The following is a 72,089-nucleotide window of genomic DNA, read 5'->3' on the forward strand; positions in this document are numbered from 1 at the left end:
AGGGCAAGAAATGAAGAAGAAAGGAGGAAAGTAAAGAAATAAATGGAAAGGAAGCCCTGGAAACGGAGTTAAGAGAACAGATAGAGAGCAGCAGAATCAGATACTGGGACCAATATGTGCTAGGACCACTGCTTTTTAATATATTTATACATGATTTAGAGATGGGAGTAACTAGCAAGGTAATGAAATTTGCTGATGACACAAAGTTATTCAAAGTAGTTAACTCGCGACAGGATTGTGAAAAATTACAGAAGGACCTTACGAGACTGGGAGACTGGGCGGCTAGATGGCAGATAATGGTTTATGTGAGCAAGTGCAAGGTGATGCATGTGGGAAAAAAGAACCCGAATTTTAGCTACGTCATGCAAGGTTCCATGTTAGGAGTTACGGACCAAGAAAGGGATCTGGGTGTCGTCGTCAATAATACACTGAAACCTTCTGCTCAGTGTGTTGCTGCAGCTCGGAAAGCGAATAGAATGTTGGGTATTATTAGGAAAGGTATGGAAAACAGGTGTGAGGATGTTATAATGCTGTTATATCGCTCCATGGTGCGACCACACCTTGAGTATTTTGTTCAATTCTGGTCGCCGCATCTCAAGAAAGATATAGTGGAATTGGAAAAGGTGCAGCGAAGGAAATGATAGCGGGGATGGGACGACTTCCCTATGAAGAAAGACTAAGGAGGCTAGGGCTTTTCAGCTTGGAGAAGAGACGGCTGAGGGGAGACATGATAGAGGTATATAAAATAATGAGTGGAGTGGAACAGGTGGATGTGAAGCGTCTGTTCATGCTTTCTAAAAATACTAGGACTAGGGGGCATGCGATGAAACTACAGTGTAGTAAATTTAAAACAAATCGGAGGAAATGTTTCTTCACCCAACGCATAATTAAATTCTGGAATTTGTTGCCGGAGAACGTGATGAAGGCGGTTAGCTTGGCAGAGTTTAAAAAGGGGTTAGACGGTTTCCTAAAGGACAAGTCCATAAACCGCTACTAAATGGACTTGGGAAAAATCCACAATTCCAGGAATAACATGTATAGAATGTTTGTACGTTTGGGAAGCTTGCCAGGTGCCCTTGGCCTGGATTGGCTGCTGTCGTGGACAGGATGCTGGGCTCGATGGACCCTTGGTCATTTCCCAGTGTGGCATTACTTATGATAATATGGATAGAAAAACAAAATCACCAGACAACAAAGGTAGAAAAAAATAATTTTATTTTCATTTTAGTGTTTGGAATATGTCCAATTTGAGAATTTACATCTGCTGTCTTATTTTGCACTGGGTATAGTGTGTGTGTGTGTGTGTGGTGGGGGTGCTGGTTCGCTATCAAATTTTAAATAAAGACAGGCAAACTGTGAGTCTGCAAGACTCCAGGGAACCTGCCTGTCCCTAGTGGCTGAAAACACAATATTAAAGCATCACCCCCCCACTGGCAACAATGCAGTTAGAGGACTCCCGTTTAGCTTTAAGGGAATCCTGAAAAATATTAAAGTAACCTGTGTTCATATGATGATGAATCCCCCCTCCCCTACATGCAGTTATATGCACTGCCATTTACTCCCATTTTGCCACATAACTTTTGTTTTCATGCTGAATTGATGCCTAACTTTTGGGGCACTATTAAGAATTAGGGCATAAGTAAAAATATTCTTTGCTTTAAGTATGCTACTTATTAGTTTGATAGAGTATGTCCCAGTCCTAGTTCTAATTGAAAGGGTAAATAGCTGGGTCTTATTTACCTGTTTCACTCTATTCATGATTTTAAATGACAATCTTTTTTGTCTTTTCAGAAAAAAAAATTAAAAAATGGAACCTAATAAACAAAAGCACATCTGTATAGCAAATTTCTCAGATAAGTTTACACAAGTTTTTGTACACTATTACATTTTTTATATGTAACAAAGGTTTTTTTTAGACCTATCATTGAACTTTAACACTAATAAGACTGATTGATAATTATGTCTGTGTGTCTTGCTCCGCCAAAGGTTGAGCAGATTATGGGTGTGAGCTCTTGGATCCAGCCGGAGATGGCGGAGTAAACCCCTCCTTCTCCAGAGGACAGCAGACCCACCCCCACTCTTCGCCTGGGAAGGCCGCCGTTCCCTGGAAGTTGAGCCTCCAGGTGCGGGCAGCCTACAGGGCTTCGGGAACAGGGGGCGGACAGGGCTTCTGGAAGAAGCAGACAGAGAACAGGGAGAGTCAGTAGCAGGCGGTGGTCAAGACAGGCAGCGGTCCAGGAGAGTCAGTAGCATGCGGTGGTCAAGGCAGGCAGCGGTCCAGGAGAGTCAGTAGCAGGCGGTGGTCAAGGCAGGCAGCGGTCCAGGAGAGTCAGTAGCAGGCGGTGGTCAAGACAGACAGCGGTCCAGGAGAGTGAGTAGCAGGCAGTGGTCGAGACAGGCAGCGGTCCAGGAGAGTCAGTAGCAGGCAGTGGTCGAGACAGGTGGCGGTCCAGGAGAGTCAGTAGCAGGCAGTGGCCGAGACAGGCGGCGGTCCAGGAGAGTCAGTAGCAGGCAGTGGTCGAGACAGGCAGCGGTCCAGGAGAGTCAGTAGCAGGCGGTGATCAAGGCAGGCAGCGGTCCAGGAGAGTCAGTAGCAGGCGGTGGTCAAGACAGACAGAGTCTGATAGCAAGGTACAGAGTTCCATCCAACGATGCGGAGCTCTCAGGAACGAGAAGCCGAAGCACTGGCCAAGAGGAGTGGTGCTCCTTAAGTAGGCCTTCCCATTAGCGTGGGGCCCCAGCTGGTGCTTCCTGCGGATGAGCCTTTCCGTATCCAATCCAAGATGACGCCAGTCACTGCTTCCCCTGCTTGGCCCCGCAACCGGAAGAGACGCTGGCTATCCACCGCCGGCGCCATGTTGCAGGGGTTCCATAGCGGAACTGGAAAGCCGGCCACTGGCGGGAACAACCGGCGATCCTCTGCCGCCGGACTAAGGTAATGGCCGTCTTTCCCTTCTGGCGGGCGATGGCCGGCCACCGGAGGACCCGCGGCGAAGGCCGGCCATCCCTGGCGGCCCCGGGTCCCACGGTCCCACGGTCCCCCGGCGCCAGCGGCGGGCAGGCGCGCGTTGGTCCCGGCGGAAGACGGGACAGTATCCCCCCTGGAAGACCCCGTTCCTGCTCGGGGTCCGGGTTTCTGTGGATAGCGTAGATGAAATTCCTGTACTAGGTCCGGAGCGTGTACATTGGAATCTGGCTCCCATGAGTTATTCTCTGGGCCAAAATGTTTCCAAGAGATGAGGTAATACAGTCTCCCTCTTTTCCACTTGGAGTCCACAATCTCCTGAACCTCAAACTCAGGATCTGGTTCAGAATCCGGAATCACTGATGCCTCCCCTCGTGGATGCCAGCGGGACTTCTGAAATGGTTTCAGGAGGGACACGTGGAATGCATTGTGTACCCGCAGAGACCGGGGTAGTCGAAGCCGGTAGGTGACAGTTCCAATCCATTCCTGAATGGAGAAGGGTCCGATGAAGCGTGGCGCTAGCCGTCGAGATGGCCGCCGGAGCCGCAGGTGCTTAGCCAGACCTTCTGCCCCGGTTGGAATACAGGAGCGGGGCGGCGGTGGCGGTCCGCGTATAGTTTGTACTTGGCAGCCGCCCTCCGCAGCTGCTCGTGGACCACTTTCCAAGTATCCTGCCTACTATCCAGGACCTGTTGTACCTGAGGAATATCTGGTTCCGAGGAGATAGCCGGAGGTAGCCGGGGGTGCCGGCCGAACACCACAGAGAATGGAGACTGCTGGGAGGCTGAGTGTAGGCTATTATTGTAGGCGAATTCTGCCCAAGGAAGGAGTGCCACCCAGTTGTCCTGGCGGTTGTTCACAAAAGCTCGGAGGAACCCCTTCAGGGTCTGGTTAATACGTTCCACCATCCCGTTAGTCTGAGGATGGTAGGCCGACGAGAAATGTGCCTTGACTCCTAAGGCGGCACATAACGCCTTCCAAAACCGGGAGGTGAATTGGGTCCCCCGGTCACTAATGATCCGTACGGGGAGCCCATGCAGGCGGAAGATGTGCTGGACGAAGCAGGTGGCCAACGTGGCTGCCGAGGGAAGTCCCTTCAGGGGAATGAAGTGGGCCATTCTGGAGAACCGGTTCACTACCACCCAAATGACCGTATGCCCCTGGGAGCGAGGTAAATCGGTGATAAAGTCCATGGAGAGCTCCTCTCAGGGGCCTTGTGGTACCGGCAAAGGCTGGAGTTCCCCCCACGGCCGCCCTACCGTTGACTTGGTCCGGGCGCAAACGGGGCAGGAGGACACAAATTGAATCACGTCCGGTGCCATCCGGGGCCAGTGGTACTGTCGTGCGAGTAAGTGCAATGTTTTATGGAACCCAAAATGCCCCGCAAACACTGACGAGTGGGCCCAGTGCATCGCTCTCCTCCGGTCTTGGCGAGGTACCAGTGTTCTGGTGGGTACTAGGGCCGTAGGCATGGCTGGCAGACATTCCGGGTTCAACATAGGCTGCGAGTCCTCAGGCTCCTCGGGGACCTCGAACGCCCGGGAGAGGGCGTCGGCAAGAATGTTCTTTTCCGCGGGCCGGAACATTAGGCAAAACTGGAATCGGGCAAAAAATAGGGACCACCGAGCCTGTCGTGGATTAAGCCTCCTGGCTCCTTGGAGATACAACAGGTTCTTGTGGTCAGTTATTACTGTGAAAATATGTTTGGCGCCCTCCAACAGATGCCTCCATTCTTGCAGGGCCAACTTGAGGGCCAGGAGCTCCCGATCCCCCACCGTGTAGTTCCTTTTGGTGGGGGAGAACTTTCGTGAGAAGAAGCACGGCAGTCGTTTCCCTGCGGACGTGACTTGAGAGAGAATGGCCCCGGCCCCCACGGCCGAGGCGTCCAACTCCACCACGAAAGGTTTACTCGGGTCTGGACTTCGGAGGATGGGAGCCGACAGGAAGGCCCTCTATAGCAACAAACGCCTCCACCGCCGGGGCTGGCCAGTGCTGTACATCCGCTCCCTTCCGGGTGAGAGCAGTCAAGGGCGCCGTGACCAGGGAGTAGTGCTCGATAAACTGGCGATAATAGTTGGCAAAGCCCAAGAATCTTTGTAGGGCCTTCAAGTTCTGCGGCTGCGGCCAGTCTCGAATCGCTTTCACTTTGTCCGGGTCCATTTGGAACTCATGCCCGGAGATAATATAGCCCAAGAAGGGCACCACTACCTGGTGAAACACGCACTTGCTTAACTTGGCATATAGTCGGTGTTGCCTTAGGCGCCTGAGGACCTCGGTTACATGGTCCACATGTACCTGTGGAGACCGGGAAAATACCAGGATGTCGTCTAGGTAGACAACAACAAATGAGTAGAGGAGATCATGAAACACGTGGTTGATAAACTTTTGAAAAACCGCCGGGGCATTACATAATCCGAAAGGCATAACCAAATACTCGAAATGCCCCTCGTGCGTATTGAACGCGGTTTTCCACTCATCACCCCGTGGAATCCGTATAAGATTATACGCTCCTCTCAGGTCCAGCTTCGTGAATACCCGGGCTCCCTGGAGTCTGTCAAATAACGCTGGAATTAAGGGCAACGGGTACCGGTCCTTAATCGTGATGGCGTTCAGGCCCCGGTAATCGATACAGGGCCTGAGGGTTCCGTCTTTCTTGCTGAAAAAGAAGAAGCCGGCTCCCGCCGGGGAGGACGATACTCGGATGAATCCCTTCTCCAGATTTTCTTGAACATAGGCCCGCATGGCCGCTGATTCCCCCAGGGAGAGGGTATACAACCGCCCGGGAGGCGGCATCCGGTCCGGCATAAGATTAATAGCACAATCAAAATGCCGGTGCGGGGGCAACCTGTCCGCCTCTACTGGGTTAAAGACATCCGTGTAGGCCTGGTATTCCTTAGGTAAGGTCGCCTTGCAGGCCAGCAGTTTTCCCGGGGTGGTTGCCAGTACCGAGCAGGGGCTCCCTTCCGGGTTAGACACTGCTCTAAGCAATACTTTCCCCAGCCCCGTATGTGCCCCGACGTCCAATCAATCAAGGGTGAATGACGGCGTAGCCATGGCAGGCCCAACACCAGGGGATGAATGGACTTAGGCATTATCAAGAATTGGATCTTCTCCTGATGCTGCTGGGCTACTCTTAGGTCCACCGGCGGAGTGAGTCGGGAGATGGGATTGGGTAATACTGTTCCCTGAATGGACGTCACCTGCACAGCCGGGTTGCACTCCTGCGCCGGTAGTTGCCATTGCTCAACCAGTTCCAAACTAATAAAGTTTCCCCCAGCCCCTGAGTCCAACAGGGATTGGGTCTGGATCGAATGGTCTTGCCACTGGAGGGTCACTGGTATGGTAAACAGATCGTCGGGAGGGGGCCCCGAGTGACCCACGACCAGCCCCCTCACGGGGCCTTGGGTTCCGCGTTTCCCGCCGGTCGAGTAGGACACGCCTGAATCAAGTGTCCCGCTTCCCCACAGTAGAAACACAGGTTATTCCGGCGTCGCCGGTTACGCTTTGAGGCAGCCAGTCGCTGCCGGCCCACGAGCATGGGCTCCTCCGGAACACTGCCCTGCCCAGCGGAAGGGTCTCGAGGTGAAGGAACCCTCTGGGGTCGTGGCCCAGGAGCTGCCGTCCTGTGCTGTTCGGCCCGTTCCCGGGCCCTCTCCCGGAAGCGCATATCAATCCGGGTACAGAGCGTGATCAAAGCATCCAAGGTGGAGGGAAGGTCCCATCCGGCCAGTTCGTCCTTGATGCGACCCTGCAATCCTTGCCAAAAGATCGCGGACAGGGCCTCAGAGTTCCACCGCAGTTCTGAGGCTAAGGTACGGAACCGCATGGCATACTCGCCCACGGTTCCGGACCCCTGCTGAATCCGCAGGAGTTCCGAGGATGCGGAGGATGGTCTTCCCGGAACATCAAAGACGAGCCGGAATCGGCGCTGGAATTCTTCAAAGTCTGTAAGCATGGGGTCCCGTTGTTCACAGAGGGGTGAAGCCCAGGCCAAGGCCGGCCCGGTGAGTAGGGAGATCACATAGGAGACCTTCGTTCGGTCTGAGGTTAAGGCCTCCGGATGCATCTCGAAGTAGAGATTACATTGGTTCAGGAATCCCCGGCAGTTCTCGGGGGTCCCATTGAATCGACTAGGCTCGGGAAAGCGGGGCCCCGAAAATGTGGCACTTGTACGGGAACCCGCTGGTGACGCCTGCGCCTGGGTTTGCCTGGAGTTGATCTGTGAACACACATTCTGAAAGGCCCCCGAAAGGGCATTCAATTGTTCCTGTTGCTGCTGCAGGATCCTCGCCAGGTCCCTCAAGTCAGGTGGAGTCGGCGAGCTCATGGCTTCGGCTTACTGTCCTGCTCCGCCAAAGGTTGAGCAGATTATGGGTGTGAGCTCTTGGATCCAGCCGGAGACGGCGGAGTAAACCCCTCCTTCTCCAGAGGACAGCCGACCCACCCCCCACTCTTTGCCTGGGAAGGCCGCCGTTCCCTGGAAGTTGAGTCTCCAGGTGCGGGCAGCCTACAGGGCTTCGGGAACAGGGGGCGGACAGGGCTTCTGGAAGAAGCAGACAGAGAACAGGGAGAGTCAGTAGCAGGCGGTGGTCAAGACAGGCAGCGGTCCAGGAGAGTCAGTAGCAGGCGGTGGTCAAGGCAGGCAGCGGTCCAGGAGAGTCAGTAGCAGGCGGTGGTCAAGACAGGCAGCGGTCCAGGAGAGTCAGTAGCAGGCAGTGGTCGAGACAGGCGGCGGTCCAGGAGAGTCAGTAGCAGGCAGTGGTCGAGACAGGCAGCGGTCCAGGAGAGTCAGTAGCAGGCGGTGGTCAAGGCAGGCAGTGGTCCAGGAGAGTCAGTAGCAGGCGGTGGTCAAGACAGGCAGTGGTCCAGGAGAGTCCGTAGCAGGCAGTGGTCGAGACAGGTAGCGGTCCAGGAGAGTCAGTAGCAGGCAGTGGTCGAGACAGGCAGAGTCTGATAGCAAGGTACAGCATTCCATCCAACGATGCGGAGCTCTCAGGAATGAGAAGCCGAAGCACTGGCCAAGAGGAGTGGTGCTCCTTAAGTAGACCTTCCCATTAGCGTGGGGCCCCAGCTGGTGCTTCCTGCGGATGAGCCTTTCCGTATCCAATCCAAGATGACGCCAGTCACCACTTCCCCTGCTTGGCCCCGCAACCGGAAGAGACGCCGGCTATCCACCGCCGGCGCCATGTTGCAGGGGTTCCATAGCGGAACTGGAAAGCCGGCCACCGGCGGGAACAACCGGCGATCCTCTGCCGCCGGACTAAGGTAATGGTCGCCTTTCCATTCTGGCGGGCGAAGGCCGGCCACCGGAGGACCTGCGGCGAAGGCCGGCCATCCCTGGTGGCCCCGGGTCCCACGGTCCCCCAGCGCCAGCATCGGGCAGGCGCGCGTTGGTCCCGGCGGAAGACGGGACACTGTGGTTATGTCTGAGGTCCTTTAACTCATGTTTAAGTATCTCCCATTCTTTATTTATATTACTAGCCAGCTCATTTTCGAAAGTGATCGCCGCCCATCTTCCGACACAAATCGAGAGATGGGCGGTGATCTCCTGAATCCGCCCAAATCGGCATAATCAAAAGTCGATTTTGGGTGGCTTCAACTGCGTTCCGTCGCGGGGCCGGCGAATGTTGAAAAGGGGCGTGTCGGCATGGTAGCGAAGGCGGGATGTAGGCGGGACGGGGGCATGCATTGAGATGGCCGGCTTCGCCTGATAATGGAAAGAAGAAAGCCGTCCATCAGGAGAATTTGGTCCATTTTATTTGGACCCTTTTTTTTTAGGTCCAAGTCCCAAAAAAGTGCTCCAACTGACCAGATGACCACCGGAGGGAAGCGGGGATCACCTCTACTTACTCCCCCAGTGGTCACCACCCCCCTCCCACACACACACAAAAAAAAAAAGACATTTTTTGCCAGCCTGTATGCCAGCCTGAAATGTTATACCCAGCTCCCTGACAGCAGTATGCAGGTCCCTGGAGCAGTTTGTAGTGGGTGCAGTGCACTTGAGGCAGGTGGACCCAGGCCCATCCCCCCCTATCTGTTACACTTGTACTGGTAAATGGGAGCCCCCCAAAACCCACTGTACTCACGTGTAGGTGCCCCCCTTCAACCCTTAGGGCTATGGTAATAGTGTAGAGTTGTGGGCAGTGGGTTTGGGGGGATTTGGGGGGCTCAGCACACAAGGGAAGGGTGCTATATACCTGGAAGCTAATTTTGTTTTTTTTATTCATTTTTTAAAGTGCCTCCTAGGGTGCCCGGTTGGTGTCCTGGCATGTGAGGGGGCCACCAGTGCACTAGAAATGCTGGCTCCTCCCATGCCCAAATGCCTTACATTTCGCCGGATTTGAGATGGCCGGCTCCGGTTTCCATTATGGCTGAAAATCGGAGTCGCCCATCTCATCTAACCCCGGCGAGCAATTTGGCCGGCGCCAAGCGTATTTTGAAAATACACTTGGCTCTGCCCCTTCACGGAACCGGCCCAGAAGATAGCCGCCCATCGATTTGGCCGGCGCTGTTCAATTATGCCCCTCTATATGGTTTTAGTTCTTCAGTGTATATGCTTTGCATGGAATTTGTGCATTTATACGGAAGAAAAAAAACTTAAGAAAAAATAGAACATGTACAAAGTTGTAAACATTTGATCATTCTGACGATCATTCAACAGACGGCATGACAACTTGCAAGGGATGTCACACAGCAATGATAAACTGTACTTAATATTCTTCTTCTTATTATTATTATTTTCAGGGATGGGTTAGGGTTAGGATAATTATGAGAAAATCAGTAAATGTTCACAAACATGTGAAAAGATCAGCATTCAGTTTGTATACACACCCAAACTAATTTCAAGCAGTGGCAGTACTCACCCTGAGGCAACCAAGAGGAGACAAAATAAGTTGCCACAGACCTGATGTTCATTTCACAAGTGCCCTGAGGAAGTGCTTGCGAAACATGCATAGAATCTGTTCACTCTCCAGTATTTCTTGCACAGCCATGTACTTTTCAATTCAGCTTTTTATCTTTCTTTTAAAGTTCTTGGAATAACAAGCAGTAGAGGCTTGCCTTTTTATTTACTTTTTTTTATTTAATTTGAGCCATGTTAGTTGTTTTGGGGCAAATATGACTTCTTTATTTTCCAAAGCAGTAAAATTTGTAGCATTGGTGCCACTATCCAATAGGAGCCAGGTTCTTCAGCAACAAAAAAGAATAATACATATACATGTATATATCTACATTTTTGGCTACATTGGAATTAAATGTTTATTTTTCACTCATCTATTTGCACAACTTGTATGAATCATCCAAAGTTTTTATTCCAGGAACTCACATAATCAAATCCAGCCTTGCAATTTTATATCCATAGGTGCTGAGCAGGTACTGAAGCTTCCTATATGACATAAGCTATTTCCAATAATCTCTGCACAGAATGAGTTTCAACAGTTAACTTCATCTTAACATGTTGACAAATACTACAGATAGTTATTCATCAAGAAGTAAAGTGAATGGATATTTTACACAAATTTTACATTTTTGAAAGATAATTTTGATTGTTGTTGACACAGCCCCATTATGACAGCATATTTTCTATCAACTACTGATCTTTCCATCTTTAAAGTGTAACGCACCAATGTTTAAAATAAATATAAAATAGTCAATGTAATATGTAGACAGCTAAATAACTTTGGGGACCATTTACTGAAGCTTAGCATGTGTTAATGGACACGCCCTGAATGTCCTATTTTATACCTATTGGCCATGTGGCATTTAGCACACATTCATATCCATTAGCATGCATTAAAGGGTCCTTTTACCGAGCCACGCTAGAAAGTGTCTGGCACTGTGATTAGCGTGTGGGCTTGTCACATGCTCTGGCTACTTTCTAGCATGTCGGAAATATGCCAGAATTGTAATTTGTGTCAGTAATGGCCATGCATGAATTTTACAATTGGCGCATGACCAATCCCAATGAACCCTTACCGCCACCTATTTAGTTGGTGATAAGGGCTCACATGCTAATCCTGCAATAATTAGGCAGTGCGCAGTGATGCCCAAGTGCTGCCTGAATACCACAAGGCATGCCTACTTCCTGCCCCTGCGTTAGAAATTAATTTCTATTTTCTAGCACAGGGATTGGTGCCTGCTAATCACAGCAATACTGCAGGACACCTCAGCGCACCCCACCATGGTACTGTTTTGCCACGATCTACCCATGTGGTAGTCCTACTGCCCTTTAGTAAAAGCACCACAATATTTAGTAAATGGGCTCTTTTAATTTTGATAGGATTGTCTAAATATCATGGAACAATATTACTTCACCCTTGCTTAATGAAAATTCAATCAAAGGATACAATGGATCTCAATCAATGTTCAGAAACCACAAAACTTTATTAAAAATAACCCAAATTTCTAAAATAACATCAATTTGACTTTTTAAACTTGCAGTAGGATCTTTAATTTTCTATAAAACTTGGGATCCACCAACTGTCTATTGATCTCCCGTGTATATTTTTCAATGTTCATTATCACAACTCCTCCCCCTTTAACTGCAGGTTTGACGATAATAGTCGGGTCACTTCTCAAAGAATCAAATACTTCCTTTTCTTTTTTATTCATATTAAAAAATACTTTTCTCTTCTGTTCTTCTAAAAAACTAATTTCTTTTAAAATTACATTTTCATAAGCAATAATTAAAGGATTAAGACAGCCTGGCAGCATCCACTTTCTATCTTGTCTAACAATGGACATGTCACTTGCATTTGTAGTCGTAATCCTTTAATTACTGCTTATGAAAATGTAATTTTAAGAGAAATGAGTCTTTTAGAACAACAGAAGAAAGTATTATATAATATGAAATAAAAGAAAAGAAAAGGAAGCCATTGATTCATTGAGAAGTGATCCGAGTAGTGATCCGAGTATTATCATCAAACCTGCAGATAAAGAGGGAGGAGCTGCGATAATAAATATTGAAAAATATACACGGAGATCAATAGACAGTTGGAGGATCACACGTTTTATAGAAAAGGCTAACCTAAGATCCTACTGAAAGTATAAAAAGTCAAATTGATGTTATTTTAGAAATTGGGATTATTAATAAAGTTTTGTGGTTTTTGAACATTGACTGAGATCCGTTCTGTCCTTTGCTGTGATCTACAGAGCTCTATTGCCTCTCCTTTTCTTAATGAAAATTCATACATGACCTGAACCATCTGAGACATTCCAAGTTATATCTGTTATTTATGTGGCTTGCTTGGCCATTTAAGTTATACATTGGCCAGCTGATTATCATTATTAAGATGAACGAGTTTGTGCCGTTCCTAGAATGTCCCAAATCCCACTCTATCTTTAGTCAGAAAATTTTGGTGGTACATCTATAATTGCCTATTTCAGGGGCCACCAACTACAAAAGTTCTTTTGAATAGTGACCTGCTTATGTTCCTATGATTGTATGGTTTGATTTATTGGTCAAAAAGGAGAGGATTTACACAAAGCTCTGGGGCCTGATTTTCAAGAATAATCACTGATAAAATGAGCAAGTACTTAAGGAAGAGTTGGCAGAGTAGGCGGAGATGGAGAAGTAGAAGAACCATGAGTAAAACTAAAGGAGATATTAATATGGCAATAAATCATTCTTGTCAGAAGAATAAATAAAAGTAATTCTTCATAGAACAAAAAGACGAAAAGTTTAGCATTCAGAAAGTACAAAGAATCTCAATAAGAACAGAGAGCAGAATAGATGATAAAACTGAAAGAGATGAGAAAAGAAATCTGGAAGGTACAATCATGAGAAGAAAATAGGAAAGATGAAGAGATAAAGCAACAGGATAAAGCATTTTTTCAGGTATGTCAATGAAAAAAAGAATACCATATGTGAAATTCTCAGATTGAAAGGTGACGAGGAACAATATGTAGAGAGAGATGAGAAAATGCTAAAGAAACACACTGTTTGGTATTCACTAAAAAGACTTTGGAGAAGGACCACTGATTGTTGGCTAGCTATATAGGGTAGTGAGGTGGATACAATGCCATGTACATAAAAGAGACTATCATGAGAAACTAGTAAAAAACTGAAAATGGACAAGTTATAGGGCCAGATGGGATACATCGTAAGATCTTAAAGAAGCTCAAAAAGGTTCTACTGCAGGGGTGTCCAAATTCGGCCCTCACTAGGTGGTATATTGTTGTTTTAGGGCCTAGTGTAATATTTACGATGCTGCTTTTTTATGGATAAAATTGTTGCTCATTGAGTCCTAAGCGTTACTGCTGTTACGGTATAGTAAGGTTCTGGGTGTGTTTTGCACAAGCTTGTGCATAGTGTCTTGTAGTGGAAGGATTATGTATTGGTCTTAATAAAGGTTTTCTGGTTTTACTCTCCTGTCCCAGTCTCTGGAGTCATTGGTCCACTTCCCACTCCTGATTTTTTGACCACATGAAAACATGTATTTATTTATTTATAATTACATTTGCATCCTGCATTATCATAAACAGAGCTCAGGTTCAATGTGGCTTTCAAGACAGACAATTTAATATATATATATATATATATATATATATATATATATATATATATATATATATATATATATATATATATATATATATATATATATATATATATATGGCTCTGGTGGGGGGGCTGTTCCAGGGTTTTGGTAGATGGTGCTGGCTGGAAAAGGTTTAAAGTTTAGTTTGGGAATTGTTAATAGAGTTAGCTGAAGAAAGTGTGAGATGTTTCTTAAATATGGTTTTATTTTTCAAGAAATAAACTATGATTAAGTGGGGATTGTACTATAAAATGTTCCTTGCTGTTTTGGGTACAAGTCAGGTTAAAATTGACTTTGAAATTCTCTGTATAGGAAGTTTTGCATTTACTTCTGTGGGGGTTGGGACAGCCCAGATTCTAAACAGTTCAGAGATAAGAAAAAAAAACAGTCTTTAGCTGACAAGCTGATTGGTTGAGTGATGTCAGATCCTCTAGGGGGGGGGGGTGAGTTGCCAGGGAGACTGCAGTGAGCAGAGAGAGATGAGAGCAAGGGAAGACTGGGAAAAGTAAAAACGTTTACTGTGTAAAAGTAAGAATAAAAGTATGGATTTTGTGAGTTTAAAGTGAAATGTGACTTGGAAAAGGGTACTTGGATAGTAAAAGTGAGTGAAAATGAGATGATTTGAGCTGAAAAGTGACTACTTAAATGAACCAGACTGCCTTTTCCATGGTTCTGTTTCTGAATACTTGTGAGGTAAACTGATGTTCTGGGTGAGAAAGCAGTACTAATAGAAAGCTGTGAGAAAGTTTAAACCATATTTAATTTGGTTTTGAGTGGAGGAAAGGTATGTTTCTGCATGCAGTGAATAGAATGGTTAAGTTATAGGGAATTTAAGGTCATGGAAGGTGGAATGACAGTCTGTATGCACAGATACTAAGTGGACACACATGGCTGTCTACCCTGGTAAGACGGAGAGAGGCTGTGCTTAGTGTCTCTATGCCAGGTGTGTTTTGTGCTCATATTCTGATTGCAGTACAAGGTTTGTCAGGTGGCAGATTAAGCCCTGCTTTTGTATGAGAGTGCTGTATGCTCCAGATTGATCTGATAGATGTGCAGGGAAATGTTATGTTTATATGTGAAGTCTGTGAGATGGAATTTGAATATGGGATGTGTTACAGTGTAAGATCCCTGAATGGAGTGTAAAAGCTTCCAGCCGCCTTATAGAATAGGGAATTTACAGTGAGAAATAGGCTGTGAAGTGAGTCCTCCTTTAACTTATTTTATTTCAATTAGAGAGTGTGGCCACAGTATTGAGAACTGATTAATTGTCACCAGAGAGGAGTCAGCGCCTGAAAAAGCCAGGGAGTTGTAAGGTTTTTCTTCCCTGAATATTTTCTTTATAAGTGAGGTTTAGGAAGAAGAAATCTGGAGAAATTATCCTCTGAAGGGTTCCGGCTGAGCTCCAATGCAAGCAAGACCTCACCTAAATAAATTCAACCACAGCTAAGTGACATTTGCAAAGGGTGTTGAAGGACATATACGTTTTTTTTGTTTACAACATTTTAAGAGAAAACTAAAGAACAGAACAACATCAAATATAAAAAATCCATGTTTTCCTGACATGCTTAAGTGTTCTGGGTTCAAGTGAGATCCTTGCACAAACATCCATCATACCCATAAAGACTCAAATTCTGACATCAATAGCAAGGATCAAGAGTATTACAACAAATATCTGATTTTGATAAAAAGACAATTTAAATATTTATCTGAAAAGGTTATTTTCTACCTTTTTAGGTGATTTTGTTGAAAGAAACAGAAAAGGTTAAGGGTATACATGTAAAACTACATTTGAATGTTGAATATGTTATTGCAGTTCTATTAAGCCACACACTAATTGTGAATTTGAGTTTATTTGAATGAAAATTTGCTTGCATTTGTATTCAATAAAGAAAGAGATAATTTGCAAATCTGAAAGTTTGGTCCTTCCATTTCAGGAACAAATCCTAAATTTAGATTCTTTTCCTCCTTTATTCTTTGAGAGTAAAGGACGAGGTTAGTTTATTTGTTCCACTCCCTCGGCTGTGAGTGTGTGTTCTCTGGATATTTGCCACGACTACAAACAACAGGTATTTGGGAGCACATCACTACAGTCCAGCCGAGAGGGGTGGCAACATATATTATAGTCTGTTATAGTTTTCAGGATCTAAAGTGTGTGGAGGTGGCTGTTTTTATAGTAGATTTGTTTCTGATCAGATTTAAATTATAAGACACTGCCTCTTGAAGGGGTCTTTAAACGTAGTTGAATTGTTTACAAAGAAGTGCATATAGTTTAGTGTTGGTAAGTGCTCAAAATAATTGAGTTTAAAATATGTAACATGCCATGATACAGAAATCCATTTTTAGGTTCACATGACGGCATTACTTGTCAATAAAAGTATCCCGCAGCCTTTTCTCAGGCCTTAGTCTTCTCACCGTTGTAACAAATTTATACTTCACTCATTGACCTTCAATCTCACTCTTTGGGATGGGCCACCCTTAGCATCTATGCACACTAGTCCAGCATATTCCTTCTCTCTCCATCCTTCATCTGATCTAGCAGCTTCCTTCCCCCCTCCCTTCCCAGACCCTTCAAGCCTCACTGCTTCCAGTAAAACAAAACAAATAAAAAACAAACGTGGCTTAAAGACATGGAGCTGCTCTCTAGGCTGCACAGCTGATGGTTCTGCTGGTCCCACATCTTCGGTGTGGCTTGGACAGCAGCTCCTTATCTTTATTTTTTCAGCAGGAAGTAACTTGACTGGTAGGGGCTAAGAAAGCTTTGCCACTGGATCAGGGGAAGGGGGGCATCCAAAAAGTTTACCCAGGGTCCTATAGGTGGTTAAAGCTGCTCTGGGTTTCATGGTGAATGACTAGATATTTTTAAGTTCACACGTTCATTAATTTTCAACAAAATCATAAACAAAAATGAAACAAGAAAATATTTCACAGTCTTGCTTAGTATGAACAAAATGCTGGACAATACTGTCTGCCCGCATAGCACCCAGTATTGTAAGCATCCCATATCTCCTTTCCTGCATCTGGATATTAGCCCACATTTTCCAAATATTTGTGAATAGGAGACAACATTCAAGGAATTTGTCACATCTTCTTGCTTTCTTGGCAAAGCTTTAATGGCCAAAGTAAGTTCATGTAATAAGTTAAATGTGTCTGGATGGGCAACACTTCACAGATTTTCTGCCGTACTTGCTGCCAAAAACCTTGGACTGCATTACAAAAAGATAACATATGATCTAAAGACTAGTATCACAGGCACAAGTCCAGTAGCGGTTAGGTACAAAGTTATAAATTCTATGTAGCTTTGATTGTTCTATGTGTCATGAAAAAAGAGCTTCTGACAGAGTTTCTTTTCACAGATGTGTTTAAGGTCCATGTATATACAAGAAGCTGTATGGAGCTATAATTGCTTGCAATCAGTTAAGCACAGTGGCCAGCAGTTCCAGCCATTCAACAGAATTCTAGAAGTCCAGAAACTGTAGATATGCACAGCGCTCTTTCTTGAAGAACAAAGAGGAGGAAAAGTACCTCACGTAAACGTGAGCAACAAGCAACAAAGTGAGGAGGACTCAAGGAGGAAGTCAAAATAAGTCTTTAATTCTAACAAGCATAAAAACAACCCGACACGGCTGTGTTTCAGCACCAAAGGCCTGCCTCAGGGGTCTAATAGATCTAAACAAGAGTCAAAATAAAAATAAACAATAAAATACAAACTTAAGTAAATGTGTTATACAATAACAAATTTAAAGTTATGGAAAAAAACAAAAACGTATAAAATATACAAAACATTAATTATATAAGTGACAAATAAATAATATGCAAATGTTTCAGAACATGTGTTAAACTTATGTTAAAATTGTAAATACAAACATATGGAGATATATAAAATTGCAAATTTATGAAGCTATAAAATATAATAACTTATGAAGATATAAAATAATGCTAATATGATTAAAATGAAATATATCTCTTAACTTCTTGACAATGAGACCATAAAAGAGAAGAGAACAGGATACTTGCTGTGGAACAGCTGTGTTATCTGAGTGAAAGCATCAGATGACAACTAAAAATACTGCTGCAATAGATGAACAAAATGAACTTAAAATGCAATATAGTATGTAATGAAATTAAAAAAAAGTGCACTTATGGTAAATAGTGATGAAAAATAGGACCTCATGAGTGAAGGAGACAACAGTGGTTCAAGTAGCGATTGTCTATTGAATTCAGTACTATCATGATGAAACTGTAACATTTAGGTACTGCCGTCATTATGTGGAGCATACTGGAAGAAAATGAAACATCATATAGAACACTAAAATGGTAGAGACTATTATAAAGAACAAAATTACAGAGCATATTCAAAAGCATGGATTAATGAGACAAATCCAACATGGATTTAGTGAAGGGAAATCTTGCCTCACCAATCTACTACGTTTCTTTGAAGGGGTGAACAAACATGTGGATAAAGGTGAGCCGGTTGATATTGTTTATCTGGATTTTCAAAAGATTTGTCAAAATACCTCATGAAAGACTCCAGAGGAGGTAGTGTTCTATTGTGGATTAAGAACTGGTTAAAAGATAGAAAACAGAGTAGGGTTAAATGGTCAGTATTCTTAATGGAGAAGGGTAGTTAGTGGGGTTCCCCAGGGGTCTGTGCTGGGACTGATGCTTTTTAACATATTTATTAATGATCTAGAGACAGGAGTAACTAGTGAGGTAATTGAATTTGCTGATGACACAAAGTTATTCAAAGTTGTTAAATCGCAGGAGGATTGTGAAAAATTACAAGAGGACCTAAGAGACTAGGAGACTGGGCATCCAAATGACAGATGACGTTTAATGTGAGCAAGTGCAAAGTGATGTATGTGGGAAAGGGGAACCTGAACTATAGATGCATAATGCAAGGTTCCACATTAGGAGTCACCAACCAGGAAAGGGATCTAAGTGTCATCTATTATCAGGAAAGGAATGGAAAATAAAAAAAATTAGGACATTATAATGCCTTTGTATTGCCCCATGGTGTGACTGCACCTCAAATATTGTGTGCAAGTCTGGTATCCCCATCTCAAAAAAAGATATAGTGGAATTAGAAAAGGTACAGAGAAGGGCAACAAAAATGATAAAGGAGATTAGACGACTTCCTAATGAGGAAAAGCTAAAGCAGCTAGAGCTCTTCAGCTTGGAGATGAGGTGACTGAGGGGAGATATGATAGAGGTCTATAAAATAATGAGTGTAATGGAACAGGTAGCCGTGAATCGCTTATTTACTCTTTCCAAAAATACTAGTACTAGGGATGCATTCAATGAAGCTACAAAGTAGTAAATTTAAAATAAATCAGAGAAAATATTTCTTCATTCAATGTGTAATTAAACTCTGGAATTCGTTGCCAGAGAATGTAGTAAACGCAAGAATGTAGTAATTGCAGTTAGCTTAGCAGGGTTTAAAAAAGGTTTGGATAGTCCATAAGCCACCGGCTTGATGGACCTTTGGTCTGTCCCAGTATGGCAATACTTGTGTACTTATGTAGGGAACTACTGCTGGGCTGCTTCAGTAGCCCGGCGGTACTTCCCTTTTAGTGAGCAGTAAACTGTATTGGGCTTACCGCCACTTTTTGAAAATATGTAATGATAATCATTGCATTGAAAGAGCAAAAATAGATAGGTATTGAATGCCTTTAAGAATCGGAAAAAGTAATAAGATGTGCTGTGAAGAAAAAAGTAGTGCTGCATAAATAAAGAGGCACTGATACCTAAATCTATATGGAAGAACTCAAAAGAAACAAACCTTGCATCAACTCACATGTGGAAGAAGAGAGAAAAAATATGAACAATAAAACTAGAAACCAAACGGCAGTGAAGAGCGGTTGTAGCGAACAATGAAACTTAAAATCGAAACAAAAAAATGAGTGCACAAGTCACAAATGCATTAACAAAGGCAGGATGCTAGAAAAAGAACAAATAAGTGAAAAAGTGTAAACTTGCTACTAAAGTTAGACAAAAGGATTAGCATGTGAGTTCAAAAATGCCATGCATTTGAACACATAGAAATGGAGACAAGTGATTTTGCATAAGAATGAGTGATGCTTAGAGAAAAGAAATGCAATTAAGTGAAATGTGAATATAATATCAAGTAAGAATTGTGAGCCCAAGCGTAAAAGCAAACAAATATAAAAGGATTCATGCATAAAAGCAAGTATGTAAGAAAGCTGAATGGAAATGAAAGTGAACTATGAACATATGTGAAACCAACTACAAAAATAAATATGATGCAGAACATACCACAAAGAAAGAAATGATTTAAAATACAGCCTGCAACATTATATACAATGGGATTGGAATACAAATCTATAATCTAATAATGTGTATAAGGAATATGGTTTATGAATGATGCATATGATATTCGAGGGTCACAAATCACCAATCGAGAAGTGAAGTAAATCAACGAACTCTAAATCCCATTTCATTACCATATTCAGTAGTTTTCAGGTAGGTATTAGGCATATTACCCCAGATTCTATATATCGTGCCTAGTGTTCTGCGCCAAAATCCAAGTGTATTCTATAACAGCGTGAATAACTTAATTGGCTTAACAAGCCAATTGGCGTTGATAACAGCACTTCAGGGCCCCTTTACTAAGGTGTGTGGGTGCCTACTCACATCCAATGTGCACCAAGTTGGAACTACCACCCGGCTATCGCGTGCCCCAGGCGGTAATTCCATTTTTGACGTGCGCCCAATACATGCGGTAGAAAATATTTCTATTTTTTATCGCCTGGAGCTTACCCAGCAGTAATCAGCAGTTTATGTGTGCTGGCTGCTTACCGTCCAGTTAGCGTGTGAGACCTTACCACTAAGTCAATGGGTGGCGGTAAGGTCTCAGGTCGAAAATAGACAAGAACTGATTTAAGTTTTGCTGCACATTCATTTTCGGCCACAAAAAATGCTTTTTTTCAGATGTGCTGAAAAATTGACCTGCGTGCATCCAAAACACAAGGTCATACCAGTGTGGGCCACTTTTCAGCATGCCTTAGTAAAAGGGTCCCTTAATGAGCCATAATGAGCACTAATTGGCAATAACTAGAGTTTGTACGTATAACTTGCTAAGCATATTCTGTAACTCAGAGTGCCTAAATTCTAATTGAGCAGCCAAAAAGGGGGCGTGACTTTGGGCAGGGAAATGGGCATGTCATGTGCATTCCAAAATTTACATGCACTGCTATAGAATATGCCCCTTTGCACCTAAATTTTCATTATAGAACGTTATACATTACCCTTGCTCTCAAATAACTGAATTGTATATTTATTTACTTCTAATTTTGTATTATATTTTCTGTTCCTTAAATGCAATAATATTCTGTATTTCTCATTCCGGAAATGGGGTTAGCCATTACGGTATTCTGCAAGCCACATTGAGCCTGCAAAGAGGTGGGAAAATGTGGGATTCAAATATAGCAAATAAATAAGTAAATAATTAAATCTACATGCCAGTATTTATGCAATGTTTTCCTGGTGTTAATGGATACACGTAGTTTTAAGCGCTGTCATATCAACCAAGCGTATTCTATATACTGCAACTAAATCTAGGCGCCACTTATAGAATACAATTAGGTGGAAATTTATTTTGTGCAGTTTTCAGGTGCTAAATATTGAATCTGGCTCATAATATCTATATATTAGGAAGGAAACAGTCTCAGATATATACAGGTCACCAGCTTAAAAAATCTTCCTTATTGTTATATGTGTATCAAAAATACTTCCTTTAATATTCAAGTTTCTCATTACTAATTTCTAAAACACATGATGCTGCTACTTAGCTTCAATAATGCATAGATCTCCCCAACGCTGACCACTGTTTCACAGTACCAAACAGCTGAGTCAGGGAATAGCAGATCTTCCTTGAATTGCTGTGAAACAAAAGCTCAGTGTCCGCATTTCATCATTTCATATAAAATTTCAAACTTGTGCAATGTATACTTGCTGCTATTCCGCTACTCTCAGCCTACTGAGCACTTTTAAAATGGTGGCTTTTTGTTCTCAAAGTGACATTTCAATACTATTGCATCCATTCAAAAAACAGCTGCCAATCTATTGGCTGACTCCCATCCATTCATCAAATAATGTCATTGAACCCAGCCTATTAGTCAAATCTTACTGGATTAGAAAAAAATGATTCCATTCAATACATATTAACATATAGTTAATGACAGCAGGTAAAGACTGTAATGGTCTATCCAGTCTGCCTAACACTCACATTCACTCTGAATTCAAGAATAAATCAACAATGAACATGATATTATCTACTTGATCATGGTCTTTCTTTGGTGTTTCTGGGACATAGACCCTAGAGGTCCACTTGATTTTTTTTTTTGTTACATTTGTACCCCACACTTTCCCACTCATAGCAGGCTCAATGTAGCTTACATATTACATACAGGTACTTATTTGTACCTGGGGCAACTGAGGGTTAAGTGACTTGCCCAGAGTCACAAGGAACTGCTTGTGCCTGAAGTGAGAATCAAACTCAGTTCTTCAGTTCCCCAGGACCAGCGTCCACCACCCTAACCACTAGGCCACTCCTCCTTATGTTCCAACTCACATGCTTGAGTAATGTGGTTGCTGTTAAAGCCCAGTCCAACCTATCCGAATCTGTGTTGTCAATTGCGGGACACATACTGGAAAAGTCTGCCCAGCACAGTCCTCATGTTCCAAATTACTGGAGTTTCCATCAAAGCTCTCTCCAGTCTATCCTACAACCAGATTGCTATATGCGGAACTCAGACCATACAAACTAGCCCAGCACCGACCTTAGTTTATACAGCCAGAGTTGCCATCTAAGCATCATTTGACATGCAAACACATATGCAACCCTTTAAGTTTTGTTTTTTTATACCATTCATTTTCTAATTAGAGATCCTCTGTCTTCATCCCACGCCTTTTTGAATTCCACCACAGTTATTTTCTCCACCACCTCCCTCGGGAGGGCATTCCAGGCATCCACCACCTTCTCCATGAAAAATAACTTTGAGACATTGCTCCTGAGTAATGTCAGAATTTAATCCCTTTGGATGCACTGTGTCCAGTTTAAAAATCCAATGTTGCTCTCTCCTCTAAAGCTGTAACCGATGATCCCCACCTCTGGCGCTCTCCAGCACATAATCAATTGCAAAACACTTGTCATCAAAACTATGCTTAGGAACAATACAGTGTTCCACCATCAGTGCTTCTCTAATATTCCTATATAATGCACTGCAATGTTCAATTATTATTATTTTTAATTTCCTCGGTTTGCCTTATTATTATTATTATTATTGTTATTTGTTACATTTATATCCCACATTTCCCCACCTATTTGTAGGCTCAATGTGGCCTACACCGGAGAGGCGTTACAGACTCCGGTGTAAACAAATACAAAGTGATGTTGTGGTAAGATAAAGTTCACAGCATACTACAAAGTCTGAATCACACATAGTTAAATGTCTCAATTCCTATTTTCTCTGATCACTTGGATTTATAAATGTTGTCATAGTTAATGTGATACTGCAAATAGAACACTTATTATATGGGTTGTGACCCCTCATACAATCTTCAATCATAGTATAATCACTTAGAGGGGTTGCTGGAGACATACGATCTTTCACATTTCTGCCTCCTTTATAGACTTTTCTCAGCAAAAGCTTGAAAAGTTGTCAAAATGCTCTGTTTCTTCAAAGTCTTAGCTGCTTGCCTGCTGCCTGCTCCATATTGTAGAACACATGTGATCATATCCTCATCTGGTGTCATGTTTTTGATAAGTCCCTAATCCAAATCTTCTCTAAAAAATGTCCTAGATAGTCCAGATATTGGGAGAGGACAGGACTGGTAAAAGGGGAGGTGTAGAGTTCATCAGGATTTCCACAAATTTGCTTTTTACCCCTTTTTTCTGGCACAGAATCCTTTCTTACCTTTTATTATTGAGGTATTGGTGGAGATATTATAGATGTCTTTTTGTTAGGTATCTAATAAGGTCTAGTTTTGGCCCAGGGATAAATATTGCCTTTTCTATAGTCAAGTTCATCTCTTCTAAATTTTTCTCTTTTGACCTGTTTGATCTCTTTTTGGAACCCATCCATGCATTTATCACCAAAACAGGGAAGATAGGGTATTCTGATAGTGAGGTTGCAAAGGAGACCATAGTAGATCAGGTGTCCTTAAATAAAAATAAAAAATAGACAAAAGATTGCAAATTAATACTGTTAAGTACTGAGCAGGGACTGTCTTTCTTTTATGTTTGTGCAGCGCTGCGTACGCCTTGTAGCGCTATAGACATGCTAAATAGTAGTAGTAGTAGTAGTAGTAGTAGTAGTAGTAGTAGCATGATGTAAATAGGAACAACAAACATAGTTTGAAATGTCTATATGCGAATGCCAGGAGCATAAGAAATAAGATGGGAGAGTTAGAATATATTGCACTAAATGAAAAATTAGATATAATAGGCACCTCTGAGACCTGGTGGAAGGAGGATAACCAGTGGGACACTGTCATACCGGGGTACAAATTATATCATAGTGATAGGGTGAATCAAATTGGTGGAGGGGTAGCATTGCATATTAAAGAGAGCCTTGAATCAAATAGATTGAAAATTCTGCAGGAAACAAAACACTTCTTGGAATCACTATGGATTGAAATTCCATGTGTAAAGGGGAAAAGGATAGTGCAGTGCCTGGTAGATTCTATCTGTTAATGCTGTGGTACAAAGGTTTTAAAACTAAGTGGACAAGACTATGGAGATTAGTTGATAAAATTTGCTTTTTATATTTTTATTTTGCCTAACACTAACCTACAATTCCTCTTTTAAACCCCAATCTTTAAGTTCCCAAAGCGCAAAGCAAAATAGCGTTCACTTACCAGAGAAATGTCCTCTTCTCTTGGAACTTCTCAGAAAGAAAGTTCAGTGGGACCTTTCCTCTTTATATAGTTTTGAATCTAAGGGGCCTCTTTTAAACAGGCTCTTTGAAGCTGACTCAGCAACCTATGCAAGTATTCTACTTCCCCACACCTTAATTAACACTTAATTGAGGTAGCTAGATGAGCTACCTCTCCAGCAGCCAAGGAACAGAAAATAACTGCCTTTTAGAACAAGAGTTTTTGACTGTTTAGTTTCTACCTCTAGAAAAGGTTTCAGTTTAAAACTATGGGAAAAGGGTTCGTACACGGCAACTAGTTAATGATGCTTGCTCTTCTCTCTCTCTCCCTCTTGTTATTCCCCCCTTAATACTAAACTAAGTCATGCTTGCTTTTCCCTGGATTTCTGACCACCCCATTTGTTTGATGCTCTGTATTACCTGTGAGGTGGTTACACCACACCCTAGTTCTCCTACCTTGGAAAAAGTGAGAGGATAACTCGTTGAGCTATTATATTGCCCCTGAAGCAGCCCTGTTGGGCAAAACACGGCCGTGTTAGGCATCCTTTAACCTGATCTCTACAATAAAGACTTGTAAGTTCATCTTCCACTGTGCCTGCTTCTTCATCTTCCATTTTAATGGGACTAGCGGACCGCTTACCCATTTGGATTTTAGGGCCATGTCTGCAGTTATGCCAGGTTTATGGCAAATGTTAGGTGTTTTGATAGCACATTATGCTAGTATTCTATAACAGAATCTGAGAACCCAGGTGCTGTTATAGAATAACTTCCTGTTATCAGGGTGCCTACATGGAGACATCATGCTGTATAATTGCCCCTCCCCCATACCTTCAGCCTACAGAAGATGCTAATAGTCTGGGAAGATGCCATAGGTCCACTGAGAGTTATCATAGCAACCTACAGCACCAATGAATTTATATGATATCGCTGGCTTAGTCTCAGGATGCTGTATCTTTTTGAAACATGAAGAGGTGTATTTATTCTAATGCAGAGATAATTCTTATTAGTTTTGCAAAGAAAATGATAAATATTCAGTTACTGGAGTCTTATTTAATATAGCACTCGTTTATCTACTTTAAGCAATAATTTTATTAACTGACTTGGGATTGTAAAATTATCATCAACATAATATATTGCAGAGAAGATTTAAAAACTGTACTAGCAATATGTTTACATAATTCACAAACATGTAAAACAAGCCATATAATTAAAATCTTTTATTTTCCATTTCTAAAGAGATAATTAGTTTTTTTTCTCCATATTTTCAAAGCTTCTGCTTTCAGTTTGAATAGAAATAACCATGGTATTTGATATATTTGCACAGTGTTTTCTAGATGACTACAAAAAGTTCACCTTACATTTGATCTAGATTGTGCTGTAAATGGTTTACAAATTAGTTAGTTGAAGGTGTGGGTGGGGGGGAGTTGCAAAGGAGGAAAATGATGGAGGAGGGAGAGAATGTACATTACAATGAAAACATTTATTGAAACTAATTACTATTTTCCAAAAATAACATAATTTAATGTCAATTAAACTATTCTATTTTGAATGCCATTTGTTATTTTTCTACAAAGTTTAACAGCCATCTGAAAGAATGCCATTAGTGGGCCCATTTTATGCTTATTTTTATAATGGCTGGCCCAAAAAACTGTTCCATCAATCTGTTTTATTATTGTTATGTTAATAAACAATGAGGCATTCCGTGTACAATCACCAAGATACAAACAAAAGAAATGGGATAAAAGCAGCACATCAAACAGACCAATTGGTAAATATGAGGGTGAAATGAAAAGAAATGCTTCCACCTCTATAATTCATCAACAGATGGCAGCAATGACATGATACACATGTTCACTTGTTCTTTGAAATTTCTTCCTTCACCTCAGTTGTCAAGAAATGTCTGTGTAGAGGCTGTTCTGCTTTTGCTTATTTATTTATTTATTGCATTTGTATCCCACATTTCCCCACCTATTTGCAGGCTCAATATGGCTTACAAAAAACGTGTTATGGCATCGCCATTCCAGGAGACAATACAGTTGGTGTTACAACAAGATCATGGATGATGATAAAATGATCAAAACAAAGTTATCAGAAAAGGGTGAGGTGGTGTGGTGTGAAGTGGTGTAGTGTAATAGTTAAGCTATGGATTTTTATTGTAGGCTTTGTTGAAGAGATGAGTTTTTAGAGATTTGCGAAAGTTGGTTATTTCATTAATCATTTTCAAGTCAGTTGGCAGTGCATTTCATATCTGCATGCTCATGTAGGAGAAGCTAGTCGCATGTGTTAGTTTGTATTTTAGTCCTTTGCAGTTGGGGAAGTGCAGATTAAGGAATTTGCGGACTCATCTTTTAGCATTTCTGGGAGGTCTATCATATAGCTCGGGGCGTCTCCGTGGATGATTTTGTGAACAATGGTATGATCTTGTGGTCAAGAATCCTTTGAACCAGTTGAGTACATTGTCTCCGACTCCAAAGTATTCAAGAATGTTTAGTAATATTTCATGGTTGACCATGTCGAAGGCGCTGGACATGTCAAATTGTAGGAGGAGTATGTTATTGCCAGTTGCAATTGTTTGTTTAAAAGAGATCATTAAAGTCACTAGTACCGTTTCAGTACTATGGTTCAAGCGGAATCCTGATTGGGACTCTTGTAGAATTGAGTATTTATTTAGGTATTCCGTGAATTGTTTCGTCACTACACCTTCCATGAGTTTGGTTATTAGTGGGATGCATGCTACTGGGTGATAGTTGGTTATGTCATTTGTGTTTTTCTTTGCATCTTTAGGTAGAGGGGTGAGTAGGATGTTTCCTTTATCCTTAGGGAAGAGGCCGTTTTGTAGCATGGAGTTTAGGTGCCTTATGAGGTCTGTTTTGAATTGCTGAGGAGCAGATTTTATAAGGCTAATAGGACAGGTGTCTAGTTTGCATTGCAACTTAGCATATCTTCCAAGCGATTGGGAGATGTTGTCGATCGAGAGTATGTCAAAATTGGTCCATGATCAGTCTGCTGGGCATTCTCCTGGTATTCGGTCTAGACATTCAAGGAGGTGTACGTGGTCTGTTGTGTTGATAGGTATCTTGAGTCATAGCTTTATAATTTTCTCTTTGAAGTAGTTTGCTAGATTGGTTACTGAAGGAGTGTCTGTGTTGTTATTGGTAACCGGAGTGGTATTTAGTAGTTTGTTTACGAGTAAGAAGAGTTTATGTATGTCTTTGTAGTTTGGACTGATTTTATTTTTATAATATGATCTTTTAGTTTGTCTGATGGTGTATTTGTATTTTCTTTGTAGTTGTTTCCAGTCGTTGAATGTGGAGTCATCTTGTTTTTCGTTCCAAGCTCTCTCTAATCTTCTGACTTGTGTCTTTAGTTCTTTTAGTTCTTTGTTGAACCATGATATTGAATTTTTCCTATGTGAGGTTCTAGTATGAAGCGGTGCTATGTTATCTAGCACGATTCTGCATCTGTTGTCCCATTCAGAAAGAAATCGGTGTGATTCTGTTGGTGCTGTCCATTCGTCGTTGTAGAATTGTTGCCAGAATAGTACCGGGTCTATTTTGCATCTCGTGGTATATGTTTGTTGTTCTTGTTTATGTTGTGATTCTCTTTTTCACCATTGAATGGAGAGGTTTGCTCTGTAGCGGTCAGACCATGGTGTGGCTGTCCATTTAGTCTCTATTAGTGTAAGAGTTGGTTCTGATAAGAATTTGTGTGTGATGATATCTAGTGTGTGTCCTTTATTGTGGGTAGATTGCATGTTTGGCCAGTGGAGCTCCCATAATTTGAGGAAGTCTTTGCATTCACATACATTACTTAGGCTAGTATTCTCAAGGTGAAGGTTGATGTCCTCTGCTATGAGAAGGTTTTGGGCGGATACACATGTGTTTGATATGAATTCCATGAACTGTGTTTGGGATTCTTGCCAGTTGTTTGGTGATCTATAAAACAGGATGAGGTTCAGGTGGTTGTGTAAGGTTGGGTGGTTGATTCTGACTGAAGCTATTTCCAGTTGGGGAAGTATGGATTCTGCTACTGTTATGACGGTGAATTGGGAGTTATAAATTATGGCTATGCCCCCTCCTCTTTTTCCGTTCCTTGTCCAGTGGGTAATTTTGTATCCTGGAGGGCATAGCTCTATGATTATGGGATCTTTGGGGTCATGGATCCAGGTTTCACTGATGAGTAGGAAATCGTGTTTGTCAGTTGTGATCCAATCGGTTATTGTCGTGGTTTTGTTGACTGCGGATCTGGCATTTATATACCCTATTTGTATTAGCTGGTGGGGGTCAATTGGATTCGATTCTGTGATGACTCCTATTAGTTGTCTGTTCTCTTGGTGTTTGGAATTGCTATGTCCATTTTTTCCTTTACGTTGATTGTGTCCATAGGTGAAGCATGCGTCTGTTTACGCTTTCCAAAAATACTAGAACTAGCATGAGATGAAGCTACATTGTAGTAAATTTAAAACGAATCAGAGAAAAGTTTCTTCACTCAACATGTAATTAAACTCTGGAATTTGTTGCCAGAGAATGTGGTAAAGGCGGTTAACTTAGCAGAGTTTAAAAAAGGTTTGAACAGCTTCCTAAAGGAAAAGTCCATAGACCATTATAAAATGGACTTGGGGAAAATCCACTACTTCTGGGATAAGCAGTATAAAATGTTTTGTACTTTTTTGGGATCTTGCCAGGTATTTGTGACCTGGATTGGCCACTGTTGGAAACAGGATGCTGGGCTTGTTGGACCTTTGGTCTTTCCCAGTACGGCAATACTTATGTACTTATGTACTTGGTGCAATTTAAGCAACAAGCTATGATATAATTTCTGACTGTTGAACGAGTCCCTCCAATTGAAATTCACCACCACATGCAGGTTGTTTATGGTGATGACTGTGTTGATGTGAGTACTGTGCATCGCTGGACCTAAAGATTGTGGATTGGGAAGGGCTGATTTGTGTGGTCATAAATGAAGTGGATGACCCATGACAGGAATGGATGAGTCTCACATGAAAATGGTTGATGAACTTGTAAAGTGCAACCTTGAAAACTTTGAAAGAATATTTGAGAAGAGTTTGGAAGAACAAGAAGGAAATTGTTGATGCAACATGACAACACTAGGCCTCACACAGCATGAAACATCATAGAGGCAATGGCGAAGATGGGTCTCACAGTCTTACCCCATCCACCATACAGCCCAGATCTAGCACCATGCGATTTCCATTTTTTTCCAAAATTTAAGGAATACTTTCGGGGGCATCTATTCAGCTTGAATGAAAAGGTAAATAAATCCTAATAAATAAGTAAGGTGGAAAAGATTGTGATCAATTGGTTGACGAGACAAGATGTGCAGTTATTTTGCTACAGCTTTCAAAACCTTCTCCATTGTTGGAAGAAATGTGTGATGAATATTGGCAACTATGTAGAAAAGTAAGTGCATATAGTAAGAGAGCAAGTTTCAAACTTTAACTTCATTATTAGTCATTACAATATCTTCCTTTAAACAAAGCTTATGTAGATAGAGGCATCGCTCTACCTTGATGTGGCTTTCTTATATCAATGATTTCCTTTCCTCTTTAATTTTTAGATTGTAAGCCACTTTGAGTATCCCCTCGTTTAATTGTATATCAAGCACCTTTTAAACATTAAACATTTCCATATAACTGTATGCAATAAAGGGTGGTTTGATTGAACATCCAGAATTCTAGAGAAACATGTTTCTTTAAAAAATATATATTTCTCCAAATTGTAGAGTGATTGAATCCTGTTTGCTAAGCTTTTTCACTTTTTTCCTGCTTTTTGCATTTCATTCATTTTCCTTTATTCCGTATCTTAACTTTTTTTTCTTATAAGGCACCCTGCTTCATTTCATGAAGATGAAAAAGATTAATAAGTTATTGATTATAGTGAAACACTGTCTATATCAGTAGCCTGGGAGGAGAAATAGTCCTTCTTTTGTACTTGGGTAACTAACCTAACATACATTGTTTATGTATATGTTACATATCATGTCCATGACTTCTCCTTTCATATAAAGAAACTATAAGTGTTTTAGAACTTTATACGGGAAAGTATTTTAGTCTAGAATGAGATGATGGTGATGATGATGATGAGAAAGAGAGAGAGAGAGAATTCCTAACTTGGTTTTACCTGACAGCAGCTTTTATCCATGTGGCATGACAATTCTTGGGTAGGTAATTGTAATCCCAGAAGGATCGCCTTCACAGTTTATTTGTCGAGATGGAAGTACCATTGTTTTTGACTTGCTGGTTACTAGCTCCATCAAGAAGGTAATAAGAGACACAACTGCTATCAGTCACCTGTCTGCAGAAGTTCAACTCTTTTTTGAGTGACTGTAGCTGACCAGATCTAGCACAGATATTCAGTGGCATTTAACCACTGAGTACTGTTGAATATCTCCACTGACCATAGTGCTGAGGTGATCCAGGAGTAGAGCCAGACATTATGCAGGCACCTCTGATATCTAATTCCAGTGCCTAGATAACTATTTGGGCAAGTTTGGCTGAGCAAAAGGCTTTCCTAACTGTCCTGGATAGCTATGTGGATATCAGCTCTGAATATTGATGGTACCTGAATAATTTCTGAGGGCCACAATTGAACCAGTTATTCAGCACCAGTGTCTGGATATGCTCAACACTGAATATCCAGTTCTCAATCAGCCTGAGATGGCCAGTGTTTAATAAATGCTAGCCACCAGAAGCTGAATGCTTAGTAGCCTATAATCAGTTTTGCTTTCAGGATATGCACAGTGAAGATATAGTAGAATTAGAAAAGACACAGAAGGGCAACAAAAATGATAAAGAGGATGGGGCAACTTCCCTATGAGAAAAGGCTAAAGCGGCAAGGGCTGTTTAGGTTGGAGAAGAGTCAGTTGAGGGGAGAGATAATAGAGGTTATAAAGTCCTGAGAGGAGTGGAACAGGTAGATATGAATCACTTGTTTACTCTTTCCAAAAGTACAAGGAGTAGGGTGCATGCAATGAAGCTGCTAAGTAGCAAATTTCAAACATATTGGAGAACATGTTTCTTCACTCAACGTGTAATTAAATTCTGGAATTTGTTGGTAGAAAATGTGCTAAAAATGGTTAGCGTAGCAGGGTTTAAAAAAGGTTTGGACAAGTTCCTAAAAGAAAAGTCCATAAACAATTATTAAGGTGGACTTGGGAAAATCCATTACTTATTCTTGGGATAAGTAGCATAAAATCGGTTTACTCTTATGGGTTCTTGTCAGATACTTGTGGTCCGGATCGGTCACTGTTGGAAACAGGATACTGGGCTTGATGGACCTTTTGGACCTTAGTCTGTTCCGGTATGACAATGCTTATGCTTATGTATTTATGTAAATACAGTATGTATGACAAATTTGCGTACATTAGAAAGTTAATATATGCAAATTTATTTCATGCATTTCCATGCCTATTGTATCCATATGTATCTTACCTTGATAAATAATACATACACAATTGTGGATATTCTGAAAACCAAACTAGTTGTGGGATCCTCAGGACAGGTTTGGAAAGCCCTGCTCTATTTACATTACTGTTCTTTGCATATTTATGAGGGTACTGATTACATTGTAGTTGGCATGGCATTGATCTCCAGAGACAATCTTGGAGACACGACAGTCAAATAGCCATTTTGAATTCCAGTAAGAAATGAATTTTCTGTCCTTCACTCTAGCTTAATAAGCAACTCAGTTTAACCTATTTACTAAAAATGACATTTTTATACAAGAAGACATTTTACATAACCTTATAAATATGTTGATTGAATTGCTGGTAAATATGTATCATTTGGTTACCCATTTGAAAATGTTATATTATGGTGGGTTTCTTTTTTGTTTGTTCTTAATTGAACACAGTATTCACTTCAAAAACAGACCATTATTATTATTATTCAGACCAATATTGCAGGAATTGTTTAAGGAGTCAGATATAATACTATTGTAGCATTTCTTTTATTTTTTAACTTTATTTTTTTATTGATGTTTTCCTCTTTTACAAAACAATTTGAACAAAGTTGTCACATTGTCATGATTCAATGTGTCATTTGTAAACATTATAGACACCCCAAACAAAATTGTCAGCTATCCCAATCCCCTTCCCGACACCCCAAACACAATTATTAGTAACCTGATCATCCTCACAATGCCCCAAACACAAATGTCAGCAACCCAATCCCCCTCCTGGTACTCCAAACATAACAGATAATAACCCTGATTCTCACCCCCCCCCCCCCATTCACAATGTCTTCAGCTCCTCCCCCAAAATTTGGCCCCCTAATGAGAAGTAGCCCTGGCTATGAATTACATCCTGCTCAACCAATCCTCTCTGGCACCAACTGTGGACTTCCCTGGTGGTTTAATGGAACCCAAGGAATTACAAGCTCTCCTGCTGCCTGCCAAGACTGCACTGCAATCCAAAATGGCCACCATGACCCTTAGTATCTCAAAGTACTACTATAGTATCGCAAGATAAATGCTAGGGTCATGACAGCCATTTTGGATTCCAGTGCAGTTATGGCTAACAGCAGGGAGCTCTGCTGCCACCTGGGTACCACTAGAAAACCAGGGAAGCTCAAGGTAGGTCCCAGGGAGAGTGGAGTAATAATGCAAATTGAAATATATTTCTTGCTCCATGTTTCCAGGGTGCCTTACATAAATTATATTTAAGTGATTATACAGCTATGAATGTCTTACAAATGAAGTTACAGGGGTTTGAAACTCAAACTATTATGTGCAGCATAGAGGGGCATAATCGAAAGGTCATCCAAATACGAATTAGGATGCTCTTGCGAAGTCGGGCAAAATCCGGTAGGTATAATCAAATAATAATATGGGCGTCCTTAGGCATTCGATTATCGCCGTTCAAAATGCCCAAATAACGGTCGCACAAAGGGTAGTAAAAAGGGCGCCTTTAGACATTCGATTATCGCAGTTGAAAACGACTAAATCCGGCCCTAGGTGTTCCGCAAGTACAGTACATGCAGTTCCGGACATCCAGGTACAGGAAATATGAGGAACGTTCATAAGCGTAAACTACAGAAGGATCATGCTGCTCCACCGAATATTCTTTATATTTTCCATATCTGGATGTCTGGAACTGCATGCACTGTAGGTAGGAACATGCAGCTATATGCATTTTGTGTATATGTGAAAAGGTTCGCAATGTTCATACTCATCTATATAAGGCAAGCTCCGCACGCATCAAAGGCCCGCACGCATAACCATTCATGCACGTTATGGACATCTATGCTTACGACGGTGTCCACGTGCTGAGTCGGCCATATATGGGATGGTAATCCATATATGGAGCTGTGCACGAAACGACGTCCATCACGCAAGGACGTCCATATAAGGCGCTTGTTTTCCAAGAACGCTTATTCACTGAGAACTATGGAGGAGTTCCGTAGGGAGCGCAATTTTAGTGAGGCAGAGAGCCTGCTGCTGGTGCGGCTGTGCCTTAGGCACCGGCACAGCCTCTTCATCCAGCACCACCACCTGCCCCCCAGGATACAGGCAATGAGAGTCTGGACCTGGATAAGGGACAGGCTGGAAAGGTAAGTGTTTGTTGTCGTCCCCCCCCCCCCCCCCCCCCACACACACACACAGTGTTGTGCCTCTGTGCTATTGGATTTACAAATGAATATCTGTCCTGAAGGCAAGAACGACCATCCCCTGACTCCTGCTGTACAAACTTATATCTTACAGACAGTTTGGCATTCACAGGGACCTAGAGTCCCTGCGCAGGAGGTTCCGTCGAGTCAGGCGGGAGAGCCCTGACCTCATCAGGGCAATGCGACGCCACCTGAGGGCTCGACGTAAGTATTCAAAACAGGACACATGCACTCATTTGTAAATGTATTTATTGAATAATGCAAATGTACTGTACAATATCACTTTCCATGTGGCTAATAGGCAACTAGTAGGTCATAACACCTCTGTCCCAGATCAAGGCCTTAGGTTGCAGGTGCCCTCCCATGAGTGTGGCTGCAACCTCCTCCGAGATGAATGAGATGACATGCCTCACTTTAGTATCCCCCTTTCTGGGGTGGGTGGATACTGGTAGTCCTGGCCGAGGTCCTACTTTTAGTGGATGTCATTGCCTTATATTAAAGTTATGTGCTAACTCCCCCCCCCCCCCCCCCAAAAAAAAAAAAACAATACAAAGAACAAAACAGGTCAGTATTCACGTATCATTATGCAAACATGCTGGGCACCAATGAGTGTGGTCTGCCAACATGTCCTGTGTGTTCTGTGTCAGAGCACCTTCCAGGGTTCCCTGTCATGTCATCTGACGCATGTCAGTCCCCATGGGTATAGGCCACGCCTCACCACACCTTTCCCCATCCCCCGCGTCAGGCCACCCAGCTCCTGCACTATGCAAGCCATGTTGCATGTGCTGATCTCAACCACGATCCTTTTACATATACAGGCCGCCAGCAGCAGCAGGAGGAGGAGGTGGCTGAGGAGGCCGACCAGGAGGAGGAGGAGGAGGCCGAGGAGGACCAACGGGAGGAGGAGGAGGAGGCCGAGGAGGCCCAACAAGAGGAGGAGGAGGAAGAGGAGGCCCAACAGGAGGAGGAGGAGCAAGTCTTCCTCATCGATGAGGCCATGATGGAGAAGGAGGAGGGGGTCCTCATGATCGATGAGGGCATTATGGAGGAGCTCCCACCAGCTGCAGCTCCATCGCCCTCATCCCCTGGGCCAGCTCCATCCCCTGGGCCACCTCCAGCCCCTAGGCTACCTCCATCCCCTGGGCCACCTCCAGCCCCTAGGCTAGCTCCATCCCCTGGGCCAGCTCCAGCCCTGCGCCTCCTGCAGCACCTGGTAGATGGCCAGAACCAGGTGCTGCAGGAGCTGAGAGCCATAAGGCAGGGTAATGAGGAGCTCCACAGGCCACTGAGGGTGCTTCTGGCACTGCTCATTACCCTGCTACAAAGGGCACTACACTTGGGGCACGGCCACCGGTGGAAGACTTTGTAGGGTTTTGGGGGGGGATTTGTACATTTAGAGGGGGACTTGTAGGGGTGGAGGGGATTTGTACATTTTGGGGAGGATTTGTAGGGTTGGGGGATTTTTACGTTTTGGGGGGATTTGTGTCTCCATGTTTAAATAAATATACTGTATGTGTTTTAAACTGCATATAACAGGGTGTGTGTGTCTGTAGGTTGTGCATTACATATTATCAAATGCTGGTGTTGATGTGAGAGGAGGCAATATGCATTGCATTGCATGAACTGTGAAGTGTGAAAGAGAAATATGATGCATATCTGTGATAATTGTGCCCATAAAGAAGGTCACCTTTTCATTCCATCCTGCATGGCTGTATGTGTGTGTGTGTGGGGGGGGGGGGGGGGGGGAAGGGTGTGTGGCCATTACTCTTGAGGCACACAAATGGCCATTCAGCCTCTCTCCCTCCCTCCCTCCCTCCCCCTTACCATAGAGCCCCACAGCACAGAGTGCTGTAAATAATAGATTTGTTGTCTGGCACTAGTGATCTGCCAAGTAGAAACTTGCAGATAACCCTAGGTAGCACATAGACGATGTTTGCTCTCTGATCACCAGGCACCCTTACCCTCAACCACACCACATTGGTGGTGCCACCAAGGAGCTACAAGCAGCTGGGTCATGTTTTTACATTCCAATCCTTCAACAATGGTATATAGTGCTGAGGAGAAAAGGGAAAACAATAGTCACAGTATTTGATGGATATTTATATCAGCACAATTGCAATATAATACAACAGGTACAGAAGGGCACCCAAATATATATGTGTTTATTTACATTGAGTTTGGTCACCCCTTTTTCAGGGGTAGCTCAAGGATGTGTTACATTCAGGCACTCTGGATCTGTCTCAGTCCCAGGAGGGTGTTAAGTTTCCTCATGACACAATGGACAGTAACGTCACTTGGCCAAGTTCACACAGAGCAGCTGGGATTTGAACTGGCAACCTGTGGATTACAAGACTGGTGCTGTAACCACTACGCCATGCTAGCCACCAGGCTGCAGCCAGCTGCAGGTAATTGGATTAGGAACTGTAATCAAACACCCTCACCATCACCATGACTGAAGGGCTCAGTAGGCAGGTACCTGTGGCCACCATGCAATTCGTTTGCAGACTAAAAGTTAGAAATGCTTCACTTCCATAACTATGGAGAATTATAGGAGTGTGTTCAATAATGTGGAAAAGACATTCATTGCATATATTCTTCCCCTCCCCCCCACCTTCACAATGGGTGAGCACTTCATAAATGGGGACTGGGGTGCAGCACATAAAGCATGGAACCTACCGGGGAGTCTCACAGGCCCAACATGATATGGTCCAGCAACACCACACAGTACAGCCATGAAGCAGCACCAATAAGGGCCCTCAATGTCCTCCACTGCACAGCATCCACTAGCAAACCTGGTGAAAATAGAAGTAACAGTTGAATGCAAAGCACATCCAGAGAATGGGCAGCCCTTGAACAAGTGGCTAAGAACTATTAGCTTACCTTGAACTTGTGTGGCAAGATTCTAAGCAAGCACCCACCTGCAACGGAAATGTCACTGATGCGGAAATGGAGTTCAAGGGATGTGGAACACTGCAGACAGAGGTGGCGAGGCCAACCCCCCAGCAGATGACATGAAAAATACAAACCGTACAAACAGGTGTTGAAACGCATACACCCCCCCCCCCCCCAATGTAAAGAACAATCGGTAAAGTGCAAGCAAACAGCCCGTTTAAAAGGCCAGCACTAAAAGGAATGTAGGTGAGGACGCCCATACGGCTCCGCCCATAATCAGAATCGTGCCCACAACACAGAGCAGCTGGGGATGCTCATAGTACTCCGCCCATAATCGTAATCACGGACGCCCAAATCGCTGGATGAGCTGGGAAACGTGTAGGGATTTGGTCCATAATCAAACAATCAATGCCTATCTCAAGGCCGCCCATTCTCCCTTCAACATGGGCGTGTCTGGTGAGTATTTAGGCGTTTTTCTCCGGATTTTCGAATCGCTTTGTTACAATGGCACCGAGGCTGCCTCCGACTCGCAAGGGTAATTTTAGCGATGCTGAAATCGAGCTCCTGGTGCAGGAGATAGACAGGAGACACACATTTCTGTTTGCTCCCACAGGCCAGAGACTCGCTGCTACTACCAAGCAGCGGGAATGGCAGGCGGTCCGGGACCACCTGAATGCAGTCTTCCACAGTGGCAGAGACGTGGAAGACTGCAAACGTAAGTGGCGCAGGCTGAGGCGGGATGTGAGACGGAAGGCTGGTGGGAACTCCCCAGCACATGACACCACAAACCTGACGCCCCTGGAGCGGATTGTTCACCGCCTGTTACCCCAGGAGGGCATTCACGGCATCCCTGGGACCCTTGACACATCAGCACAGCCTGAGGGCACAGGTAGGTTGACCCTTATGAAGCTGGGATATCTGTTGTGCTGCTGCACTACACTCTGTTTTACACAATTGGGGGACAGGAGGAGGGAGGTGGGAGGTGGGGGGAGTAGTGTCAGCAATGTGTGTATCTGACTGTCTTCAAACCTAGCCTAAAAGGCCACCTTTATGATGCTGCTTTGAACTCCTAACCACTACTCACTTGCTCAAGACCCTTACTCACTATCCCCACCTTAGTAATTCCCTTCACTCTTAGTTGCCCTGTCTGTCTGTCTGTCTGTGTGACTTAATTAGAATGTAAGCTCTATTGTGCAGGGACTGTCTCTTCATGTTCACATGTACAGCGCCTCATATGCCTAAAGGATTAGTAGTAATGTGTAGGTTGGCAATGTGTCACAGCTTTGGGGCCCTTCCCCACTCCCTTCTCTTTTACCTTTTCCAAACTCTGCATATATCCTTCCCACACCTCTGTGCTGTAGCCAGCAACGTGGTTCATACACCAGTTGTAGCCAGTCTAGGAAGTCAGTAGTAAAAGAAGACATGCACATATGTCCTTCAGTTACAAAAAAAACCCAACAAAAACAAAAAGGATGTGGAAGGACATCCTCAGAGTTGGTGATTGCTGTCCTTCTCTTGGGTCTTCCTCCAGCACCTCTGCCTTTCACATCAGTCTCTCCTGTCCTGGTCTCCAGCTCTGTCCCATGTACAATCACATCTGTGGCTTGCCTGCCAATCCTATTCCTCACCATCTCCTTGCTGGGTCTTCAAGAGTGGGGCCATGTATACGAATGCTGAAAAACAAAAGTGGGATATTTTCACCAACACACTTCCTCCCCCTTTTGCTATGTAGGTGATGACAGCCACTCAGATGAGGCTGGGCCTAGTGGGCTACAGGCCCAGCAAAGAACTGCAGCAGCAGCAGCAGAAGAAGAAGAGGCGCTACCTCCACTTCCATCACCTCCATCACTTCCATCACCTGCAGCAGCAGCAGCAGCAGAAGAGCGCATACCTGCAGCTGCACCACCTGCAGCCTTTGCTGATAATGAAGAGGATGGAGAAAGGGGGTCACCTCCTCGCCAGAGGCTATTGAGCCACAGGAGGCAACTGATGCGTGTGACAACTCAGTTGCTGCACCACAATGTGGAGCTGCATGAACACCGGCGGGAGAAGCTCCAGGTGCAGCAGGAGAAGCTCCAGGTGCAGCGGGAGGTGCTCCAGGTGCAGCGGGAGATGCTCCAGGTGCAGCGGGAGGCACTCCAGGTGCAGCGGGAGGCGCTCCAGGTGCAGCGGGAGGTGGTAAAGGGCCAACATGCTATGCTCCAGCAACTCCAACAGCTGGAGCATAGCATCAAGGGCCTGCGCCGTGACCTGACACCACCTACTCCAGCCGTGCTGCAGCACCAGGAACTGGCCTCAACGTCCTCTAGTGGCCAGCAACCAGCGGCTAAACGGAGGACCTTGAGGTCATCCGCTTCCCCAGCCACTGCTGCACCACCCACCAGACCAGCTCCCATTCTGGGTCCTGTGGCCAGGTTGGAAGGCCGCACTACAAGGTGGCCTGACTTTGAAAGGGCAGCTGAGGAAGTAGGCTGCCGTCTGCATACTCAGGACAGTGAGAGCAGCTCCTCATCAGAGCACTCTGAAAAGACTTCCCCTGCAGCACCAGCTGCAACCGAACACGGTGGGAGGGGTAGGAGGGGACGGGGCAAGGGGAAGGGAAGAGCCCAGGGGAGGGGTCGTGGAAAGTGATGGGACATGGTGGGGGGAGAGGGGGTGATGGTGGTGGAGGGGTGATGGTGTAGACATATGTGATTGCTATGAATAAATTTCAACTTACTCTCACACAAAACTTGTCTCTATGAGTCGTTGCCTTGCTCTGACCCCCAGCTGGTGTGCGGTCTGCTCTACTCTGTGGGCGGGAGGTGGAGGGGGCTCCTCATCCTCTTCCTCTGGGGCCTGCTGCTCTGGTGGCTGTGGCTCCTCTGGGAGGGGCTGTCGTCTGCGCAGGGCCAAATTATGGAGCATGCAGCAGGCCACGAAGATCTTGGCCACCTTTTGGGGGCTGTAGAGGAGCTCCCCTCCAGACCGGTCCAGGCACCGGAACCTGTTCTTCAGTAGGCCAAAGGCCCGCTCTATGATGACACGAGTGGTCCGATGCCTGCTGTTGTAGGTCTCCTCCGACCCTGGTTGTGGATGCACCAGGGGGGTCATGAGCCAGCTCCGCTGCGAGTAGCCTCTGTCACCTTTGAGGAGAAGCACAATGAGAAAGATGAGTGTGTGTGTGGGTTGTGGAAGAGGTCTAGGTTGGGCAGATCCATGCTGCACTTACCTAGGAGCCATCCGCCAGTGATCTCCCCTCGCTCAAACCTGCGGAAGATGCCTGAGTGCTGTAGGATGTAGGCATCATTGGTGGAACCGGGGTACCTGGCACACACGTCTAATATCTCCCCCTGGGCATCACACACAACTTGCATGTTCATTGAATGAAATGCCTTCCTGTTTCTGTAGGTGGCTTTGTGTGCCCGGGGGGGTCTTAGTGCGACGTGTGTGCAATCAATCACACCTATGACTGAGGGGAATCTAGCTACAGCATAGAAGGCAGCCATGGGGGGTGGTGGGGAAGGTGATGTAGTCAGAGGTGTGGGTAAGGAAGGCATCAAGGAAGTGGGTAAGGCAGTTGGAAATGGAAGCCTGGGTGAGCCCCGTGTTGACAGCAAGCACAGACTGGAAACTCCCAGTGGCCAGAACAGAGAGAGCGACAGTGACTTTTAGGTGCACGGGGATGGGGTTGTTCCTATGGGTCCGGGCCTGCAGGAGTGGTTGGAGCTGGTCACACAGGTGCTGAATGGCTGCCTTATCAAACCTGTACCTAGTGATACACTGGAGGTCAGTGAGGTCAATGAAAGTGGTGCGGGGCCTGAACACCCTGGGGCGTGAGTATCTCCTACGGGGGGGCATCTCTTCTTCCACCATGTGCATCGCCAGTGCATTTAGTGCGTCCATTGCCTATAAGCTCACTCCCATCACCACAACCACACTGCACTTGCAAGCACTCTCCGACCACACTCTCTAGCCACTCACTGCCAAACACACGCTGCAGCAGTACACAGGACAAACAGAGACTCCAAACAGGTAAGGGAATGACGTATGCACGTGGGAACAGTGACTGGAGAGGGATAGGGTGAGGGGAAGGAGTTTAGGGGCTAGAAGGGGTAGGGAAGGATGAAAGGGTAAAACACAAAAGAGGCAGGTGAGGGTAAAGAGGTTCGGACTAGGGCACACACGCAAAGGTAACAGGTACTCCGCTTTCTCTCCAAACAATGATTCAGCTTTCTCTCTCAACAAATATCTCACCACTCTCCAACTACACAAAATCGCTACTTGGTCTATAGACAATTTCCCCCTTCCGCTGGTCGCTTTTATATGAGGTCTACCGAGGAACGCCCATGTTCTGGCACATACGAAACCATTTCGCAAGCCGTAATACGATACGGACGCCCAACGAGTAACACCGCCCATAACACGCCCACGACACGCCCCCTATGTCGCCGTCCGTAGATGGGCGTTTTTGCATTAGATGATATCTTCAAGGGCACGATCTTCCCACACCCTGAGACTTTCTTCTCAGCTCATCCAGTCCCAATTAGATGTTAATGCAGAGATGCTTTGCACTCCGATGGTTGTAAAGAAGAGGATGAAGGCAGTAGATATAGGAGCTGGAGAGGTGAGAGGAGGTGTGGAAAGCTAAGTAGCTGACAGGAGACAGGTCTGGTGGACAGGGAGTGGGCTGAGTGATAGGAAAGGAACTAGGTCTAGTGAAGGGACAAAAGGGAGAAGAAGGTATGTTAGGACTGGAGAGGGGGTTGAGTAAAGAGCATTGAAAATGGGGTCCTAGGGATTGAGTGAAAGATGGAGTGGAAGCAGAAGGCTGAGGAAGAAGAGAGAGACAGAGAATGGAATGGGTAGACTGGGGAGGAGTGAGAGTAGAAGATGGAAAGCTAATATTTAAGAGATGAAAAAAAAAATTTAAGACTAGAGTGGAAAGAGGGAATTAAACGAGAACAGAAATATAGCTATGCATGTCTAGAAAGGCACAAAAGAGAAAAGGAGAAAAAAGATGAAAGGGAAAGATCAATGTCGAAGACAGATGTAGGGAAGGAAGAGGGAAGTCAGAAGAAATAAAAAAATGAGACTTTGGAAAAGGATAAGGAGAAGACCCAAAAAGAGAGGGGGAAAGAGACTTTAATTACCCCATTTAGAAAAATAAATTGCCTGTAGAACAGTGGTGTACAAAAATGATTTTATTTTTACTTTAAGTGAATGGAGCGCATGCGATTTCCGGGGGGAAAAGAAACCCCCCAGAAATGACTTGCATGGTGACAACTCGGCGGTAATCGGGCATCGCCACGCACTGCCTGGTTACTGCTAGGTAAGCGTGGGAGCCCTTATTTCCACCTGTGTGCTGGGGGCTTTTTTTACCTGCTATGGTAAAAAGGGCCCTGGTGTATGGGAAAAATGGCTCCTGCTGCTAGCGCAGGGCCCCTTTTCCCGCTGCTTGGTAAAAGGACCCCTTTATCTCAACCTGCTGCCTTTACGAAAAACTTTGGGCCCCTTTTACTAAGCCGCAAAGGCGCTTACATGCGACCAATGCGTGTCAAAATGGACTTACCACCCGACTACCACATGGCTCTTGCAGTAATTTCATTTTTGGCGTGCGTCCGCTATGCGCGTCTGAAAAATATTTGTTATTTTCTGGCGCGTGTAGCTGACATGTGCCAAGTGGCATCTGATGCGCGTAGGTCCTTACTGCCCAAATTCTTTATCGCTAGGTCTATGGCTAGCGGTAAGGTCTGAGACCCAAAATGGACACGCGGCAATTTGATTTTGCTGCACATCCATTTTTAGCAAAAAAAGACCTTTTTTTACAGGTGCGCTGAAAAATGATTCTGCATGCGCCCAAAACCCGCGCCTACACTACCGCAGGCCATTTTCAGCACACCTTTGTAAAAGGACCCCTTTGTTTTACTCAGTAATGGTCTCACATAGTTGGAGGTTGAAAATTAATTTTACAAAACAATCCAGAGATACTTGGCTTGTCTTGTCTGGGTAGGAATGATAATAGATACTACTGCAATAAAAATAGGTATATAACAGCATATTGAACAAAATACATAAATGCAATTGAGCTTAGCCAAGTATGAATCAATAGCTATATACATATACAATATAGGGCTCATTTTCAAAAGAGAAAAACATCTAAAAAGTGGCATAAAGCAGCATTTTGACGTTTTTCTCACAAAAATGTCCAAATCGGTATTTTTGAAACCCATTTTTTAGATGTTGTTCTATGCTGTTCGTCTGTAGTGCATCCAAATCTCAAGGAGGCATGCTGGGGGCACTTTAAGCGTGGGATTTGGGCATTCCTAAGATATGGACATTTTTCAGCCATCATGGAACAAAACAAAACCTTCCAGGACTTAAACTAAGATGTTTTGAGCTAGACCTGTTTTTATAACAAATAAAGCACAAAATGATGCCCTAAATGACCACTGAAGAGAATCAGGGATGACCTCCCCTTACTCCCCCAGTGGTCACTGACCTCCTCCTACCCCACCCCATCCTCTGTGCCAGCCTCAGATATTATACTCAGGTCCATTAAAGCAGCATGCAGGTCCCTGGAGTAGTCTACTGGTGGGTGCAGTGTATTGCAGCCAGGTGGACCCAGGCCCATACTTCCTCCTACCTGTTACACTTGTGTTGGAAACTGTGAGCTCTCCAAAACTAACCAGAAACCCACTGTACCCACATATAGGCACCCCCTTCATCTATAAGGGCTATTGTAGTGGTGCACAGTTGGGGATAGTAGGTTTTTTTTTTTGAGGGGGGGGGGGGTCAGCAGACAAGGGAGCAATGGTGAGATGTGTACCTGGGAGCATTTATTTGAAGTCCGCTGCATTGCCCTGTAGGGTGTCGTATTACTCTCCTGAGATACCTAGGGGACCAGTCTAGTAAAAATGCTGGCCCCTCCTACATTCCAATGGCTTGATTTTCAACATTTTTTATTTGGCCTTTTTTTTAAAAAAAAAAATCGAAATTGACCTGCTTTCCTATTCAGATTTTGGACATTTTGTGCAAAACGTCCAAACTCAGACTTAGACATCATATCAAAAATGCCCCTCTTTGTCTGCATAACAATGATTACGTCAAAAGGAAGATACAGAAGTTCCATAATGTTCAGTCTTTAATTGGAAAATTCATTCTTGTTCTGTTTGGATGGCTCTTCATTTTCTATGCTCTGCACACCAAAAGCTGAAACCAACTATTTAAATGATAAATGCATCAGTTCTTTACCTATATTTCAGGATCACTTTCTTAACTTATCAATATATTTTGTGACAGATGATGTTTTCACTGTAGTTCAAATAATGCTTTGACCAATGTACCGTGTATACTGTGTATACACATCCTATCCACAGGAAACAGGTCACTTTTATAAATAAATGAATAACATCTAGCATTATTTTCCACAGCCTTCTTTGTCTACAGAAAAGACAATAGATGGCTTTGTCATTATCAAATAAATATTCTAAGCCTCATTCTGAAGTCAGTTGATGTTTGAAGAAGCAATAATGACACCTTTCCCCCATATCCCCCAGAGCATGTCAAATTTGTTAATATTGTGGTCACACATGCTCTGAATACTAGCCAGCTTCTGCACTTGTTTATTTTCTCTGGATCATATCCAAGGATTACATTTATACAGAGCTTTCAGACCCTGATGTTTGCTTTAACAATCTAGAAGAAAAATAAGCTTATTCATTTCTATAGTCACTTATTGGTCATGCATCCTTCCTGCCTTCATGATTCCTGTAACTTTTGTCCTTTTTATATGCTTCCATTGTCTATACTCACATTTCTCCATCCTTCCTTTAACATAAGTAAGTTTTCTTGTGCTGTTATTATAGATGTTGAAAAAAGTTGTGTGTGTGTGTGTCTAAAAAAAATACAATACAGGGACAGAGAAAGATAAAAGAATGCTTTTGGCTGCCCATCTTTTGGATAATGGGCGTGCAAGTGGCAGATGAAGTTCAATGTTGACAAGTGCAAAGTGATGCATGTGGGTAAGAGGAACCCGAATTATAGCTACGTCTTGCAAGGTTCCGCGTTAGGAGTTACGGATCAAGAAAGGGATCTGGGTGTCGTCGTCGATGATACGCTGAAACCTTCTGCTCAGTGTGCTGCTGCGGCTAGGAAAGCGAATAGAATGTTGGGTGTTATTAGGAAGGGTATGGGGTCCAGGTGTGCGGATGTTATAATGCCGTTGTATCGCTCCATGGTGCGACCGCACCTGGAGTATTGTGTTCAGTACTGGTCTCCGTATCTCAAAAAAGATATAGTAGAATTGGAAAAGGTACAGCGAAGGGCGACGAAAATGATAGTGGGGATGGGACGACTTTCCTATGAAGAGAGGCTGAGAAGGCTAGGGCTTTTCAGCTTGGAGAAGAGACGGCTGAGGGGAGATATGATAGAAGTGTATAAAATAATGAGTGGAATGGATCGGGTGGATGTGAAGCGACTGTTCACGCTATCCAAAAATACTAGGACTAGAGGGCATGAGTTGAAGCTACAGTGTGGTAAATTTAAAACGAATCGGAGAAAATTTTTCTTCACCCAACGTGTAATTAGACTCTGGAATTCGTTGCCGGAGAACGTGGTACGGGCGGTTAGCTTGACGGAGTTTAAAAAGGGGTTAGATAGATTCCTAAAGGACAAGTCCATAGACCGCTATTAAATGGACTTGGAAAAATTCCGCATTTTTAGGTATAACTTGTCTGGAATGTTTTTACGTTTGGGGAGCGTGCCAGGTGCCCTTGACCTGGATTGGCCACTGTCGGTGACAGGATGCTGGGCTAGATGGACCTTTGGTCTTTCCCAGTATGGCACTACTTATGTACTTATGTACTTATGTAAGATATGCACAGCCTGTCATCAAAGAATCTGTAAGCTGTTATATGAATTTCATATCATTGGTGATAGCAATTGCTTGATTCGAACATAATCTCAGTCACAGATTTATCTACAGGTTCTGAAATGACTCTGGAGCTTGATCCAGATCTCCAGCCTCACCTACATATACAACAAACATTTCTTGGTGGCTTAATTGCCTGCTGACCAGAATTTTTTTCCCCTTTCTTCTTTCTTTTTCTACTTTCAGCTTTAAGAATAAGAGACTTCTTCTGAAAGATGAGTTTTTTTAATGTGGTTTACCTGGGTACATGTTTACTTTTACTTGGAAAGATATTAGAGCAAATTGCTCAATATATATAGTTTAATCCATGCTAAATCATTTTAGTGCAAGCTAAAATGATTTAGCATATGGTAAAATTTAGAAGTAGCAAGCTATTCTTTAAATTTAAAAAGATGTGAAAAAATAACATATATCATTGAGGTTTTTATGTCATTATCAGATGACAGGATATCTCTGCTTCACAATAGAAAGCCAAGTTGGGTCTCTGGGTCTCCAGATCACCATCATTCTCACCCACTAACAATAAAAAATGGTTGTGGCCTCTTCAGCCTTTTTCACCTCCTCCAACAAAAATTACTGAGTTCCCATTATTCCTTCATTCACTAACATTGAAGTATACCTTTGGGCCTCTCTTCCATCTTTTACAAATTCAAACTACCTTTCCAGCAGTCCATGAAGTCTTCCGTAGCAGAAGGTTGTCCACTTATCTGCTGGCAATGCTGCTTATTTCTAACTGGCACCACCTAGAAAAGCATCACACTGGCAAAGACCATTTATTTAGTTTTTATTTGTGTTTCTCAAAAAAAAAAAAAAAGAAAGTGTATATTGCTAATAGTTAGTCTATTTGCATGTCCGTCTTTCAGTGAGCATATGTTTGAATATGTTCAAATGAACAGATGTTTAGAATTAACAAAAATGACAAGAAAGTAGCATAGAGCTGCAGAGTGGTAGGGAGACCAAGCCTCACTATCCAGAAATGAGGCAGGGTGTGGTGGATAAAGCAAAAAGTGTCATGGGGACCTAAACCCCTCTCCCCCAGCAGAACTTGATGAGAGTCTCATTGCAGCAAAATCATTGGTGTACTGGTAGGGATCAAACTCATGTTGGTACCAGAAGAGTAGGCATCTTGAAGTACCGAAATAGAGTGTGTCATTGGGGAACCATCCTTTGTCTTGACTGGAAGAGGAGATATCCTGCTGCAGCTGCAGTAGCAGCATAGTGAGGCAAGAGTCTTCAGTCCCCACCTGTGGAAGAAATGGCAGCTCAAATGAGTACAGCCTAATGCAGACAGATGCTATGGGTGGTGGAGAGCCCCAGTCTTTCATTCTGAAGAGAAGCCAATAGTGCCTGATCTTAAGAATTTGATATTTACTAAGGAAGGAAGAAGAAGAAAGATAGAATTAGGGGGGAAGAGGGGGAGCTGGATGAAAATGAAAAGGGAGAGAGCTAGGAGAAGGAAAGTGTCAAGAAAGGGCAAGGGGCTAGGAGAGAGGGTGAGGGCTTGGGGAAGGGAGCTAGGTGAAGGGTAATATAAGTGTGAGGGGGAAAGGAGGAGTTGAAGGTGACTGGGAGAGAGAGGAATTGACCTAGAGAGCAGGGAGAGGAGGGGAGACAACAGGATGTGTCGTGTCATCACTGCTGCTTAATGCATAGGTAGCAGGTTGCTTCTGTGTGTTCCAGTCTAGGCCTTCTGCTCAGGGCTATCATGTGCTAGACTAGAACACAGATGTGCCACCCTGTACATGTTTTGTACCGACAGACAAAAAGAGAGTCAGGCTTGAGGAGATTCCATGGACATCAAATGGAGGCAGAGCATAGCTGGAGCGCCAAGCAGATGAAGAATTTGGTCACAGAAAGGAAATATGCTCAATAGATGCTGGGGATCTAGTAGAGAACACAAAGTTGGTAATGCAGAAGTGTAGGAGGAGTAAGATCTGAGAAAATGTCACATACCTTGGAGGGATGGTACTGGAAATTTCCCCCAGATATTTCCAGGAACCTGAAGAATGTCTTCAACAGGCCAAAAGTCTTCCTATTATTGCCTTGTCTTCCTATTGGCCATGTTGTAGCACTCAACTGTTGTACTCTAGAGGATTTGAAATGGAGGTCATACGTCAGCTTTTATGGAGTGGCTTCTATCATCTGTGGGGAAAAAGAGGGAGAAAAAGCAATGAGTTAGCCAATAGTGGTATTTGAGGCCAGTACTCATAGCTGTTTCTTGCCTGAGTAGGCAGTGGCCCAGGTGATAAACAGGAGTGTTAAGGTGAAGAGTGAGTATGAGAGATGGGTATTTACCTAGAAGCCATCCCTCAGCAATATAGCCACTCTCAAAGAGGTCATGAATGGCAGACTACGTCAGAATGGAGGCATCATGACAGGAATGAGTGAAAGGCCTAGTTTTTGTTATAGCTTTGCTCATTCTCTGCAAGTGGTCTGATTGCAATTTATGTGCAATGAATACCCCCCCCCCCCCCCCCGAAAAAAAAATAGTTGGAAACTGAGCCGGCTCGAAACATTGGTGCTTTCCTTAGAAAACCATTCTGAGCAATGCAAAAAAAAAAAAAAAAAAAAATTGCTGACTGGCTTATGGGCTGTAGTTCCTACAATGGTCTGAAAGCTACCCGTGGCCTGAGGGTAAGGAGGTAAGGATTGTGATGATATTCAGGTGCACTGGTATGATATATCCTCTCCAAGCAGCAGGCAGTAGCTGAGGCTGCAGCTGGTTGCATAGATAGAAAATGATCCCTTTCTTGTATCTAAAACTGTGCACACATTGCTTCTCAGGCAAATCTAGGAATTGGATCCTGGGTCTGTATATCCTCTGTAGAGTATACCGCCTCTTGTGTTGCCTCGTCCATCTCTGAGCCAAAGCATGCAGGAACTACCAATGGGTACCACTCATTGTAGAAAGCTTACCCACCAACAACAACCACAAATAGACAGAGAGGCACAGTGATAGAGATGAAGAGCAGAGAAATAGGGTGCTAAGAGACAGATGGAAAGGCAAAGATGAAGCAAGGAGATATTAAAGAGAGGGGCAGAGAGCAGATGAGTGGGTAAAACATAGTATTAAAGTGAAAAGAAGGGTAAAGGAGGCAAAAGACAAAGATGTGGAAAGTGTAAAACTGACTTACCACTAACTTGCAAACCAATCTCCAGCACCAACCACTAAATCATTCACCAGATTCTAAAAACAAGTTTCTATAGAATTAGGTATTGTTTATGGCAGGTGTAAAAACAGACATCCATTTTTGATGATGTAGGCATGTACTGATGCACTACGTGGAGGGGCATATTCGAACGGGGCCGGTCATCTATATGGGCGGCCATCTCTAAGGCCGGCCACGTAAAGCGGCATACCTGACCGTATTATCGAAACAAGATGGCCGGCCATCTTTTGTTTTGATAATACAATCGGGGCCGGCCAAATCTTAACATTTGGGCCGGCCTTAGAGATCGCCGGCATTAGAGATGGCCGCCATTGTTTGTTGCCGATAATGGAAACTAATGGCGGCCATCTCAAACCAGGCCAAATCTAAGCCATTTGGTTGTGGGAGGAGCCAGCATTTATAGTGCAGTGGTCTCCCTCACATGCCAGGACACCAACTGGGCACCCTAGGGGGCACTGCAGTGGACTTCACAAATTGATCTCAGGTGCATAGCTTCCTTACCTTGTGTGCTGAGCCCCCCCAAAACCCCCAAACCCACTACCCACAACTGTACAACACTACCATAGCCCTTATGGGTGAAGGGGGCACCTACATGTGGATACAGTGGGTTTGTGGTGGGTTTTGAAGGGCTCACATTTACCACCACAAGTGTAACAGGTGTGGGGGGGGGAGGGTCTGGGTCCGCCTACCTGAAGTGCACTGTAGTACCCACTAAAACTGCTCCAGGGATCTGCATAGTGCTGTGATGGAGCTGGGTATGACATTTGAGGCTGGCATAGAGGCTGGCACAAAAATGTTTATATATTTTTTGGGGGTGGGAGGGGGGTTGGTGACCACTGAGGGAGTAAGGGGAATTGATCCCAGATTCCCTCCGGTGGTCATCTGGTCAGTTGGGGCACTTTTTTGAGGCTTGGTCCTAAAAATAAATGGACCAAGTAAAGCCGGCCAAGTGCTTGTCAGAGCCGACCTTCGCCATCTCTTTAACCATGCCCCCGTCCCGCCTTCGGTACACTGCCGACACGCCCCCTTGAACTTTGGTCGGCCCTGCGACGGAAAGCAGTTGAAGCCGACCAAAATCGGCTTTCGATTATACCGATTTGGCCGGGTTTAGGAGAAGGCTGGCCATCTCCCGATTTGTGTCGGAAGATGGCCACCCTTCTCTTTCGAAAATACGCAGGATAATTACTTATGTGTCCCATCCAATACATGTCTAGACTACGCAATGCTTGTATATACTTTTATAAAATCACTCCCTAAATGTGATCATGTTACTAATACATTAATGGTCAGTGAAATGGATTATTTTGATGTAGCAGGATCTGCCAACATACAGTCTGTTCTAAAATACATAAGATGTCCATGTGCTGGTGACTCCCAGCATGAAGATCCATTTTACAAACTGAAACTTTCCAAATTATGAGTGAGGCAAAACAAGGGACAATCTTTGTGATAACATAGGGATGTCCAAGTGGCATATAATAGATAGTGTAAACATAGGGTGGGAGGGTAGCTGTATTGAGAAGATTTTGCATTTTAAGGATCAGAAATGGATTTTGAAATTACGATCAGTAGTGCCTCTGGGGTTATACCAGGAAGTAGAGTGGATGACTTTAGACCAACCGGGAAAGTTTAGGTGACATCATTTAGAGGTTGGGTTTATAAATGGAAGTAAAAAACGCCACCACATCTTGACTGGGTTGAAATTTAATACTCCAGGCAGCTGGCAAATAATGTTGAGGTTTGAATAGATTTATTAAGGGGAGAGGTTGTTGATATTTTATAGGACTATACTTATTGATTTACTATGTTCTCCTTAATTGTAGGGGACGCATCTTTGAGACAGTGTTTAAGAAACATGAATCACGAAGGATTAGTGGTCACCGACTAGACATTGTTTCAAACAATTATTCCCAGATGAGTATTATAACAGCGCTATATGAACAATATAAATAATTTAGAATGTAATTATGATATAAGTTTGCCACAAATTGGAAAGTTAACATAAAAATCCTTCTGAAATAGCACTTCATCTATTGGTTGAGAAGGTGGGTGTTGTAAATCTTGTAGTGTAAGGTCAACACAAAAGCAAGTTACACCTCTGAGACTTTTAGATTTACTAGATTGTGACTGTGGAAGTGAAATTTCATGTTATAAAATGGCCAATAGCCATCTGTAAAGAGTGGATGGGTAACCTAAGGGTTAGAGCAGAGGGCTGAAAAACAAGGGACTTAGTTTCCAATCCCACTTCAGTGCTCTGTGATTGTATTTTTTTTTTTAATTGTGAGACTTCCAGGGACAGAAAATATCTACTGTACCTGAAGGTACACCTCTTCAATAGCCTTCAGGTTTGCAGATTTCATATACATTCAGGTTCAGTAGGTATTTTTCTGTCTTTGGAGGGTTCACAATTAAAACAAAAATCACAAAATGCTGACATAAGATTTGAACCTGTGACCTTTGGGTTGTAGTCTATTACATGAAACCACCCCCTTTCTGGTGCTTCCTTGAGTCCGGGGTCCAAGTGAGTGGGAAGCCTCCTCGACGAGCAGACTTTTCAGACCCTTTCACCTCATGATTGATGCACGGACCTCCACCTGGGAAAAAGAAGTAGTTAATGGGTTTGGAGACCTTCCTCTTCTCCCAGGAACACAGTCGTGGGCTTGAGGCCCCTGTGGGATATAAGCTGGCAGTTAGTTAGTACGGCCCCTGAGAGCCCTTGGTTCCCATGGGCACTTTCTTAGATTAAATCCCTCCACAGCCCAGTGATTTATATGGAAAGCAACTGGAACTTTTATTAACTTCTGCAAGCAGCAGCTCAGGCAATTCAAACCAGTGAAAATAGATAACAGTCTAGTATAACCTTGACTTGATTTTGGCACAGTATTTACAAGAAAGCAGATCAGAAATATATACACTTTGTACAATGCCTCTCCTTGTCTCATTGTGTGGTTCCTATGTACATGTTCCAGATTCGGGTGTCCCAGCTCTCCTATGAGATGGAACTTTCTCCATTTCCTATCTCCAACTCCTGGATGTGACTCCCTTGCCCCATGCTCCACAGCTCTTGACAGTCTCTGTCCATCTGAACTATGACTTGTCTCCTTTTCCCAAATGCACATGTTGTCAGTTCTTAATCAGGGACTCCCCTTACTCCACACTGGTCTCTGGCAGGGGAATTTTGGTTAACCTAAAGACCATGTGCAAGTACATGGTAATTCGTTTATCTCCTCCTAACTCCTCCCAACATGTCACTCATCATCTTTCTGCACCATCTTGCTGCATTTTATTTCGTAACCTATCCTCTTGGGCTGGGCTTACTTCCCACCTAGAGACCTCCAGGATACTCCCCCTCTCCCACCCCCATGACCTTTGGCCAGGGCTCTATCCTCTCAGTAAACCTATATTTTCTCCCCCCAGTATAAAATCCCTTGCCTTCTCTTTTGGAGTAACAGCAATCCATATCCACCATCACTTCTTCCACTGTACCCGTTATACATGTTATCAATGGAAATACTAAACAAGAGAATATTTCTTTATCTTCACATTAAAACCCGGAATCTCTCCTATGTGAGAGAATAGGTATCACATTTTTCCAGAGAAGTCACAATCTGCCAATGGGAAGGATATACCACTCCTGTGTTCCACACCTACACACACACCCAGTCTCCCCCAGCAAGGAAACTCCACTCTCATCTTCTAGCTTGAGTCAGGATTTCCTGGGTCTGCCACAGGAAAGCACCCTACTCAGCCATTTAGTTCTTTAATACTCTCCACTTTAAACCTTATTCAACAGATATAAATGTCAACATGTTTTCCAACAGTTATTAAATTCTCATAGCATAATCTTTAACATTTTGCTTAGAGCTTATTGCCTAACCTGTTATTTTATTGTAATTTTCTTCATAATGCAACATCAATTCTGAAATTCAACTCAGTTCTGCATATTCAAAAAAAGTTCTCCCATATCACTTTGGTCAGGCTTCTGTAACAAAATACCTATTGGTAACATTTTGGTCACAGCATGCCACTGCATTCTCTGTTGGGGATCCACAATCTTGACACAGTGGCATTGATATTCAGACCACGGGAGATAGCCGGGCTGTCTCCTGCAGTTGGCGCTAAACCCAGATATTCAGTGCCGGTCCGTTTTCAGTGACCAGCATTGAATATCTGGTTTAACTTTGGCCGGTCCGATTTTAACCATGCTGATATTCAGAACTGGCAGCTTAAACAGAGACAGGCCAATGTTATTCCACCTTTTTTGGTGGCCAAATATGGCCACCAAACTTGGCTGCTCTAACTTTAAAAATCGGCAGATAGCCGGTTATATTGCCTGATATAACCAGCTATCTTTAAGCTAAGCGGCGATATTCAGTGCTGGATAGCTGGCACGATGCACTTCCCCGGATACCCCATCACCAGCCGCTCCCTCCACATTCCCTGTCCCCACCCACCAACAGTACCATAAGAACATAAGCATTACCATATTGGGACAGACTGAAGGGCCATCAAGCGCAGTATCCTGTTTCCAACAGTGGCCAATCCATTTACCCGGCAAGATCCCAATAGTGTAAAACAGATTTTATGCTGCTTATCCTAGAAATAAGCAGAGGATTTTCCCAAGTCCATCTTAATAATGACTTATAGACTTTTCTTTCAGGAAATTATTCAAACCTTTTTTAAACCTTGCTAAGCTGTTTTTATCACCTACTTCGTAGCTTCATTGCCCCCTAGTCCTTGTATTTTTGGAAAAAGTAAACAAGCAATTTACATCTACCTGTTCCACTCCTTTCAGCACTGTATAGACCACTATCAAATCCCCCTCAGCCTTCTCTTCTCCATTGCCCTTCTTTGTGCCTTTTCTAATTCTATCTTTTTTGAGATGAGTAACCAGAATTGCACACAGTATTCAAGGCGTAGTCACACCATGGTGCGATACAAAGGCATTACAATATTCTCAGTTTTGTTCTCCATTCCTTTCCTAATAATTCCTAACATTCTATTTTCTTTTTTTAACCACCACTGCACTGAGCAGAGGGTTTCGACATATCATCAATGATTACACCTAAATCATTTACTATCCTTCGGACCCCCATTCCCACCCCACCACTAGCTCTGTCCCCAAATCCTCACCCTGCCTCTTAAAGGAAAGCCCTGCTCTTGATCCTTACTGTCCCCCACCCCTGACCCCCCTTCAAGACTCACCAAGGGGTTGATCCAAGCTTTCCCAGTGATGCTGGGTGGCAGCAGTTCTCCTGCACTGACGCCAGAGTTGACGCTATCCTTCAACATGGTGCCTCTGCTCTCTAGAAGTAATCTCGCTACTGCTAGGGGGTATTCTTTCCATAGGAGGAGAAATTTCAAAGGAGGAGTTATCAATGTACATTACCGTTAAGATGTATTATTTAACTGTTAACCCCAGTTATTAATACTAGGCCTCACTGTATAAAAAAGGGCTTGTGCTAAAAAAGCATAAGTTAGTGGTAAAATAACACATCTTAATAGTAGCCAGCATTGATATCTACACCCGTACATTTGACCCAGGTAATTTTTCTCAATAAGACTGAATTTGTAGCTGTAATTCACAATGATCAGCTTGATTTATAATCCACTTTGAGCTGGTACATTCGTCTGGTTTATGCAGAATATACATATCAAATTACATTTAAATTAAATTAATATTTTGATGATCTCAGGAAATGAAGAAGTAAGCATTCTGCTTATATATAATAGCATCAGGCTCATTTTCAAAAGAGAAGGACACCCATCTTTCGACACAAATCGGAAGATGGGCGTCTTTATCACAGGGTCTACCAAATCGGTATAATCGAAACCCAATTTAGGGCATCCCCAACTGCTTTCTGTCGCGGGGACAACCAAAGTTCATGGAGGCATGTCAGAGGCGTAGCGAAGGCGGGACTTGGGCATGCCTAACACATGGACGTCCTCGACCCATAATGGAAAAAAGAAGGGTGTCCCTGACGAGCACTTGGATGGCTTTACCTGGTCCTGTTTTTCTTATGACCAAGGCATAAAAAGGTGCCCGAACTGACCAGATGACCACTGGAGAGAATCGGGGATGACCTCCACTAACTCCCTCCCACCCTCAAAAAATATCTTTTAAAATATTTTGTGTCAGCCTCTTTGCCAGCCTCAAATGTCATACTCAGGTCCATCACAGCAGTATGCAGGTCCTTGGAGCAGTTTTAGTAGATGCAGTGCACTTCAGGCAGGCGGACCCTGGCCCATCCCTCCCTACCTGTTACACTTGTGGTGGTAAATGTGAGCCCTTCAAAACCCACCACAAACCCACTGTACTCACATCTAGGTGCCCCCTTCACCCATAAGGGCTATGGTAGTGGTGTACAGTTGTGGTAGTGGGGGTTGGGGGGGGTTTGGGGGGCTCAGCACACAAGGTAAGGGAGCTATGTACCTGGGAGCAATTTCTGAAGTCCACTGCAGTGCCTCCTAGGGTGCCTGGTTGGTGTCCTGGCATGTCAGGGGACCAGTGCACTACAAATGCTGGCTCCTCCCATGACCAAAGGGCATGAATTTGATCATTTCTGAGATGGGCGTCTTTGGTTTTCCATTATCACCGAAAATCAGAAACAACCAAGTCCAAGGACAACCATCTCTAAGGACGACCTAAATTTCAAGATTTGGGCCACCCTGACCGTATTATCGAAACAAAATATGGAAGTCCCTGCCCCTCCACGGGACGTTTTGCGAGGCTGTCCTCATCAAAACTTGGGCGTCCCTTTCGATTATGCCCCTCCATATGTCCTACCTTTTCTATATTTGTTCTAAATTTCAATGCCAAAAAACATACAGCTCATGTCTGTTTAGTCAGAAATGCTTAGATCTCCCTCAGGATTCTATTTACAAACCACATTAAAGCATCCTGTTAGCATACTGTTTTAACATAAGTTATTTCCTGTGGGATTTACAAAACTGTACTAACTGGTTACTGCAGTACAAAACTATCTTCATTATATCTGGAAATCACTGACTTCATTAATACATTTTCCTAGCTCTACCAGGCTGCAATTTTAAAGGGGGGGAGGCGTAGCTTGTCATTGCATCAGGATGGACACATAAGTCATCTGCTCTCTCTCCCTGTAGCTAGAATTCCCCTTAAACATACTATATTGGATTTCCTTATCTCCATTTTTGCTCGATACACTCACACAGATGCTCCGATGGCCAGTGGTAAACAAAATCAAATTGAAATGGTGTTTGGAGACGTAGGAGGAGGAAACAGGCACCACTTGAGATGGCAGCACCTCACGATTCCGCTGGCTTGCTCAAGCTGGTGATGACTGAACAGCAAGTTATCAAGAGCATGAGTCAAGAAAGCATGGCCAAGATAACTTTGATGCAAACTCAAATGGTCCAATCTCTCTTTGCAGCTTGCAATACTCATAGGGAACATCTGGGAACCTAAGTGTCAGGCCTAGAGGATGGCATAAGGTGCTGCAATGTGGATCATAAATTGTTGACACAGCTCCAAAAAGATCTTGAAGAGGCTAATAATAGAAGTAGACAGAACAACATCCATATACTGGGATTACCTGAAGGAATTAAAGGTACTGGTCCTATTGAGTTTCTAGAGAACTTTCTACCTAAACTGTTGGACCTCAGGTTCAACAACCACTGGAAGTTGAGGAGTAGTAAACTCCATTTGACTTGGCCCCATCTTGTTGCAGATTAAAATTCCACATTGAAATTGTGCACACCTAGGGTTCAGTTTTATATAAAAGTTGTCCAGTCTAAGAGGGCAAGAAGGTGTCTATTTCTAGCCTACTTTATAATGTCATAAAGCCACCTATATTTCTTTATAAAATAATAGAGATAAATGACAGTAATCATGGAAAGATGACCCTCTACTGATAGTACCATGAGACTATCACTAGGGACCATTGGTGCCATTTTGGATGCCAGTGCAGTGAGGGCAGGAGTGGCTGAGGATCATTCCTGCATGCCCATAAGACCCCATGGAATTTTTCAGGTATGGGTGGGAGGAGCCTTCTGGAGATTGGGGAACCTTGGGAGAGAATTACTGAGAAGGAGTGGGGCTTCTAGGTAGGGGAGGTCATATCTTGGGGACATTCTTCAAGTAGGGGAGGCTGGTTGTGGGATACTATTGTGAGACTTGATTGGGGGGGCATAACAGGGGCTTTCTGTGGGGCAGAAGGATGCATGGGAGTGTATAATATTACATGCTGCTGGCTCCAATAAGAGGCAGTTTTGAAGCATCAGGTGGTTGCTTGGCAGCTCAATACTCCTGAGCCAATGGGTTAATGCTGCTTACAATATGACTTACAAGCAGTGTTAGTCCTTTACCATGAGACTCAGCAACCTGCGATATTGAGGTACCACAGGTTGGCTACTCCAATAGTAAATCATGGTGTGGTAAAAGCTTGCCCTTTACTGCACCTTGATAACCTTTTGTAATTGTACTATGTATGTCATTTTTGTAACCCAGGTGGGTGTTATTTGTAGAGCAGGCTAAATACATAAATAAATAAATGTTCAGTAGCCTAAAATATAACATGTGTTAAGTCAGTTAGCATGCCTTAAAATGCTACAGTGCATTAGAAATGTTCTATTAATAGGAATAAATGACAGTTCACAGGTGGTCTTACTACACCCAGTATTCCCCTTAAATCTTTCAATTCTGTTATCCAACTAGTTGAATCCTTCCAATACCTAGGTATAATATTGGACTCCCAGCTTTCATTTTCCATTCAAAATTTTCATTTATGCAAGACAGGTTTCTTGTACTTAGACAACTACATTCAGTCCGACAGTTTGTTGATCATGATTCTTTTCACCTATCCTTATTTACTACAAGACTCAACTACTGTAACATAGTCTACCTAGGCTGTAATCATTCCATTCATAAAAAAAAACATCAATCCCTCCAGAATACTGCAATGAGACTCCTGTGCCATGCTCATCACTCTGACCATATCTCTCCACTGCTTAAGTTGCACCACTGGCTTCCAGTCGAGCAGCACATTCTTTTCAAAGTCTGTTTGCTTACTTTCAAAGCTTATAGGTCTGGCATTCCACCTTATCTAACATCCCTCACTATTTTCTACTCACCCTGCCATGTCCCCTGCTCTTTAAGGGGTCCTTTTACAAAGGCACGCTGAAAAATGGCTTGTGGTAGTGTAGGCATGAGTTTTGGGCGTGCGCCAAACCATTTTTCACTGCGCCTGTAAAAAAGGCCTCTTTTTTTGCCAAAAATGGATGTGTGGCAAAATCAAAATTGCCACGCATCCATTTTGGGTCTGAGACCTTACTGCAAGCCATTCACCTAGCGGTAAAGAATCTGGGTGCTAATGACCTACACACATCAAATGCCACTTGGCGCCCGTCCGTTACGCATGTCCAAAAATTCAAAATATTTTTTAGGCATGCGTATCAGACACGCGCCAAAAAAGAAATTACTGCAAGGGCCATGTGGTAGTCTGGCGGTAACTCCATTTTGGCGCTCGTTGGGCGCGCGTAGACTCTTATGCGGCTTAGTAAAAGGGGCCCTAAATGACTACCAGTTAGTTCTTCCCAGTTGAAAAAATTCCGCCCTTGAATCTACTAGATGAGCTTTCTACTTTGTTGCACCTGATCTATGGAACTCTTTACCCCTTTCTATCCTATCTGAGCTTTCTTTACAGAAATTAAAACCTCTGGTTAAAGCCTGGCATTTTCAATAAGACTTTTCTGTTCCTTAAGATTGGGTCTCCTGGATTTTTGCTCCAATTAACCATAACCCTTCTCCTGAATGTTTTCCCCACCTTCCCCCCTACCATTTATGTGTGTATTTAGTCTTTCTTAGTTGGTGTATGCTTGCCTGTATTATGCTTTCCTATTCGTTATTTTAGTTCTTTTCCTTACTTTGATTATATGTTTTATGATTATTGTACACCACTTTGAACTGCTTGTTAGCAAAGGTGGCATAGAAAGTCTGAATAAATAACATAAATAAATAAATGGACCCAGAAACACCCAAAAATTGGGAACATTTTAGAACAGCTAATGCGTCTTTATAAAATAGCCTCAGAAGGGAACCTATTTGGATGTCCAACCTAGGCAAATTGCTATAAAATTACCCTCCGCATATCCAGAGTTATAACATTGCCCCCCCAAACTGCATTTTTAGCACTGTTTAATATTGTGGGCAATTTTGTGCTGCCACCATTACATGCAGTCAAGAACTTTATTCTAATCAGAAATCAAATGTACCTAATTTAATAGTGACAAAGAACAAAACAAAAAGGATGGCAAAATTCAAACACTAAATATCAAAAAAGAATTATTTGCTAAAAAATACCTATGAATGTTAACACCCTGCAAAAAACTAACAGCATTAAATAAATAAAACATCAACTTCCTCAAGAGGCACTATAAAGTAACTGTCCTGAAATGGGCTTCTATACAGGTTTCAGTTGGCATGTCTAGAAAAAAAGAACACAGAAAACAACTCACTGAAACAAGAGAGAAAAAACTGTGTTCCCAAAAAAACGAACAGCCAATTAAATAGTAATACAGGTGAACTAACATGCCAAAAGGCACAACCTACATACAAAAATGCAAAACCAAAAACAGTTCAAAAGAACTCATGTGCTCAATACACTTATCTTCACAGCTGTAGAACAAATGGAAGCCTTCAAAATCACCACAGGGCTATTCCTTATTCAATCATCATTCAGTTCAACTACAATGGATGCAAATCCTCGACAGGGAGACCCCCTTGTTTCATATTCATCTTCATGACATAAGATGTAGCATTTTTACAAAGGGACTACAAAATGGCGATAGTGGGTTAAAAAACGCTAACAAAAATGTAACAAATGTGATGACATCATCCAATACAAAAAACATCAATAAAAAACTTCCCTTTCCAATGAACCATTAAGCCCAAAAGGAGTCACTGTGCATAACTGATAAATCCAATGTTGTTCCCTTTGATGAAGAAGACAAGAAATATCACCTCTCTGGAATCAAATCAATAGCAAAGCACTTCAATTGATGAAACGTATGTTGAAATTCTTGACAATGTTTCAGTAATGGTGCCTCATTCCTACCAGTGGCAATACAATGCTTGTGCTCAATCATCCTTGTATTCAGCATATGTTTCGTCTGACCAATACATTTCAAATCACAAGGACAGTGGATCAAATAAATCACCACTTTAGAAATGCATGAAGTACAATATTGCATCGAAATCCATTTCTTATTATTATCATCCCTAAAAGAAATTAATTCGGTAGTTACCACACAGATGAAACTTATAGTGTCCAATTTGTCCTTTGTCAGACTGTGTCCAGACATCTGAGCGACAAAGCATGTCTAAAAGATTAATGTTGCGAGAAAAGGATAGCATACAATGAGCTTATTCAAAAATTCCAAGTACAGACAGAACTTGCCAATGTTTCTGAATTATTTTAGCAACCTTGGGAGAAGCACCTGTGTATTTCACCACACAAGAAATTACTGCTTCCTGTGTATGGTCACTTTTCTCTTGAAGCAAAAGCTCACAATTATTAAACAATGTTCTTTTAAGTGCCTGATGTATGATCTTAGAAGGATAATTTCTATCTTTTAATTCCTCTTTCAAAAGTCCAGCTGACTCTATATTTAGTAGAAGAATCACAAATTTAGTGGTAACGTAAATTTGAGCAAAAAGCAGACTATTTTTTAGTGTGGAAAGGATGCATACTTGCATAGGATAACAGAGTACTGCGATCTGTTGACTTTGAATATACACTTGTTTCCAATCTGCCAGCTTTCTTTAGAACATTCACATCCAGATACTCCACATCATGCTTTCTGGATTTGAGAAATAGATCCTCCCACTAAACTGTTGACCGGTTGCATAGCAACATTTGGTCTTTGATGTAACACTCCAGTAGTTGGGAAGTAAGGTCAGTGTTGGGCAGACTTCTGCCTCGAAAATGAAAAAAACAGATCAGGATCATGTATATGTGTTTTCTATCACATTTATTTCATATACAATGAGTGTGGGTGCTGCATATATCACTGCAGGGGGCATCTTAAAGTTGAATTTAGTGAGTAAAAAGTTGTTAGTGGCCGCGAGGCTGCTTCAACTCTCGGTGGCCATTTTGAATCGGCGCTAGGACCGTCAGCACTCAACATTGCAAGGGGAACAGGATGCAGGGCAGCACTCTGGGCAGGAAAGAGTGCACCTATATTTAGGCACTTAGAGGACACTTATGTGGAACTAATTCCATAACGAAAAGTAGGTGTCCACTTTGCTTTGCAGAATGGTAGCACAACAGATGAAAAATGCACCTAAACCTTAGGAGCAAGAACTTATGCCAGTTGTAGAGCTGGTGTTAAGAACTCACACCTAAATATTGTTATACAACATATCCACAACTATGCAACAGTTTACAAACCTTTATTATACATTGAAAATTCTATATAAAACTAGTAATATCCAAACGTTGTTATAGTGCACTCATTCACTAATGCTCTATACTCACATATCACATCATACCTCACTCACACCACTTAAAACAAATATACTGCAGCTTTGGATCCCCGTACACCTCACAATTGTAGCATATATCACCACAATGACATCATATCAAAAATGCTTCTCAACGCATAGATCGACTCAGTTCATCATTCAAATGCTCCAATATCAAGAAGCTCAAAATTTCAGATGTCATTCCATTATAGTTCCAATTATATTCCTGATCATATTAACTTAATGTTATCCCACAGTAGCATATTACTCGTGGATTCAAACAGTTGATAAATATGTCTCAATGCTGACACACTTCAAAGGTTGTATTGGTGATCTGCCGCAGCTTGTTAAATTTCACGTTCTTGTAGTGTATAGTTGCAGTGTATTGGAATTAGGATTTCCCCGTTGAGAATATATGTATACACCTAAATATTGGAGATATGTGCATAACTTAAGCATTATATGTTATACATTTAGCTATGTGACCTGCCCATATTCCACCCAGATTCTAACTATAAAATATGGGCCTGATATTCAGCTGGCAGCAGACAGCGCATTTGCTGTCCACCTCTGGCGTTAAACCCAGATATTCAATGCAGGTCTGCTTCCTGTGACAGGTATTGAATATCCGGGCTTATTTTGGCCACTAAAACATTATCCAGCTATGCTGATATTCAGCGCTAACCAATTAACGTTTTAGCTGTTAAAGATAGGCCTGCTATTTCAGCAGCCTATTTTGACTGCTCAACATAGTCAGGTGCTGGATATCCGCACCTAACCGGCTATATTGCGTGATATAGCCAATTAGTGGCTAGCTGCTGCTGGGATATTTAGCGGGAGATAATCAGTTATCTCCCACTGAATATTCACAGTTAGGCACTAAAACGCTATTTAATCAGCCAGGAGCTCTTGTTTACCCATACTTGCATGTACAGTGGAGCTGCACACTTTTACACATGCCTTTTATTGGTTTTTCTGGGGGTTTAATTTGGGGAAAGGGAGGAGCAAAGTTGTAATGTACCCATTTATTTTACAAAATACATGCATAGAGCAGATGCACTGCTTTACACCTGATTCAGTTCAGATATAAATGTGTGCATTGGTGTTTGTTACTACTGGGACTGGATTTGGGAACCTAATTTATAAAGCTTTATGAAATTCTTGCATAGACATATTGTTATAAAATCAGGCCCTTAATGTCTCAGTGCCAGATCTATGAACTGAGAAGAAATGATGCAGTATATTTGGTATTATCTATCAGCTTGGTTTTTCTTTTCCACAAAAGCTTTTGGCTTAAAGCAAACGCATCCCTTAGCCAACTGGAGATTTTCCAAAACTATGCTAGCTGATTGAGTTCCAGTTCTTGTGTAACATTTCTTTATTTAATTTCTTAATAAGTAGCAATGTCATTGAGGGCATATGCTAAATATTATGATTTATCCAAAAGCACTATATTTAAAGTAAATATTTGAATGATTTACTCCTACCTTTGGAAGTCTGAAATGATGGCATAACTTGACAGCTTTATAGGCTGCTTGCAAACTGTTCTCACTCAATTTAGCTACAAGTAAGCAGGCCTTCCATACAGCATGTTCTTTTACATGGCGTGAGGGGAAGGCATTACACTCAGGCATGCTTAAGGCAGGATTGGCAGAATAAACAGTGCACATTGGAGTTACAAATCAAGGTGTGCTGTTTCCCAGAAAACAATTGTCCACAGGGGGAAAAAAAAGGATGTCCAAAGGTCATGGATCTTTATTATCTTTGGGCAATTTTCAAATAGAAAGTATGTACATATTGTCCATTTGTTAATTGGGTAGAAGGCCTGCAATGGGTTGCAGTATGTATGTAGTATGCTTAACTGTTGCACCCCATGTTTGGCACAGTCCCTCAGGGCTTACTCAGATGGCTCTCCTCCCTGAAAGTGGAGGAGGTGAGAGCATCAGGGGTAGAGCTCCAAATCCCCAAAGTTGCTGGATCAGTGTCCACTAAGAGGTGAAACGTAGTGGTGGTTGTCAATTCTCCTCTGAGGGGTACAGAGACATCCATCTGCAGACCAGACATGATGTCCCAAGAGGTGTGCTGTCTGCCAGGTGCCAAAATTCAAGATGTTACAAAGAGTTTGCCGAGACTTATCAAACCTAATGACTATTACCCAATGCTGCTGATCTATGTTAGCACAAATGATACTGCTAGGTAGCCCTCCGAACATACCAAAAGTGACTTCATGGCTCTGGGAGAGAGGGTGAAGCAGACATGTGTACAGGTGGTGTTCTCATTGATCCTCCCTGTTACAGTAGGTGATCATCTGGCATCCAGTGATCACCAGATGGTGCACTTTAATATTAAGATAGGTATGGAGAGGGTTCATTCAAAAGTGAAGATTCTAGACTGAAAAAAAAAACTAACTTTATCCAGACGGGGGATTACTTCAAGGAATTGCTGTCTGAATTGTAACATCTAGAAGAAAGTGGAAAGAAGTGGGCAAAACTGAAAGGAGCTATTGTAATGGCAAAAAACCTTTTTGAAAGGAAAGTAAATAGGAGTAAGAAGAAAAGGAGGCAACTTTGACTCTCAAAAGTAGTAGCTGAAAAGGTAAGGAAAAAGAGGTTAGCCTTTATAAACTACAAGAGATCACAGAAAGAGGAAGACAGGCGACAATATCTGGAAAAGATAAGCGAAGCTGGCAGAACAGTCAGCAAAGCAAATATGTAAATGGAAGAAAAAATAGCCAACACCATAGGTGCCCAGTATAAGAGGCTTGGAGAGGCTAAGCCTCCCCCCTGCTGCAGCAGAATGGATCAGCTGTGGAGTCCAGCTGCCCTGAGGGGATTAAATTGTTGATTTACCTCCATCCTCACAGCAGGAGCTACAGTGAAAGCCCTCTAGCAGTTGTAGAAATTGGTTTATGGTTTGTTTACCTTACTGCTGGGAAAGCAGGGGGGGTTGGCTGGAGGTGCCCTGGGTTGCCAGGGAGATATTTAACGAGGATGACTTCCTGACCTGCACTGAGGACAGATAGCAGCACAACGGATACTGGGCCAGCATGATCCGAAAAAGTCACCAGACAACAAAGGTAGAAAAGATCGTTTTATTTTCATTATAGTGTTTGAAATATGTCCACTTTGAGAATCAGGTGCACAACATTAAAAGTTTATATTTATTTACTTATTTATGGCATTTTATCCCACATTAAACATGAATTAGGGTGTTTTGTGGCTCTACATGAGAATTGTGATGATATGATCCCTGGTTTCATATTGTTGACGGTCTGCATTTTCCGTATGGGTGGAATATTGGTGTATTAGGTCTGCCCAGTGTAATATTTATGGTACAGTAAGGTTCTGAGTGTGTTTTTGGACAAATTTGTGCATAGTGTTTTGCAGTTGAGCGATTGTGGTTAGAATATGCTTTGAGCAACCACTTTATTCTTTGACATATGATACATATCTAATATCTAAATTTAATAATAGGTATTAATTGTGACTTTTATTTTTATTTATTTATTTTTTTCTGCGTGTTATCAGACAATTATGGATTTAAGCTCCACCCCTGGCCCCACCCCTAACCCCACCCCCTTTAGCCTCCCCAAACAGTTGGGCCACCGACCGCCTATGGCCAACACGGTGAAATGGAGGGACAAGACATTTTTTGGGATATGTTAGTGATAGGAGGAAGTGCAAAAGTGGCACTTTGAGATTCAAAGGTGAAGGGGAGGAATAAGTAGAATAGTAGTTGGTGCGGATTATAAATTTAATAAATAAATGTGAAACTGATAAACATAGAGGGAATTGCTTAACAAATATTTCTGTTTTGTTCTCAGAGCTGAAGGGCTGGGAACAGTACCGCAGAAGACAAACATAAATAGGTCTTCATCTGCCTACATTTTTCTATGTTTCTACAACATGGCCAAGCCATCCCAGTCCAGCTGTTGAGTAGTTACCCCTTATTTATGCTGGGATTCTATTTCTGTGGAGGGAGACTGCTAGATGTGGTATTTTTACGTTTTAGCAAAGCCTTTGACATTGTTCCGCATAGATGACTAATAAATAAACTGAGTGCCTTCGGTGTGGGCCTAAAGTGACTGACTAGGTTAGGAACTGGTTGAGTGGAAGGTGACAGAGGGTAGTGGCAAATGGAGCTCATTATGAGGAAAAGGATGTTACTTGAGGTGTGCCGCAAGGTTTGGTTGTTGGGACGGTTCTTTTTAACATTTTTGTAAGCAATATTGCTGAAGGGCTATCTGGTAAGGTTTGTTCCTTTGCGGATGGTACCAAAATCTTCAATAGGGTAGGTACCCCTGATGGTGTGGATGATATGAATAAGGATTTCACAAAGCTAGAGGGATGGTCTGGAATTTGGCAGCTTAGATTTAATGCTAAGAATATCGTCTTGGCTGGTTAAATTTAAACTGGCCAAGAAACACCTGGAAATGACCCAGCATTGAATATCCAGGCTCAGCGCTGACCGCGGCCTGAATATCAGCCCCTGAATGTTTAGAAATGCCTGGAAGTTATCCAGGTACAGCCCATAATTCAATGTTGTACTCAGATAGCTAACTGGGCATAGTTAGGATGGCTTTTTATCTGGTCCTGTGCATGCAGAATAATTGATTAACAAGCCCTTAATTAGCAATAATTGTGCGCTAACAACCAATTATTGCAGTTAATTGGTTTTGATTAGATATTGTGTGCGCATCTGACTGCACACTATTCTATAAGGATCAGCGCCCAACCAAATTTTCTAGCATGTATCTGAAAAGGAAGTGTGGCCAGGGGTGTTCCAAAATGTTGTGTGCAGAATTTGGGCTAAACACCTCCAACTTGGGCATCCCTCTAAGGGGGGTGCCCAAGTTTCTTCCTGCCTGCCTGCTTCCAGGTCTGTCTCTCTGCTCCTGTGTGCTGGAGGACCTGGATGATTGTATTAATGTGATAACCCTGATGACCCAGATTATCGTGTTTATTCAATCATCCAGGTTCTCCTGGCACACAGGAACAGAGAGACAGACTGAGGGAGGAACAGTCAGACACGGGAAGGTAAGGGGGCAGCAGCCAAATGTGGAGGGGTCGGCCCGAGTGGGGGGGATCCCCGGCCCAGGTGGGGGGGTGGTGGGCAGGGCCCGGCTGTGTCTCTCAGTGGCCCTGAGCACTAGCATTTATACCTGGTTTCAGCAGGCATAAGTCCAGCACCCAAAAGTATATAAGGCACATGCTCTTTATAGAAAAGCACTTAGGGCCAGATTCTATATATGGTGCTTAAAAAATCTATGCAGAAAACATTTCTGTCTAAGAGTATTCTGTAAGATTTAGGTACAGTATATAGAATATGTTTAATTGATATCCCAGCGCCTAAAACTGCATGCCTATGTTTACATCAAAAAATGTGGTGTATTAAATCCTTGCGTGTAGATTTACATGGACTGGGCCATATTCTATAACAACATGCGTAAATTTGGGAATGCCCATGAAATGCCTATTTCCCCACCCATGGTCATGCCCCTTTAGAACTGTGCACTTTAGAATTTAGGTGCAGTTCATTACAGAATATGCGTAGCAAGTTATGTGTATAAATTCTAATTATTGCCAATTAGTGCTCATTATTGCTGTTAAAAACACTAATTGTCTTGATAAGCCAATCAAGTTATGTACGATGCAGGGGCGTAGCCAGACTTCGGCGGGAGTGGGGTCCAGAGCCAGAGGTGAGGGGCCACATTTTAGCCCCCCCCCCGGCGTCACCAACCCCACCCCCCTTTTTTGAGCCGGGCGGGTTTTTTTCACCACTGGCTGCGGTTTTTTGCCCCGTGGGGGGCGTGGTTAGTGACATTGAGGGGTGGTTAGTAACGTAGTGGGCGGGGGTGTTGACATAGTGGGCGGGGTGTTGACGTAGTGGGCGGGGGTGTTGACGTAGGGGGAGGGGGGTGTTGATGAAGGGGCGGGGCTGTTGACATCAGGAGCGTGGTTTTGGGCTGGAAAATTTTATTACTTCTGGCAACACTGGTGCCCACCCCTTCTCTTCCCATTTTGGGGTTCAGAGTGTGCAGGGCAGAGACTCTTATGCACCACTACAGAACTGTAAGTTATTTTCCTTTGTTTGAATTTGAATTAAAGAAGATTTGGTTCAAGAGTTCTAAGTATTCACAGTGATGCTCTTTATTCTGGTTAACTGCATGCTAATCTCCTGAGTAGAGACAGCCTATCAGGAGACAGAGCAGAACAAATATTCATTGTGAATATACTGAAAACCTAACTGGCTGAGGTGCCTCCAGGACCAGGTTTGGGAACCACTGGTTTATAAGGAAAAAAAAACCCAGCTCAATCTGTAAAAAACATGAAATAGCATGTGCCAATGAACAGTAAACATTCATGAATGAAAAATTTTAAACTGAACACGCTAAATAACCTTAGCAGCCTAGCTACCAATAATGAGTGGTCAGAATGTATGTATATATATATATATATATATATATATATATATATAATTTTTTAAACCAAATTATTTCTTTGTTTTCAGTTAAGCTGCAGTATTTTCAACTACTGTTACTACATCTACTCCTCTCTCTAGCACTACTAGATATATGCAGTGATGTAAACAAATATGAAAAAAAGAGTCCCTACTCAACAGAACTTACAATCCATTTGAGAGAGACAAACAACATAAATAAGAGATTAGAGAATATCATTTATTATGGGAATACTTAAAACAACGTGGGTATTAAACAGGTAAATAAGGGATTAAGATTCAAAAGCAGTATCAAAGTTGAACTTTGAGCCTGGATTTGGAAAAACAGAAACAGAGAAAATAAAGGCAGATAAAGACCATCTGCTCGATAGCACTTTTTAACTGGCCAGGAATGGCTCCTGGCCAGTGAAAAAGCCTAAAGCCGATCTTGGCTGAATATTAGCACTTAGCAGTTGACCGGCAACGTTTAGCGGCCAGCTAGACCCACTTAAATAGCAGGTCTATCTTTGGCTGCTATAATTTAGCCAATCAGCCGAGTGGAGGAGTGGCCTAGTGGTTAGGGTGGTGGACTCGGGCCTGGGGAACTGAGGAACTGAGTTAAATTCCCACTTCAGGCACAGGCAGCTTAACCCTCCATTGCCCCAGGTACAAATAAGTACCTGTATATGTAAGCCGCATTGAGCCTGCCATGAGTGAGAAAGTGCGGGGTACAAATGTAACAAACAAAAAAAAAAATATCAGCTTAACCGGCCATATGCATAGTGGCCAAAAACCCTCAGAAATTCAATGGCAGTCGCTGGATATGGCCTAGCATCAAATTTCCAGGTTTGCCACCAACTGCGGGAGGCAGACAAGCAATCTCCCGCCTGCCCCCTTTCACTTCCATCCTAGGCATCATCATTCCAAAACTTCCTTTCAATAGAAAGAGACTCACCTTCTATGCACTTATGCCACAGAGGTTTGGTGAGGGGTGGGGGTGGAGCTAAGTTATCAAGGTTGGATAGCATTAAGAAAGGTTATTTTACCACAAATGGGAACCTGTGCTAAAATAGCATGATATGTGGTAAAATAACCCATTGTAACAATAACCCACAATGACAACTTCAACCTTTATGCCTATCATATCTTCCCTCTCTCCCCTTTTTTCCAAAGTATACATACTGAGATCTTTAAGTTCGTCTCCATCCACTTTATGATGAAGACCACTGATCATTTTAGTAGCCGCCCTCTGGACTGACTCCATCCTGTTTATATATTTTGGAAGGTGCGGTCTCCAGAACTGTACACTTTAAACAAGTTTGCACAATATTGGGGGAGTTCAAGTACCCACAGCATCCACAGAGCTGACACCAATGTCTTGTAGAACGCCACAAAATAGCAGACTCCCGTATTATTATTATTTATTTGTTACATTTATATCCCACATTTTCCCACCTATTTGTAGGCTCAACCTGGATCATCTGAGGCAAAAGAGAAGCAAACTATGCAAGTACTGTACCCGACGATCCATTTGTGACCAAGCATTCTAACAAGATAGTATGTATAAAATGATGCATTCAAGTTCAAAAGTCCAAGAATAGAATTGTTTCGTTTATCCAGCTCCTTCAACAGATAGTCAAAATATTGACAAAGCCAATTCTGTGCTGCAGAAATGCCTGAAACTAGATTGACAGATATCCAGCAACAACAACAAAAAAAAAATCTGACACCTGATAAAAGGAATGCCTTTTCCATCACTTTGGACAAGAATGAGATGCTTGATACAGACTGATAGTTTTCCAGTTTGGCAGCACTGAGGGTTGTTTTCTTAAGGATAAATCTAACTGAGGCAGTTGTAAGAACATGAGAGAAAAGACTCTCTTCTAAAGAAGTATTCATTATTGAAAAGGAAACTCTCAGATCTAGTTTCACAATTTAAAAGTCACTCTGATATTCAGCGCTGTTTAAACGGCCACAAACGGCTCCTGGCGGGTTAAATAATGTTTAGCCGGCTGACTGCTAATATTCAGCGGGAGATAGCTGGTTATGTCCACAGAATATTTAAGGTTAGTACATAGGGCTAGGTTCTATATATCGTGCCTAAAAAATCAGTGCCAATAAAGGCACTTAGGTGTATTCTATAAACCATGCCTAAGTTTATAGTGCTGGGAGTCATACTTGACTCAAACTTACCATTTCACCAGTTTGTATCATCTACATAAGTACATAAGTAATGCCATACTGGGAAAAGACCAAGGGTCCATCGAGCCCAGCATCCCATCCACGACAGCGGCCAATCCAAACGTACAAACATTCTATACATTTTATTCCTGGAATTGTGGATTTTTCCCAAGTCCATTTAGTAGCGGTTTATGGACTTGTCCTTTAGGAAACCGTCCAACCCCTTTTTAAGCTCTGCTAAGTTAACCGCCTTCACCACTTTCTCCGGCAACGAATTCCAGAGTTTAATTATATGTTGGGTGAAGAAAAATTTTCTCCGATTTGTTTTAAATTTACTACACTGTAGTTTCATTTCATGCCCCCTAGTCCTAGTATTTTTGGAAAGCGTGAATAGATGCTTCACATCCACCTGTTCCACTCATTATTTTATATACCTCTATCATGTCTCCCCTCAGCCGTCTCTTCTCCAAGTTGAATAGCCCTAGCCTCCTTAATCTTTTTTCATAGGGAAGTCGTCCCATCCCCGCTATCATTTTAGTCGCCCTTCTCTGCACCTTTTCCAATTCTACTATATCTTTCTTGAGATGCGGCGACCAGAATTGAACACAATACTCAAGGTTCGGTCGCACCATGGAGCGGTACAACAGCATTATAACATCCTCACACCTGTTTTCCATACCTTTCCTAATAATACCCAACATTCCTAGCCGCAGCAGCACACTGAGCAGAAGGTTTGAGTGTATTATCGACGACGACACCCAGATCCCTTTCTTGGTCTATAACTCCTAACGTGGAACCTTGCATGACGTAGCTATAATTCGGGTTCTTTTTTCCCACATGCATCACCTTGCACTACAGTCAAGACATGTTTCTTTCACCTACAACATCTTAGGTCAGTCCAGTATCTTTTTGATCAGGACGCTTTGCACATTCTCATCCACGCAATTTGTTATTACATGCATATACTAATGTAACACTTTTAAGGGGGGGTTGGTCAGAGGGAGATCAAGTGACTGCAATTGATTCAGTATGTCGCAGTAAAATTGCTCCATGGAGCACACAAATTTGACTGAGTGACACCCTAGATGCAGTTTGAGCACTGGCTTCCAGTGGAACAACGGCTTACATACAAAATCCAGTTGTCAGCTTACAAATTTTACATTCATCCCCACGCTTCAAATTGTGCCCCAGCATACTTATCGAGACTCAGTGTTTAGTATAGTGGGTCCCACTTTGTGTAATGCCCTGCCGCTAACATTACAAACAGGGGGTGCACTTTTAAAATTTAAGGCCATGTTCAAGGCCCATCTGTTTCGTACAGCCTTCAGTAGATGAACAGAGCTCATGTATAGGTGCAAATGGGGCCTGCTGGGTCAGAGCAGAACTAGATTTGTTTGTTTTATTTGTTCTATTTGATTTTGCATGTATGCCTGATCATGTTGCTGCTTGTATGATACCGTTTGTACCTTCAAGTTTTTTTGCTGTTATTTATGTATACCATGTTGACGGTCTAAGCGGGTAATCAAATAAACCCAACCTTGAACCTTCCACATGATAGTGACTAAATATACAGATTACTTTAAGCACCGGTGCTGGTGCTTAGCATAAGCCACTAACTGTACCAATTGAAGCTCTAGCCTAAAGTAGTTGATGAATTGGTTTTAAAATGTCAGTTGCTTCCTCTACACTCATGTTCTAGAATTCTGAGAAGATTATTCTTAAATCAACTTTCTTGATCAAACATAGCCTACGTGTTTGAAATGCTTGATCTAATTCCTGAGTGATTTTTTTTTTCTTTTTGAATCTTAACATAAAAGAAGGAGGTAGCTAAAAACAAATTACAGTCCAGCAGCAGTTCCAAACTACTGCAGCCAATGATCCCTGGATAAGTAGTATTGGCCGGGGCCATACCTAGATTTTCAACAGCATTATTTGGATAGTGCCAGGGTGGTCCAGGGGCATTGCCAGAATTTAT

At 43.1% G+C, this 72,089-nt stretch overlaps 1 protein-coding gene across 1 annotated transcript; it reads left to right on the forward strand.

Moving 5' to 3' along the window:
• The first annotated feature begins 37,419 nt into the window (after window positions 1–37,419).
• LOC115464289 (nuclear apoptosis-inducing factor 1-like) lies at window positions 37,420–46,038 on the forward strand. The gene is made up of 3 exons (XM_030194682.1): window positions 37,420–37,804; window positions 38,648–39,409; window positions 46,013–46,038. Exons 1-3 carry the CDS (start codon window positions 37,420–37,422, stop codon window positions 46,036–46,038), a joined length of 1,173 nt encoding a protein of 390 aa, XP_030050542.1.
• The last annotated feature ends 26,051 nt before the right edge of the window (window positions 46,039–72,089 follow it).

The sequence above is a fragment of the Microcaecilia unicolor genome, chromosome 3 (genome assembly GCF_901765095.1).
Source record: "Microcaecilia unicolor chromosome 3, aMicUni1.1, whole genome shotgun sequence".
NCBI lineage: Eukaryota > Metazoa > Chordata > Amphibia > Gymnophiona > Siphonopidae > Microcaecilia > Microcaecilia unicolor.

Coding starts and splice junctions, on each gene's coding strand:
- LOC115464289 (XM_030194682.1), top strand. CDS start 37,420: ATGGCACCGAGGCTGCCTCCGACTCGCAAGGGTAATTTTAGCGATGCT. Junction 37,805..38,647: donor AGCACAGCCTGAGGGCACAG/GTAGGTTGACCC, acceptor TTTGCTATGTAG/GTGATGACAGCCACTCAGAT. Junction 39,410..46,012: donor CCGTCTGCATACTCAGGACA/GTGAGAGCAGCT, acceptor TTCTACTTTCAG/CTTTAAGAATAAGAGACTTC.